The sequence below is a fragment of the Nicotiana tabacum genome, chromosome 18 (assembly GCF_000715075.1).
Source record: "Nicotiana tabacum cultivar K326 chromosome 18, ASM71507v2, whole genome shotgun sequence".
NCBI lineage: Eukaryota > Viridiplantae > Streptophyta > Magnoliopsida > Solanales > Solanaceae > Nicotiana > Nicotiana tabacum.
Window position 1 is genome coordinate 13,188,926 of NC_134097.1, and position 71,261 is coordinate 13,260,186.

At 36.9% G+C, this 71,261-nt stretch overlaps 7 protein-coding genes across 7 annotated transcripts in view; 4 read left to right on the forward strand and 3 right to left on the reverse strand.

Moving 5' to 3' along the window:
* LOC107759976 (uncharacterized) overlaps positions 1–31 on the forward strand; it is a 1,668-nt gene extending 1,637 nt beyond the window's left edge. Inside the window, exon 3 of the mRNA XM_016577992.2 lies at positions 1–31. This exon is cut by the window's left edge and continues 464 nt beyond it. The gene's annotated coding sequence lies outside the window, so the exon portion shown is untranslated.
* A 4,396-nt stretch (positions 32–4,427) lies between these two features.
* On the reverse strand, positions 4,428–6,119 carry LOC142172419 (uncharacterized). Its single transcript, XM_075236030.1, has 3 exons — positions 5,406–6,119; positions 4,814–4,941; positions 4,428–4,755 (listed from the first exon to the last, which is right to left on the reverse strand). The coding sequence occupies exons 1-3, from the start codon at positions 6,117–6,119 to the stop codon at positions 4,428–4,430; spliced, it is 1,170 nt and encodes a 389-aa protein (XP_075092131.1).
* A 20,206-nt stretch (positions 6,120–26,325) lies between these two features.
* LOC107764393 (uncharacterized) lies at positions 26,326–30,335 on the forward strand. Its single transcript, XM_016582954.2, has 4 exons — positions 26,326–26,453; positions 26,823–26,908; positions 27,002–27,102; positions 29,691–30,335. The coding sequence occupies exons 1-4, from the start codon at positions 26,345–26,347 to the stop codon at positions 29,986–29,988; spliced, it is 594 nt and encodes a 197-aa protein (XP_016438440.2). The 5' UTR covers positions 26,326–26,344; the 3' UTR covers positions 29,989–30,335.
* Positions 30,336–33,399: 3,064 nt separating this feature from the next.
* On the forward strand, positions 33,400–36,379 carry LOC107764392 (uncharacterized). The gene is made up of 5 exons (XM_016582953.2): positions 33,400–33,859; positions 34,642–35,451; positions 35,531–35,610; positions 35,705–35,776; positions 35,854–36,379. The coding sequence occupies exons 1-5, from the start codon at positions 33,527–33,529 to the stop codon at positions 36,170–36,172; spliced, it is 1,614 nt and encodes a 537-aa protein (XP_016438439.1). The 5' UTR covers positions 33,400–33,526; the 3' UTR covers positions 36,173–36,379.
* A 1,059-nt stretch (positions 36,380–37,438) lies between these two features.
* LOC107764391 (uncharacterized) lies at positions 37,439–43,594 on the reverse strand. Its single transcript, XM_016582952.2, has 7 exons — positions 43,282–43,594; positions 41,413–42,360; positions 41,157–41,330; positions 38,537–38,679; positions 38,204–38,314; positions 37,939–38,021; positions 37,439–37,841 (listed from the first exon to the last, which is right to left on the reverse strand). The coding sequence occupies exons 1-6, from the start codon at positions 43,393–43,395 to the stop codon at positions 37,940–37,942; spliced, it is 1,572 nt and encodes a 523-aa protein (XP_016438438.1). The 5' UTR covers positions 43,396–43,594; the 3' UTR covers positions 37,439–37,841; position 37,939.
* Positions 43,595–56,973: 13,379 nt separating this feature from the next.
* LOC107773820 (110 kDa U5 small nuclear ribonucleoprotein component CLO) lies at positions 56,974–63,227 on the forward strand. The gene is made up of 11 exons (XM_075236621.1): positions 56,974–57,141; positions 58,138–58,891; positions 59,241–59,309; positions 59,408–60,601; positions 60,748–60,846; positions 60,926–61,084; positions 61,207–61,292; positions 61,362–61,560; positions 61,985–62,095; positions 62,195–62,401; positions 62,724–63,227. The coding sequence occupies exons 2-11, from the start codon at positions 58,151–58,153 to the stop codon at positions 62,820–62,822; spliced, it is 2,964 nt and encodes a 987-aa protein (XP_075092722.1). The 5' UTR covers positions 56,974–57,141; positions 58,138–58,150; the 3' UTR covers positions 62,823–63,227.
* A 931-nt stretch (positions 63,228–64,158) lies between these two features.
* On the reverse strand, positions 64,159–68,579 carry LOC107773818 (putative protein phosphatase 2C 27). Its single transcript, XM_016593237.2, has 4 exons — positions 68,249–68,579; positions 66,969–67,169; positions 65,438–65,649; positions 64,159–65,043 (listed from the first exon to the last, which is right to left on the reverse strand). Exons 1-4 carry the CDS (start codon positions 68,426–68,428, stop codon positions 64,485–64,487), a joined length of 1,152 nt encoding a protein of 383 aa, XP_016448723.1. The 5' UTR covers positions 68,429–68,579; the 3' UTR covers positions 64,159–64,484.
* Positions 68,580–71,261: the final 2,682 nt, after the last annotated feature.

Sequence of the window (71,261 nt, forward strand, 5' to 3'; positions counted from 1 at the left end):
TGTTCAGAAAATTGTGACTTATGGTTAAAAATTCTCAACCATGATTACCAATCCCCTACTAAGTAATTTCTTCAAATAAAAGAAAACTAGTTCATTTGCCAAAAATATATAGAGAGAAAAAAAATCAAGGAAGTTGCCAAAGGCTTTGCCACACATCACTTTAGTTCATAAATTCACAAGCAACCACCAACACAAACTCTATAGTCAGCCTTCCCTCTATCTTTCACTGGAATGTAATAGTTGGTGGCAGTGACATAGCCAGAATTTTTTTACCACGGGATTTAAAAAATAAAATAAACAATTTAAATATGTGGAAAAGCCAAGAAGATTCAACATCCCATATGTATACATACATAAATATTTTGTATATCTTATATAGACGGTATAATTTCCCGACGAAGGAAGTTCAGATGGACCCAGGGGCGGTCCAAGAAGATTGGTGGCCTAAAGCCAATTTTTAATTTGGGGCCTTTCAGAAGGAAAAAAAAATTATCATAACATCGATGATTCATTCTGATATTCCTACACATAGAACAACACAATTTAGCGCAATTGTCGTGCAATAACTCACTTAAACCAACAAAATATAGGGCGAGTAATGTGCTAAAAGTATAGAATTTTGGCCTGACATCAGTTGTTAATAGTTTCTTTTATAAATAATTTAGTCACTCCTAAGATATTGTTGATCTTAGATAATAGAACCAAATTCATATCGATACCTCACTAATGACGTCACTCGTAAAATTTAAATAATGAAAAGTTTTATATTCGCTACAAGGGTTTAGGGGGAGTGATTCTCTTTCTGTATTTTTTGAATTTTTATAAAATATTTTATTTTTTATTTTAACATACCCAATATATTTAGACTCTGCATCTAAAGATTATTGTGAAATGTATTTAATCCAACTTACCTTAATTAAATATATTGGGTTCGAGTCCTGTAGTTAAAAAAATCTTGTTAAAACGTGTTCTCTCTTTTACTAGGTCTTACACGGTATGATCTAGATTAGTCGGGGTCTCAATACAAATACGAGTAGAAAAACAAAAGACAAATTTGGGGCCTTCAAAATTTGGGGGCCTAAAGCCTTTGCTTTAGTGGCTTGACCCTTGGGCCGCCCCTGGATGAGAAACAGCGGAAGGCTTAGAGTCTAGGTCTAGAGGTCTAGGGTCTTCTATATAGAATTAATTAGGATTTTAGGGTTATAAAATCAGATGTGGGCTAAGGGAAAGTGATGATGTTTGCTCAATTTTTACGTATCTCAACTATTTTATTAAATATCTATTATCTCGTTAACATGCAAATTTATGTTAAAATAAATGAGCTCTGTAGTATATCTGCACGATATTGAAAATTTATGTTAAAAAAGACACTAATTTTTCTCGCTAAAAACAAATTCAAGAAGTGTTTTGTCTTAAAAACTTCAGAATTAAACATAGATTACAAGAAGATAAAAAAGTACAAAATACACATTTGTTGAATTTTGTGAAAATTTCCGTATGAATTATCATATGGCTGTCGAGTAGCAGTTGAAACAAGTGATTTAAATCGAACCGAAGATCACTATCTGACCCATTCTAAATCCCACCATGAAAAAACAGTGCAATAATTCAACTAGTTTTCACTGTATTTTCTGGTCCTATATAATAATGACTCTTTAGTAAGTTGGCATGAAACATGAACAGGGAAACTCCACTATTTCTATGATATATATAGTACACTTCTTGATTTATTTGAATTATGAATCAAAGTGACATTCACCAACTCAAATCAAATTGAAACTTATAAATGGGCAGCAGTGCACGAGGTATTTCGCATCCACGTAGGGTTTGGGAAAGACCCGTATTTTAAGGGTGTGTGACATAGGCAGTCTATTCCGATGCAAGTATCAATGACTGATTCTACTGCTCGAACCCATGACATATAGGTCTAGCATACGGAAAGGGTCACATCCCAAGAGGGTGTGATGTAGACATTCTACCCCGACGCAAGTATCAGTATCTGATTTCACTATTCGAATCCGTAACCTATAGGTACGCAGAGACAACTTTACTGTTGCTCTAAGACTCCCTTCAAAAACTGAAACTTAAACACAATTCAAAAAAATAAATCTAATTTGACAATAGACCGGTAGCGACTTTACTTGTACGAGTAGGAAGTCCAGTGTTTTAAAAGGCGTGGGCGTAAGGCGGGGCATTTTACATATGCCTCAGCGGGGCGTAAGCCCCATAGGTATTTAATTTTTAATATTTTATAAAATAATATAATGACAATTAATATTTATAAACATGTAAAATTGTATAAAAATTAAAAAAAACTATATATATGTGTGCTCTATCCCCACAAAAAAACTAATCAAAATAATCTATTATACGTTACTTATAAGCACAAGTAATTTAAATCTAAAAGAATAAAGTTTTCTATATGGAGGAACAAAAAGGATGATTAACTTGCAATTTGAACTTTGAATTTGCTGCTATGAAGAAAAAGGTAGTTCTCTTTGTATTTGTAAAAAAAATTAAATATTCGTTGCTTTTGGGAGATATTAGCAGACTAGCGGACAAGATAAAAATTTGAAAAAACCATGAATTAGGGCTTAAATCAATAAAAAAGGTCTTTACTTTTAAATTTAATATTTTTGAGTTTCTTTTTAAACCTTTTAAGTAATTACTAAACTTACTTTTGAGAATTTGGGTATTATATGAAGGAATAATTCAACAAATTTTATTTTAATTTGAAAAAGTCTATGGGGCTTACTCCTTACTAAAAAACGCACCTCGAACGCCCGGGCGTACGCCCCGAACGCCCGGGCGTACGCCCCAAATTACGGGGCGTACACCTCTTGAGACTTTCGCCCCACACCATCGCCCCGGGGCTTTTTTGGTACGCCTCGCCTCGGGGCTCGCCCTAGAAATGCCTTTTAAAACAGAGGTAGGAACTATTTTTTTTTTTTTTGGTAAATAAGCTTTCTATTTATCTGAAGAAACTGTACAGGTATGTCATCATCCTAAAGTTGAACATGCAGCCCCAACTTTAGCGTGCCTCTTCTACTAATTCTAACATTCAGAAATCATAGTTATTCCCTCCCTTCCAGTTTATGTGAACCTATTTTCTTTTTGATTCGTTCCAAAAAGAATGACCCCTTTCTAATTTTAAAAATAATTTAGCTTAAACTTTTAATTCTACCCTTAATGAGAAGCTTTTATAATCATGCAAATACTATGTGTCCCTTTTTGATTTGTTTAGGACCACAAATTTCAAAAGTCTTCATTTTTTCTTAAACTCCGTGCCCAGTCAAACAGATTCACATAAATTAAAACGGAGGGAGTACTTAGTATCCTGTATCTTGTTGCACCTGGTTAGACCTTCTCCTTATTGCTTCTTGGATAGAAGTTTAGGCTGGCCATTTGTTTTGCTAGTCTTGGTACTTTGCTTCCTCTGCAGTGTATATCTTGTTTAATCATCTTTACAATCACATCCTCTGCTCTACGTTTATTCGGAACAATTTTAGATTCCTTTCCTGCCAGATATAGTAAATGCTCACGGCTAAAGTCATTCTATATATTTAAGCTTTTCCATATTTCCCTCGTGCATTATTTATTGCACATGTTACCTCCTCAGACCATCCCATTACAACTCTACTAACACCCTGCCATGTGAGTAGTTTTTGCCAGATTCTAGCTGCTATATTGCATTCAAAGAATAAATGTTGTGTGGTTTCCTGCTCTTGCTCACATAAAATGCATATCGGGCTACTCTGCATCCCCTATTTGATGAGCTTATCTCTGGTATATAGCCTATTTTGTACAGTCATATATAAGATGAAGGACCACCTTGGACTGCTTTGATTATTACATATCAGTCTCCTCCAATGAACTCTGGGGTAATCACCTCGCATGTTGTTATACATTTTCCTTATGGAGAACATGTCCCTGCTCATAATCTCCTCTACTGTTAGCCCAGCCTCCTCAATATATTTCCCTGCATTGAAAATCTTTTGCACAACCCAGGATGCCTGCTTTGGTTTAACTTCATTCATCATATTCCCCTTTATATAATATGTGTGGACCCATTTAATCCACAATCTATCTTTTTTTTGCCCCAAACTCCAGTAGTGTTTTAGGATAGCTGCTTTGTTCCATAAGCCAATATTTGTTATGTTCAATCCACCAGCAACCTTAGGCAAGCATTACTTTTCCTAGGTAATAAGAGCTTTTTTGGAACATTTTGTAGCTCCCGTACAGAGGTAGCTTCTGCAAGTTGCTTCAATCACCTTAATGATCTTTTTAGGCAATATGAATATTTGAAACCAGAAATTTTGTATAGTTGTAAGTACACTCTTAATCAGTTGCAGCATGTCTGCATAAGACAACAATTTTGTTGTCTAGATAGTGATCCTTCCTGTCATCTTGTCTAATAGTGGTTGACATTACCCAATTGATAGCCTCTTAGAGCTCAGAGATACACCTAAGTATCTAAAAGGTAATGTGCTAGCTTGGAAGCCCAAAGTTTGCAAAATTTCCTGTTGTATGTTAGGAGCAACTCCTCCAAAGTAAACATAACTTTTCCCCTGGTTAGCTACTAACCCAGATGCCTTAGAAAAATTGTCAAAACAAGCATACAATAGCTTTGCAGATATCACATCTCCCCAGCAGAATAAGAGTAGGTCATCTGCAAATCCCAATTGCACTAGGTTTAGCTTTGCACACCTAGGGTGATAGTTGAAATCAGGATTGTTCTTTAGAGTCTTCAACGGCCTGGTAAGGTATTCCATTTGCTATTACAAAAAGATATGGAGATAGGGGGTCCTCTTACCTCACTCCTCTCTTTGCAGCAAATGGAGTACTTACCTTACCATTAACTACAATAGAGTAGGATATTGTTTGAACACAGGTTATAATCCATTTCACAAATGTCTCAGAGAAATTCAACCCAATAAGCACCTGCTCCAGGAATATCCATTCTAGTGAGTCATACACTTTTTGCATGTCTATCTTGATCATGCATCTAAGTGATATTCCTTTTTTTTTCCATACTACTTTATTAGCTTATGGCTAAGTATAATATTATCATTGATCACCCTTCCAGGTACAAATGCAGCTTGTCCTTTATAAATCAAGTCATCCATGACCCCTTGTAGTCTGTTGGTTAGCATTTTTTATATGATTTTGTATATTGTAGTATAGCAGAAAATTGGTATGAATTCCTTCACATAAGATGGGTTATTTACTTTTGGCACTAGTGTAACAGCAATACAGTTTATTGGCATGTACATGTCTTGAGTTTCAAAGAATTTAAGCATTATATTGGTCACCTCCTCCCCAACTATTGTCCAAGCTTTTTTGAAGAAGCATGAATTGGAACCACCCACCCATGGTGCTTTAGCTTCATCTATCCCCTATAGTACCTGATATACTTCTCTTTTGTCAAAAGGTCTAATGAGTGCTTGTTGCTGCCTTATATTAAGTATAGGACATGTTCTCATTATATTAGGCTGGATTGTTGGCATTGTTGTATTTGCATTTCCTAGCAATTGCTTGTAGAATTTGAGTATTTCCTCCTCTATGCCCTTATCTGTTTGCAGCATACTTTCTTCAGTAGACATTAAAGTTTTGATATGGTTTTGTGCTCTCATATTCTTTATGCTTGCAAAGAAGTATGCTGAATTGGAGTCTCCTAGCTTTAGCCATTGCACCCTGGATTTCTGTTTATATATACTTTCTTCTATCAAATCCCATTTCTCAAGTTGTATCCTCAACTCCTTTTCTGCTTCAAATAACTCATGTGGGTGGTTTGGAGTTCTCATGTCTTCCTGTACATTCTTAAGCTTGCCTCTGATGTCTTTGATTCTTTTTGTGACCCCATTAAACTCTTTGACATTCAGTTCTTTGATGGCATTCTTAACATGCTTCAGCTTCTCCCAGATTTCCTTCATATAGTGTGCATTATTAGTTTGCCTCCAGCTGCCCTCTACTACTTTGGTGAAATTTGGGTCTTCTGCTATATAGTTCATGAATCTAAATGCTTTCCTGCATTTGTTTCCTGGTCTGCCCAATTCAATGCAGAGTGGAAAATGGTCTAAGAAGATAGGGTCCATAACTTGCACTGATAAAGGTTGCATTGTAGTTATCTAGTTTGAGTTGACTATGGCTCTATCAATCTTACTATATGTGTGAGTATTGCTCCATGTGTATGATCTTCCTATTGTTTGTAGTTCTGTCATCCCAGCTTCTACCATAAACTTTCTGAAATCTCTTGTTTCTGCATCCTGTACCTCTGTACCATGTACTCTGTCTTCTACATTCAATACGGCATTGAAGTTCCCTATTATTAACCTGGGTCCTTGCTGCAATGACTCCATTTGCTTCAGTTGTTGCCCCAAGACCAGCTTGTCCTTTATACTATGTAAGCTATAAACTGCAATGAAGTGATATTCAATGTTCACAACTATCCCTTTCACTTGAACATATATGGAATTGAGGATGCACATCCAGTTCAGTTATCACTACAAGGTTGGGGTTCTATAGCAGCCATATTCTCCCTCTTTATATACGAGAAACATTAGTGATCCAGCTCCATCCAGATGTAATTTTATTAACTATACTTGCAACTTTACTCTCTTGAGCTCTATGCTCTATTATTGCTATAATACTAATGTTATTCTCTCTAATAAACTCCTTTGTCTCCTTTTGTTTATACAACTTATTCACCCCTCAAACACTCCAAGTAACTATCTTCATCTTGGTAGAAAAGGAAATTGAGCCATGTCCTCCACCCTTATGCTACTTCCTCCCCCATCTTCATACTGTGCATGCTGTGGTTCCATTCTCTGGTGATTTGCTTCTTCACTGAGTGAATTGAAACCATTTATGCCAACCAGCTAATGTGTACTCTCTAGTTGGCCTGCTTTAAATGTCTTGCCAGTTGATCTGACACGCACTTTTGTCCAGCCTTCCTCGCCTTCTTTGATTTTCCCCTTATTGCCTGGTACTTCCCTGTCAGTTTTGGATTCCACTTGTGTAATAGTTTTGCTTTGTCCTGCTTTCACCCATACCTGCTTTGTAGGTTTCTTCATAGTTTTTGGTTGTTTTTCCTAATTCCTTGTGATTTGGATTTGTCTCACATTGTCTTTTTGTTGGCAGCAATGCCCTACTTGCAAGCATGTAGGGAAGTACAATGGTCTCCGGTTGTATGTTATCTCATGTTCAAATATCTCTCCATCGGGATCTTCTACGGTCACATTTGTTGGCAATGGTTGAGTGACATCCATCTCAATGAGCATCCTTACATATGAGACCCTTCCGACCTTTGTTATACAATCATCAACATATAGAGGGTTCCCTAGTCCACTCCCTATTCTACTTAATGAGTTCATACTCCAACAATGAGAGGTAAATTTGGAAGTTTAATCCATAGGGGTATGATTTTTAATACCTCCTTATCAAAATTGAAATTCGGAGTCCAAGCTTTGGTTATTATAGGTTTGTTATTGATTGTGTATGGCCCTGAGAACAGGACCTCATTCTGGTCTTCCTAACATGTGAATTTGACAATGAAGTAGCCTTTATTGTGCAGGTAAATTTTAGGTTTGGCTATGAAGTTCCACTATAATGCAATGAATCGTTCGACAGCCCCAATTGTAGGCGTTTCCCCAATTACATACATTATCACAACATTACGCCATTTCTCTGTCTCCCTATCCACCTCTTCCTTTTTCAATTGCACAATTTTGACACCAATGCGAATTTAAGGAGTAATGAAAGTGAGATTCATACCTTTAGCAGCCATTCTATTTCCTTCAAACAAGTTTGCCCAATTCTTATTCTCCTTCCCATTGTTTGCCTTCTCTATCTATTGTTCTGCAATAATAGGCTCTTTTTCGTTATTTTTTGCCTCGATCGCTTCACTTCCTTGGATTATAACATTTGAACTGCCTTGCTGCATTCCAGTATTTGGAGAAGTTGAATTCTCCAATCGAACAGTAGTTTGCAGGTTTTTCCCCTTCGACTAGGTATAGTTCTTGCCATCTGTTGCAGCACTTCCGGCGTTACATTTACATTCTTTTCCCGTAGTACCGAACGATTTGTTGGCGTGTTGATTTCTCCAATAGGCTTCTTCAGTCCCGGTGTTTTGCTCAAAATTTCCGTAATTGATCGCACTTTTCCAGATCCCAACCCTAGATTCCCTTCCACAGTAAGTCGTTCCGTCAATTCTGTTATTGTCTCCTTGGTCACTATCCTCCGATTCCCCCTTCTAGGCATTCCAGCGATGGCGTATGTTAGATCTCACCACTAATGTGCGCATACAGGAGAGAGAAGAGAGAGTTTTTGGATCAATCTATGTTTAGCTTTTGATTCTTGAATCAATTAATAATCTGATGTAAACTCTCGTGACACTACAACTCTGAACAATAATTCTTGTTTGGTGGATTGTTGGTATTAGCACTTGGTATGCCAAAACATTTAAAGGGTATTGTTACGTAACAGATGGAATAGTAACAATTAAATTAGCACTAATTATGTGATCTAACTAAAAAGAATTTCCCTACGGTGAAGATGATAAGATAAACTATTGTCCCATTTATATTTGGGAATATTGCTTAGCTATTTTTTTTTATATGCGTTTGGTGGAAAAGGTTCTAAGTATTATATTTGAGAAACATGTTTAGGTGTTTTTCCATATAAATAAAATAAGTGAGAAAATTTTTACTACAACATTTTAGGCCTCTAGCCACCCTTGAAAAGAGTGGCCTAATATGCCATAAGTGTAGCATTTGATCAAAGGCAACACTTTACGGCTTTAGGCAACGCTTTTGGGATAGCCTAAAGTACCATAACCTTTGACCTATGGCCACACCTTTTACGTGTCGCCATAGAAGCCACGCTTCAAAAGTGTGGCCGATGCGGTAAAAAAGCCACGCATTTATGACGTAAAGCTACATATTTGAAGTGTGGTCTTTGGTTCCTTATAGACAACGCTTTTAAAGCGTGGCTTCTAAAGCAAAAGTTATAGAGCATAGCGTCAAATTGTCGGTCCCTATGGCCACATTTTCTAGGCGTGGTATATTTGTCTGCGCTATGAAGTAATTTTTAATCCATAATTTTGTGGTTTAAAAATTTTATTTGTTTATATTATATTCTGTATTCACATTTATTTCAAGTATATTCATTATTATCTCAAGCATTAAATTAGATGATAAGTAACAGAATAAAATAATTCAAATGTATATACTTGAAATAAAGTTCAACAAAGAAACATAATTTGTATACTGGCCATACTAATAAAGTACTGCTTCAAGAAGTTCACTAGCAATGAACTCTACAAAATCAAATATATTCATATAGATATAGTATCAATAATAATAATAAACATCACAATTTTTCAAAAAGTCTTAACCATTCACTTTAATAGATCAAATTGACTTGTGGCCTACATCACCAGCATTTTCCTGCACATTCAAAATAAAATTAAAAATTAGAAAGAAACGTATATATAGTATGTAACAGTCATTGCAATATTTGTCTTACTAAGAATTAATGAGATTTATTTCACTACTATAGCATAACTAAGTCAAACACAAAACAGAGGTACAAGCGAAAGAGAAGCAAAAATGTAAATTAACATATATTTCGCCTAAAAATCATGTTCACTTATCTCAACTTGCATGTGCAAATTAACTTGCAGTTCTTATTGTAGATAAGGATCAAATGTTAAAGTGTAGTAGCTAGCCAAGATGAATTTGATCCTAATATATGTGGCAACGAATCCAGAAAATTAGATACTGTAGCAGCATCATCATAATCTCTAATAAATTGCTAACTTGTTTGTTTAAAAAGTGAACCAAAGTCTCCCATAATGCTGGCGGATAGCAACTTATGCGATTTCATGTCAGCAACAACTTAACTCTAGCATTCAGACAACTCTACTAAATAAAAAAAATAGATATTCAAAGAATAGTGCTTTCCCACAAAAGAAATATACTAGCAGAACCCAATCCCAAGCATCAAAGAGAGAAAACTATAAGTTTTCACTTTATGTTGCATCATAGAGACATCCCATGTAACCTCTTAAACATAACATGAAAATACAATTAATATGGCAAAATAAACTTATTTTCCTTCCATTCATTGATAACTCCAATTATCACATAATAGAACCATCAAATGCAAATAGTTTAGAAAAGTGTCACGACCCAAAACTCGACCTGTCGTGATGGCGCCTATCATAGTACTAGGCAAGCCAATACCTCACACATACTAACACTTTTAAAAGAAAAATAAGAATAACGCAAGTTTAAATCAACAAACTCTCAAAAACTAGATAGAAGGCCAAAACTCAATACAGTAATTCCTAACATTGGGGTGTCGTGTCTATACAACATAAGTCTAGAAATACTGTCTATAAAAGACTAAAACTAAGTACATAAAGCGGAAAGGTTGGGAAGGAGAGACAAGGTCTGCAAACACCGGGCAGCTACCTTGGAATCTCCAATGATAATCTCCAATGATCAAGCTGCGCAAAGGAATCAACACCCACCGTGACCAGAAGCACCTGGATCTGCACACGAAGTGCAGGGTATAGCGTGAGTACAACCAACTCGGTAAGTAACAAGACTAAATAATGGACTGAAAGTAGTGACGAGCTTCACGGATATAATTCAATTACAGAAATTTCAACATAGAAAGATAGGCATGCTTTCAAGTTCAATAGTTAAACTCAGTGCAAATAAGATAGATCGATTCTGAATGATATGAGGAATACAACTTCTTTATGTATACATGCCAATGTACATAATGTATGTAATGCACCACACTAGAAGCTTTGTGCACTCACACTTTTGGAATACTCAATTACTCAATACTATATATGGCCAATCCAGCCTATGAAAGATCCATCACAAATATATATGTATCGACTGACAGTCAGTCACTCAGTACTGTATAAGGGAAATCCAGCCCAGGAAAAATCCATCCCTAAATAAAAATGATTCGGGCAAGATCCATGCCCAGGGAAGATCCATCCTTCAATATAATCAACTACGCTCATTGTGGGTGTGTAGACTCCGGAGGGGCTCCTTCAGCCCAAGCGCTATAATAAGCCAATCATGGCACAAATCAATAAAACATGTTGCGGCGTGCAGCCCGATCCCATAATATCTTCACAAAATCAAACTCTCGGCCTCACTCAGTCATCAACCTCTCCAGTCTCTCGGGCTTTCAGTAATCATGATAATCAGTTCAAACAATAATGATATAATGTATCAATAATAAACAGTAGAGACTGAGATATAATATGCAAGTAAAACTGTGACTGAGTACAAAATAATAATTTAGCAGATAATTCAACATGTGAACGACCTTTGTAGGTCCTTACAGTGCCAACACATAGCCTAAACATGATTTCTAACATGATTTGCAGTTCGTTTTCTATAACCCATGAAGAATATACGGATAATAACAGATTTTCCAACTATTCGGTTTCATGGAATTGACTAAGTCATAATTCCTACGGTACACGCCCATCACCTAGCATGTGCGTCACTTCCAAAACCAATCACATCACACATATTATGGGATTTCATACCCTTATAACCAAATTTAGAACTGTTACTTACCTCAAACCGTGCAAATCCCTACTCCAACACGCTCTTGCCTCGTGAGTCGACCTCCAAATGCCTCGAATCTAGTCACAAATAGTTCGATACAATCAATACAGGCTAAAAGAATCAATTCTATAAGGAAATACTAAGTTATTAATCAAAAGTCAAAATTTGACTCAAAAGTCGGCCCTCGGACCCACGTCTCAAAATTCAATAAAAGTCACAAAACCCGAAAGCCCATTCAACCACGAGTCTAACCATACCAAATTTTTCAAAATCCGACACTAAGTCGTCACCCAAATCCCCAAATTCAACTCTCCAAATCCCTAGCCTCAAACCCCCAAATTACACCTTAAAACCACACAATCTAGGTGGAAAAATTAATAGGGAAACAAGAATATCAAATAAAAATGAGCACAAGTGACTTACCTCAAGAAATCCCTCAAAACTCCTCTCAAAAATCTCCCAATCCCGAGCTTGAAATGTTTGAAATGGTGAAAAACACGGAACCCTCATTTTTAATACACTGCCCAAGCCTTCTCGCACCTGCGGCCACTTACCCGTTTTTGCGGTGTCGCAGAAGCGACCCTTTTCCCGCTTCTACGGTTTCCTCCGCTCCTGCGGACTCGCTTCTGCGAGCCACAAAGTCGCTTCTGCGGATCCAGCTCCCACTTCCATTTCCGCTTCTACGCTCCAATCACCGCATCTGCGGCCACGTAGGTGCGGTAACTCTCTCACACCTGCGACCACTGCACACTCCCCTCCAAAATTGAATCTGCGCAACACAGCTCGCACCTACGACCAATGTTCCACAGGTGCGATTGCACCAGAAGGCTTCAGCTACAACAGTCTTTCAAACTCAAATTTTGATCCGAAAACTATCTGAACTCCACTCGAGGCCCCCAAGACCTCAACCAAATATACCATCAAGTCCTAAAATACGATACGAACTTAGTCGAGCCTTCAAATCACATCAAACAATATCAAAAACACGAATCACACCCCAATTCAAGCCTAATGGAACTAAGGAAATCAAATTTCTACAAACGACGCTGAAACCTATCAAATCACGTCCGATTGATCCCAAATTTTGCACACAAGTCACAAATGATACCACGAACCTAATCCAACTCCCGGAACTCCAATCCGAGCCCTGTAACCACAAAGTCCACTCTCGGTCAAACTTTCAAATTTCCAACTTTCGCCATTTGAAGCCTAATTCAACTATAGACCTCCAAATCAAAATCAGGACACACTCCTAAGTCCAAAATCACCCAACAGAGCTAACGGAACCATCAAAACTCCATTCTGGAGTCCTCTACACATAAGTCCACATCCGGTCAATATTTTCAACTTAAGTTTTTATCCTTGAGACTAAGTGTCTCAATTCATTCCGAAATCTTACCGGACCCAAACCAATTACCTCGGTAAGTCACATAACAATTATAAAGTACAAAATGAGTAGTAAATGGGAGAATGGGGCTACTACTCTCAAAATGATCGACCGAGTCGTTACATCTTCCCCCTCTTAAACAAACATTCATCCTCGAACGGGTTTAGAAATATACCTGGAGTCTCAAATAGGCGTGGATAACTACTCTGCATCTCCCGCTCGGTCTCCCAAGTAGCCTCCTTAACTGGTTGACCTCTCCACTGCACCTTCACTAAAGCTATGTACTTTGACCTCAACTTTCGAATCTGCCGATCCAAAATGGCCACCGGCTCCACATCATAAGCCAAATCACCATCCAATTGAACCGTGATGAAACCCAAAACATGAGACGAATCGCCGACATACTTTCGGATCATAGAAATATGAAACACTGGATGCACACTCGACAAACTAGGTGGCAAGGCAAGCTTGTAAGCCACCTCTCCAATCCTCTGAAGTACCTCAAACGGCCCAATATACCGAGGGCTCAACTTTCCCTTCTTCTCGAACCTCATGACACACTTCATGGGTGAAACCTTGATCAGTACCTTCTCCGCAACCATGAAAGCAACATCACGAACCTTCCTATTGGTGTAACTCTTCTGTCTGAACTGAGCCGTGCGAAGCCGATCCTGAATCAATTTATCCTTTTCCAAAGCATCCTGAACCAAGTCAGTACCCAATAGCCTAGCCTCCCCCGGCGCGAACCAACCCACCGGAGATTGACATTGTCTCCCATATAGAGCCTCATACAGAGTCATCTGAATGCTCGATTGGTAGTTGTTGTTGTAGGCAAACTCCGCGAGCAGCAGAAACTGATCCCAAGAAACCCTAAAATCAATGACACAAGCACGTAGCATGTCCTCCAATATCTGAATAGTGCGCTCGGACTGTCCGTCCATCTGAGGGTGAAATATTGTACTCAACTTAACCTGGGAGCCCAACTCTCGCTGCACGGCTCTCCAAAACTGCGATGTAAACTGCGTCCCCCGATCTAAAATGATGGACACTGGCACACCATGAAGGTGAACAATCTCACGGATGTAAATCTCAGCCAACCGCTCTAAAAAATAAGTAGTCCCTACTGGAATGAAGTGCGCGGACTTGGTCAGTCGATCCTCAATCACCCAAATAGCATTGAACTTCCTCGAATTTTGTGGGAGCCCAACTACAAAATCTACAGTGATCCGCTCCCCTTTCCACTCTAGAATCTCTAGCCTCTGAAGCAATCCAGCCGGTCTCTGATGCTAATACTTTACCTGATGATAGTTAAGGCACCGAGCTACAAGCCCCATTATATCTTTCTTCTTTTCCTCCACCAATAATACTGCCTCAGGTCCTGGTACATATTTGCGACACCTGGATGAATGGAATACCGCGAACTGTGGGCCTCCACAAGAATCAACTCATGTAACCCATCTATATTAGGCATACAAATCCAACCCCGCATCCTCAACACTACATCATCTCCGATAGTAACATCCTTTACATCACTGTACTGAACCATGTCCTTAAGGACAAGCAAATGAGGATCATCATACTGGCGCTCTCTGATGCGATCATATAAGGAAGATCAAGAAACCACATAAGCTAGAACCCGACTGGCTCCGAAATATCTAATCTCATGATTTGGTTGGCCAATGCCTGAACATATACTGCAAGAGGTCTTTCACCAACAGGAATGATTGCAAGGCTACCCGTACTCATCGCCTTTTTACTCAAGGCATCGGCCACCACATTGGCCTTCCCAGGATGATACAGAATGGTGATGTCATAGTCCTTTAATAGCTTCAACCATCTCCGTTGCCTCAAGTTTAGATCCTTCTGTTTGAATAAGTGCTGGAGACTCCGATGATTTGTAAATACCTCACAAGACACACCATAGAGATAGTTCCTCCAAATCTTCAATGCATGAATGATGGAAGCCAACTCCAAGTGAGGAACATGGTAGTTCTTCTCATGGGGCTTCAATTGACGCGAAGCATAAGCAATCAATCTACCCTCATGCATCAAGACACACCCAATAACAATCCGAGAAGTATCACAATACATTGTATAAGAGCCTGAAGTTGAAAGCAAAACTAGAACTGGAGTTGTGGTCAAGGCAGTCTTGAGCTTCTAAAAGCTCTCCTCACACTCATCCGACCACATAAAGTAGCACCCTTTTGGGTCAATTTGGTCAAGGGCAATGTAATAGACGAGAAGCCCTCCATGAAGCGACCATAATAACCGGCCAAGCCGAGAAAGCTTTGAATCTTCTTTGGATCCACTTGAATCCTCTCACTAGACACCACATGCCCCAATAACGCCACCGAACTAAGCCAAAACTTACACTTGGATAACTTGGCATAAAGCTTCTCCTCCCTCAACCGCTGCAACATAACTCTCAAATGTTGGGCATGCTCCTCCTGGCTACGAGAGTACACCAGGATATCACCAATGAGCACTATGACAAACGAGTCGAGATAAGGCTGAAATATACTGTTCATCAGATGCATGAATGTTGTTGGGGCATTGGTCAGCCCAAAAGATATCACAAGGAACTCATAATGACCATAACGAATCCTGAATGATGTCTTTAGAATATCCGAGTCCTAAATCGCCAATTGGTGATACCCAGACCTCAAGTCAATCTTAGAGACACCCTCGCTCCCTGAAGCTGGTCAAATAGATCATCAATGCGCGGCAAAGGATACTTTTTCTTGATTGTAACTTTGTTCAACTACCTATAATCGATGCACATCCGTATAGTACCATCCTTCTTCTTCTTCTTCTTCACAAACAGGACTGGTACACCCCAAGGCGACATACTAGGCCTAATAAACTCCTTATCAAGAAGTTCCTGAAGCTGCTCCTTCAATTCCTTCAACTCAGCTGATGCCATACGATACGGTAGAATAGAAATGGGCTGAGTACCAGGCACCAAGTCAATACCAAAGTCAAAATCCCTATCGGGCGGTATGCCGACAGGTCTGTGGGAAACACATCCGAAAAATCTCGTACCACCGGAACAGAATCAATAGTAGGAGTATCAGCACCAACATCCCTCACGAAGGCCAAATAAGGCAAACAACCCTTCCCAACCATCCGCTGGGCCTTCAAATATGGAATCACTCTGCTAGGAACATAGTCTACAGAACCTCTCCACTCAATCCTTGGCAACCCTGGCATCACCAACGTCACAGTCTTAGCGTAACAATCAAGAATAGCATAAAATGGAAACAATCAATCCATACCCAAGATCACGTCAAAATCAACCATACTAGGCAATAAGAGATCAACTCTAGTCTCCAATCCCCCAATAATCACTACATATACACGGTCCACAATAATAGTATCGCCCATTGGCGTAGATATATGAACAGATGAAACTAAAGACTCACGGGGCATATCCAAATACAACAACAACCTAGTAAAATCTCACTAATAGGGTCTGGGGAGGATAATGTGTACGCAGACCTTACCCCTACCCCGAAGGAGTAGAAACGACAAATAGGGGAATATCCAGATAATGAGCAAAATACTATGATACATGCAAATAAGTGGAACCAGGGTCAAATAATACATAGGCATACCTATGGCATACTGAGATGATACATGTGATCACTGCATCTGAAGCAATAACATTCGGTCTAGCAGGAATAACATAGAATCAAGCCTGACCACCAACTGATCGGCCTCCCCCTCTTGGGCGACCCCTAGCTGACTGAGCCCCACCCCGAGCTAACTGGGCGGGTTGTGAAGTAACTGGTGCTCAAGTCATAGTCTAAATCCTCTACTGAGCTAGACCTCCCAAAAGGTGAGGGCAATATCTCTTTATGTGACTCAAATCTCCACACTCAAAACAAACCCTCTCTGAAAATGGCAGCAAGTACTGAGGTGGACCCCGAGAACTGGAATACCCGCTAGTAGCACCCAGTGTAGATGAACCCTGAACTGAAGGAGCACATGACGAACTCTGAGCTGGAAGGGCACTGAGAGATGACTGACTCTGACGAGCACTGCATGAACTATGGATGGATAATGCACCACGGTGAACTGGACAAGACATTTGAGCGGGCCTATACAGATGACCCCTGTTATGGTAAGACTGTCCCCTAGAATGAACACCACTAGGACCAACCGAACCTCGAGGCCTCTTGGCCTCCCTCTCCTCATGTTCCTGACTACGGACCATCTCTATCTGTCGAGCAATATCTACCACCTCCTCGAAGGTAGCACTAGATACCCTCTCCCGAATCATAAGCAACCGCAACTGATATGTGAGGCCATCAATGAATCTCATAATCCTCTCCCTATCATTGGGAACCAACCAAACTGCGTGACAAGCCAACTCCGAAAACCTCATCTCGTACTGGGTCACAGACATGCCATCCTGATGAAGCTGCTCAAACTATATGCGCAGCTCCTCCCTGCGAGACTGTGGCATGAACTTCTCCAAAAAGAAAATGGAGAAATCATGCCATGTAAGTGGTAATGCACCGACTGGCATGCGCCTCTCATAGGCCTCCCACATGTTGTGCGAAAAATCCGCTGGCACCTGTCCAAAAAGTCCTGGGCATCCTCAGACTCAGCCCTACTGAATGATGGAGGTTGGAGCCTCCCAAACCTCTTAAGTCTCCTCTAATCATCATCAATAATAACGGGACCCACCTGGGTTAAGCACCTGCAACAGGTTGGGCTGGTAGTACCCCCGGTATCTGAAGTCCCTACACTATCTGCTCTAGAATACGGGCGACGGGGGTATGAGTACCTCCCCCGACCTGAGAAGTGGCTGGTACGACCTGAGCTGAAATCACATGAGCAAGGCCAGTACAAACAGTCAATATTTGGGCCAAAGCCTCCTGAAGGTCTGGAATCACAATGGGCATAGCTGGTGCCTGAGCTGGCCCCACCGGCTCAACTACATCTGGAACTTGTTCCTGAGACAGAGCGACTGGTGGATCTGCAGGCTCTGCTCTAGCTGTTGTACGAGTTGCACCTCTACCCCTACCATGGCCCCTACTGTGACCTCGGCCTCTCGTGGCCCTAGTTGGTGGTACTGGTGGCTGGATGTCCTGTCCGGTAGCACGCGTCCTCAACATATGTGAGAGAATAGAACAACAAAAATTTAGTGACCAGAATCAACAAATCCGCACAACAAGAATAAAAGAATGTGAATTTTCTTATAGGTTCGGCAGCCTCTCAAAGATAAGTACAGAAGTCTCCGTACCGATTTGCAAAACTCTACTAAACCTGCTCACGACTCGTGAGACCTATGTAACCTAGGCTCTGATACCAACTTGAAACGACCCAAAACTTGACCTGTCGTGATGACGCCTATCATAGTACTAGGCAAGCCGACAACTCACACATATTAACGCTTTTAAATGAAAAATAAGAATAACACAGGTTTAAACCATCAAACTCTAAAAAACTAGATAGAATTCCAAAACTCAATATAGAAATTCCCAACATCGGGGTTTCACGGAGTACATGAGCGTCTATACAACACAAGTCTGGAAATACTGTCTATAAAAGACTAAAACTAAGTACATAAAGTGGAAAGATAGGGAAGGAGAGACAAGGTCTGCGAACGCCGGGCAGCTACCTTGAAATCTCCAACGATCAAGTTGTGCAAAGGAATCAACACTCACCGTGACCAGAAGCACCTGGATATGCACACTCAGTCATCAACCTCTCCAGTCTCTCGGGCTCTCAGTAGTCATGATAATCAGCCCAAGCAGCAATGATATGATGTATCAATAATGAACAATATAGACTAAGATGTAATATGCAAGAAAAAATATGATTGGGTATAAACAATAATTTAGTAGATAATTCAACATGTACACGACCTCTGTGGGTCCTTACAGTGCCAACACATAGTATAAACATGATTTGCAGTTCGTTTTCTATAACACATGAAGAATATACGGATAACAACAGATTTTCCAACTACTCAGTTTCATGGAATTGACTAAGTCATAATTCCTATGGTGTACGCTCACACGCCCGCCACCTAGCATGTGTGTCACCTCCAAAACAATCATATGACACATATTAACGGGTTTCATACCCTCAGAACCAAATTTAGAGCTGTTACTTACCTCGAATCGTTCAAATCCCTACTCCAACACGCTCTTGCCTCATGAGTCGGCCTCCAAATACCTCAAATCTAGTCACAAACAGTTTGATACAATCAACACATGCTAAAGGAATCAATTCTATAAGGAAATACTAAGTTATTAATCAAAAGTCAAAAATCGGCTCAAAATATGTCCCCTGGGCCCACATCTCAAAATCCGATAAAAGTTATAAAATCTAAAAGCACATTCAACCACGAGTCCAACCATACCAAATTTTCCATAACCCGACACTAAGTCGCAACCCAAATCTCCAAATTCAATACTCTAAATCCCTAGCCTCAAACCCCCAAATTACACCTTAAAACCACACAATCTTAGGTGAAAACATCAATGGGGAAATAAGATTAGCAAACAAAAATGAGCACAAGTGACTTACCTCAAGAAACTCCTCAAAATTCCTCTCAAAAATCGCCCAATCCCGAGCTTGAAATGTTTGAAATGGTGAAAAATAGAGGACCCTCGTTTTTAATACACAACACATGCCTTCTCGCACCTGCGGCCACTTACCCACTTCAACGGTGTCGCATTAGTGACCCTTTTCCCGCTTCTGTGGTTTTCTCTCCTCCTACGGTCCATGATTCCAATCATGCGGACTCGCTTCTGCGAGCCATAAAGTCGCTTCTGCGGACCCAGCCCCCACTTCCATTTTAGCTTTTGCGCTCTAATCGCCGTATTTGCGGCCACGCAGGTGCGGTAATTCCCTCACACCTGTGACCATTGCACACTCCCCTCCATAATTGCATCTGTGCAACACAGCTAGCACTTGCGACCAATGAGCCGCATGTGCGATTGCACCAGAAGGCTTCAACTACAGTAGTCTTTCAAACTCAAATTTTGATTCAAAAACTATCTGAACTCCACCAGAGGCCCCCGGGACCTCAACCAAACATACCATCAAGTCCTAAAATATGATACGAACTTAGTCGAGCCTTCAAATCACATCAAATAATATCAAAAACACGAATCGCACCCCAATTCAAGCCTAATGAAACTAAGAAAATCAAATTTCTACAAACGATGCCGAAACCTATCAAATCACGTTTGATTGACCCCAAATTTTGCACACAAGTCACAAATGATACAACGGACCTACACCAACTCCCCGAACTCCAATCTGATCCCTGTAACCAAAAATCCACTCTCCGTAAAACTTCTAAATTTCTAACTTTTGCCATTTCAAGTCTAATTCAACTATAGACCTCCAAATCAAAATTCAGACACGTTCCTAAGTCCAAAATCGTCCAACAGAGCTAATGGAACCATCAAAATTCCATTCCGGAGTCGTCTACACATAAGTCCACATCCGGTCAATCTTTTCAACTTAAGTTTTCATCCTTGAGATTAAGTATCTTAATTTATTCTGAAATCTCACCGAACCCGAACCAACTACCCCGGTAAGTCACATAGCAGTTATAAAGTACAAAATAAGAAGTAAATGGGGGAACTAGGCTACAACTCTCAAAACGACCGGTCGGATCGTTACAAAAGGCATGGTCTTGTAACTTAAGATGAGGTAGTTTTTTGGGAGTGCTAAAATATAAATACCTTCTCCAGACTCAGAGCATAAGTTGAGCCAGAAGAATGGAGTAGATTTTGGCCTCTCATAGCTTGTGCACTACTCGCATCAACAGGTGAAGGAAGATTAGATCCAGCACACATTTGTATATCATGAACATCTAATCCAGGGTTATTTTGCACCAATTGACTTAAACAATGTCGCATTTCTTCTCTCATCATTTCCTTCATTTCTTCCTTTAGAGAAGTCATTTCATTGGCATGCTTTTGTTTAAGTTTGTTGATTTCTTTATCTTTTTTCAGAGAGCTCGTCGTCACCGATCTACCATAGCATCTAACCCGACCAGATTGTTCCTTTCCAAACACAACCCTAAATGCATCATCTATTATTTCTCCAGAACTTTGACGATTCTGAAGTTCAGACTGTGAAAAGAAATACTCACTTTATTTCAAATTAGATGAGGTACTTTCCTTTTTAGTCTGTCCCAAAACAAATGACACATTTCTAAATTTGGAAATAATTCAACTTTAAACTCTTCATTTTACTTATTTTACCCTTAATGAAAAAATTTTATAGCCACACAAATGTCATGACCCCACAAAGCTTTTACCCCTTAAGCTTTTAAGACCACAAGTTTCAAAAGTCTTTTTTTCTTAAACTCTGTGCCGAGTCAAACTACCTCATCTAAATTAAAACGGAGGGAGTATTATTAAGCATCATTTACAAGTCAAGCTTTTAAGACCACAAGTTTCAAAAGTCTTTTTTTTTTCTTAAACTCTGTACCGAGTCAAACTACCTCATCTAAATTAAAACGGAGGGAGTATTATTAAGCATCATTTACAAGTCAAGATAGATTGAATGTAGGGCCTTGTTTCTAACTTAAAAATTAACAAAGTTTTTTAGCGCCGGAAATCAAGGCTTCAGGAACTCCAAAAAGATTCAGATAGAAACCAATAAAACTAAAACATAAGAAGTTTTATCAAAACCCTGAAAAAATCATAAAATATTATCTCTCAGTTCATGAAAAAAATGCAGTAAGGGCACCGGATAATTAACTTAAAAAAAGAGAAAAAATGTAATGTCTACAGGATAATAACATTGTGAGAAGCTCTCCTGTTGGACGGGAAGTTGGCCTGACTGGGACCAATTATATGGATCAGGTAGAGCTTGATTTTATTCACTAGGATTTTGGTCACATTTTTGTAGACAGTGTTGCAGAGACCTATGGGCCAGAAATTTTTTAGCATGGAGGCCTGTGGGCATTTTGGTTTGAGGCATAAGAGGGTCTCATTCATTTTAGGGTGCATTATTTTGGATGAGAAGCAATCCATGCAAAATTGTATAACATCATTTCCCACAATGTCCAGTATATTTGGTAAAAGAAGAGGTGCAATCCATCAGGCCTTGGAGCTTTAAAGGGCTTGAAGGAGAAGATTGCTCTTTTGATCTTAATGTCTCTGAGAGGTAGTGCCAGATTGGACTTTTGAACTGTGGATAGTGTATGACAATGTAAGTTTGTACTAGAGGTAAGGATGGGAGAATGGGTGTGTGAAGAGATATAGATAGCACTAAAGAATCTGGTAATGGATTCTTTGATTTCATGGGGCTCATGTTGCTAGTTACCGGCCTCATCTTTGAGCAAAATAATTCTATTTCTCCTCCTTCTATTTAGAGTAGAAGTGTGGAAAATCTGGTATTGGCATCACCATCAGAGAGCCAGTTAATTCTAGATTTCAACCTCTAGAAATCCTCTTCATTTTTTAGGATTGAGTCTAATTCCTCGATTAAGGTGTTTTATAAATTTAGGAGGAATTGACTAAACTGGTACTTTAGAGATTTTTGGATACCAGCAATCCTAGCCAACAGTCTCTTTTTCTTGTGGAATATGTTACCAAAGGTGTGTTTGTTCCAATTAGTGATATTAGTTCTGAACCTTTGAGTTGAGGGAAGTAAGGTGGAGTTTAGTGGGAAGGAGTCCTGAATGAGGCTAGGGAAAGCAGGGTGACTGCACCATATTGACTCAAATCTGAAAGGCCTTGTGTTAACATTTTGGGGGCCATCTTTTAACTTAACTAGAAGGGGATAGTAATCAGAAAAGGTCCTAGGTAAGTGGGTTATAGGGGCTTCAGGAAATTCAGTGATTATTAGCAAAACACCTATCATTTCTTTCTAGGATTATGTTTGTCGTGTTCATATATCTCTTGTTTGTCCATGTGTATTTACTACCTTTGTAGCCTAGGTCAACTAATCTACACTGGTTAATGCAGTTCCAGCATAAATTGCTTCTTCTTGTGTTAATGCAGTTTCCGCCAAACTTGTCTCTTGCTTTTAAAACTTCATTTAAATCCCCACTCACAAACCAACTACCATTTATGCTATTTGAAATATCTATCAGATTTTCCCAAAGGGTTTTCCTATCCTTTATATTACTACTTGCATAAATAGCAGAGAATAACCAATGGGGGTTAGATAGTATTACCTTGACCATTGCATGGAAACCTTGGGGTGTGACTAATATCTTATCCACCTGGGGACATTTTCTTTTCACATGATGACGATGCCTCTAGAGTGACCCACTGCTGGGAACTGGATATGCATATCATATTACAGTTCATCTGTTAGCTTCTTGTGGTCTACCATCTTTGTCTCTAGCAGTACTAACATGGTCGGCTTGTGGATTTTGATCATCTCTGAGCAGTGTCTCCCGAACTCCACATTGTTTGCCCCTCTAACATTCCATATGATAAAGTTTATTAGGGGGTTGTGGTTTGTTTGGGAAGCCACTACCGGTGCCTTTTCCTTCCCCTGGGTAGGCATCATTTCCTTCCTCCTTGCTGCTGGTATTTGTGATCGCATCACTGAAGTTAATGTCAGCAATGGTTTCAGCACTTCATGGCTCTGATGAGAACCCAGGCTCAATCCACATCTGGCAAGTGTTTTGGGGCAGAGCAATATTAGGGTCTTGCTGTAGTCCACACTGAATTTCACTACCCTCACTATCTCCAGCCATAGGGAATCTGTCCTCAGTGGACAATAGGAGCTCTGGTTTGCCACCTCTTTGTTGGTTTCCTGTCCTTTCAGTATCTCTAGTGCTTTTGTTATCTCCCTCGAAATATTCCCTAGTGGTGGTGATTGTTGTTTCTCCGATGCTGAAGATGAAGGTTCCTGCTGGGGCCATTGTTCTATCACTGAGAACTGTGGCATCGCCGCTGGGTCTGGTGTTGTTGGGTCTTGGAAGAAGGGGATCGAGTTGAAGATTTGTTGCATGAGGTTGTGCACTGATGGAGCATCGTTGGGTTGCTGTGGTGGGTTGAAGCTGCTTTGTAGAATCATCGATTGCTAGAGTTGGGTTCTAAATATCGCCAAACCCGTGTTTAGAGCCTCCATTGTTATCCTTGCTAGATGAACCGGGTTTTGGATGATAAGGGTGATTGGCTGATTTTCCAGCTGAAAATTGTAGAACGGGCCATTACCTTGGAGTGCCACTTCCAACCAAGATGTCGGTGTGTGGTATAGTGGCGGCGGGGTGGAAGTCAAAATGATCGAGGGTTTGGTAGGTTGGTCCATTTTAGGGTTTCTTTGATTTTTCCTTTTTTGGACTAGTATTAATTAGGGGGTTTGGGGGTAATCAAGAGTCATCACTGATATTGGAGTTAAATCATCACCCATATTTTGGGTTTTGCAAACTGTGTATAATACCTGAGATATTAAATTAAATGTGTACCGATTGAATTGACAGAAAGTGTCAAATCATCTGAGCTTTGGTGGTTTCTCTGATACGGCACTTGAGTGTCCATGGAGGGGTTTTTGCAGGATTGTTTGGTAGGGGTGATGTAGCTCTGTAGGGGGCATTATTGGTAATAGGGTTCTCCAAGTGGGTATGGACCCTTGTGACAGAAGGGGTAACTGGGTCTGGGTGGGTCGTGCTTTATTGACTTGACAGGCCCCACTTGTTCCCTTTGGGCCTGTTGCTCTGTTTTCTTTGGGGGGCCGTTTGAACTAGACCTTTTGAATTTGTATGTCCATTTTCTTTGCTGAGAGTTGGGTCTTTACCTGCTGGGGCTGCTTTCCTCTTTGTGCTTGTGTTGGATTGTTCCCGCATGGGCTGTTCCCGGGTGGTTTGGCTCTTTGAGAGAGGGGTATTCTTCCTTGGACCGTGATTTGTGTTGGTAGGGAATTCAGAATTGACCTGTATGGGATTAGTCTTAGAGTTGTATCGAAATGTCTTAGTTTCAAGAAACTTACCGGAGCTTGCATCGAACATTTTTGACTTGGATACCCCTAATTGAGGTGGAATCTTTTTCATTTTTTGTCGGTGGCATTGTAATCTGGCCTTGTGGTGGAGGATGTCCCTGTTTCCTTCTTCTGGGGAAGATAATTGTTTTCCATTCTTCTCCCTCATCGGCATTGACTCTTGAAGAGGAGCATTCAGGTTGGTCTTGGCTTGGAGGAGTGCACTTTTGTCTGTGAGTACACGATTTTAGGGTGTCCTATCCTTCCACAACCTGTGTATATGATACTTTTCCCTTCGTATATCACCGCTTATTTGTGATCCCCAATAGTGATGGATGTTTCTACTGGTGTTTCTAGTGGTGCTTGTATACAAATCCGCACGTGTCTTCCCCTTAATGTAGATGATGTGCACGTATCAAATTTGAGTAGTTTCCCTAGCTTCCTCCCAACCTTCTCAAGTATCTCTTTGTCGTAAAATTCTATTGGTAATTGTGGCAACCGCACCCATATAGTAGTGAACGACAGTGTTGCCTCTTGTGGGACAAATTTTGGTTCCCATCTTCTGACTGAGAGAAAGTATTCTGACATGAACCATGGTCCTTGGTGTAATGCCTTTATCAGATTCTCCTCCTTTCCAAATTTAACTATAAAGAAATCCCATCATAAGTCAATTAAGATTAACTTGTTCGAAGGGTTCCATAGATCAATTAGTTTGGATCGAAGTAGATGATGTGGCATTCTTCTACCAAAGATTTTGATTATAACCGAGAAACGTCATGGTTCATATAAGCGGGTTTTATCATCTTGGGAGAGGATGATTGGGCCTAGATTTTCCTTGCCCTTTTCATCTTTTTCTGTTGTGCCAAGCTCATTTGTGTAGTATTCAGTTTGAGTTGTATCTTTCTTGTCTAATAGTATCTAAATTGTTCGGACACGGATGCGGGTATCCGACACGGCTGTGGATCTAGAGATCGGATCTTTCGAGATGTAAATTCTAAGATTCGGGAATACAGATCCTAGTACGGATACGGATGCGGGGATCTGGCTAAAAATAATTCAAAAAATAGAAATATAGAAATATCTCTAAATTATGAAAAATTTGTGGAATACTTACAGATAGCTTGTAAAGTGTGGATTTCTTTTTTATTCTCAAGTTGTTGATAAGTAAATAATTGATTTTCTAGATAAGGTATGCTATTTTCTTCAAATGCATCCTAGGTTTGGTTATGATTTCGGGAATCAAATTGTATCTCGTCTCAAATTTTTTCATTTGTCGTGGTCAAAGTACACAAAATTATCTGACCAGATGCGGTACGGATCTCATACCCACACTCATACTAGTATCGTGTCGATACGAGTGCGGTACCTAAATTATCGTGTCGGAGCAACTTAGAATAGCATTTCCTTATAAGAATGTGTTGGGTTAACGTTTTCATCCATGGGGTTAATGTCCGGTGTTTCCGGAGGTATGTTGATTGGTTTGGTTGTATTCTCCGTTCTATGGGTAGTGAGACGTGAGAGTTTCTCACACAAAATAAGTTCTCCAGGTAAGCATTTGTGCTCATTAGTTTGCCATTATCTAAAGTTAGAATTGGTAGGTCAATAAACCAACAGTTTACGTCCAAGTCTCAAATAATTACTTTTTTAGGCACGTTAAGCTAAGCTATGCACGCAAACCGTCATTACTCCAACATAAATTGTTAAAAATATTATCCTATATTAGATTAACACTTTCTTTATTCCTAAAGGTTCCTCCTTTTCTGGAAATTTATCCTATTAGATTCCTAATATCTTCTCAATGGACAACGCTTGGCCAGAAATTCAAAAGGCCATGTTCATATCAAATTGTAAATAGACATATTTTTTTCTCAATTTCTCCAAAAATTCGTTAAGATCACAACCTTATTAAATGTCAGGTTTGTTTGTTGGAATTCTGTGTATTGCAAAAAGGGGTTTTCAGTTCCGATCATTCGATTCACTTTCCCATTCTGCTTCTTCCCAGGTATGTGTACTCAGATCTTGTGAAATTTTTTCATGTGAATTTAGTTAAAAGAATAAATTTATATATTTCTTATTTTTGCATTTGAATGAACAGAAAGAGCAAAGAATTAGTATAGGAAGCCATGGATACAAGGATGAGGAGCTAGGTGAAAAAGCTAGAGAAGCCAAGCAAAGATTGGATCACAAGCTAAGAAGGTAATTTCAGCTTGTCTGTAAATAATTTTTGTTCTTTTGCTTACCTTTAGTTTACTACGTAAATTTAGGTAAAAGTTTAAGAATTCTTGGTTAATTGCTATGCTAATCAAGTTACTGTATTAAGATGAGGAAGTGTATCTGTTCTTTTTTGTTTAAAAAAAAAATCTTTTCTTTTTGTGTGTTTCGTTCTGTAACTCATAGGGGGACCCAGGATTTGATCGTGGCGGGTGCACTTTTGGATTCAACCAAAATATGCTTTGTATATAGGGTGTCACTGCTAATATATCACTATTTTCTAAAAATATATACATGCATATATGGAATTTTTGCCGAACTTTACGGGTGCCGTGACCCCTCTTGGTATAGCATAGTTCCACCTCTGCTGTAACTCTTAAGACTCCAAAATCTAATTAGGAGAGCTTATTTTGCTTGTCTTCTAGAGATTTTTCCATACTACTGTATATTTTTTCTTTATGATTAACCATTTGGTATCTGAAACCAACTGGCTAGACTAATCTGAATGCGCGTCATATATGGTCCACTAAAAGGGGAACGATCTGTACTCAATGTTAACTTACAAGACTCCAAAGTCTAATTAGGAGAGCATATTTTGCTTGTAGTCTAGAGATTTCTCCATACTCTAATATAAAGAAAGAACCTTCTCACTTCTTCAAGATAAAGTAAAACTGAGCTTTTAGCTAAAATTATATATCCCTTATGTTTTGGGTAGGTAAAAAGGTGTCCTCCATATACAACCTTGGGCATCTTTTAACCTTTAACTTTCCAAAACATGAGTGGATTTAGTTCGAGTAATGAAATGAACTAAAGAGAAGCTAAAACTAATGGACAAACCACAAGTGATTTGCCCATGAGAGGGGGATAACGAGTTTCATCCATTCTAACTTTTCATAGATATAGTTAATTTCAATTACAGGCATCTATACATAACTCAGCTTGTCAGTTTGATCGGGCTATTTTACCTCTGTAATGAATAGAGATTGTGTATACTTATATGATGTTAGATTTACTTCACTCTTACTCGTCAACTTTCTGGTAACACGGCAAGGGTATTCAAATCTTATGTGCGGTTGTCATTCTCCGTTGGAAATCACTGGTTTGATCTTCTTTATATAAAGTCCTAAAATGCGTTTTCTGAGGGAAAGTTGGCCTCTTGATGCGAGGGAATTGTAACTTGTGGGATTTGAAGAAGCATCTTGTTTTGAGCTTGCCTTGGGAAGTTATCCAATGACGGAAGGTGGGATAATGTGAAAAATGAGGATTTGGTGGAGGTTTCATCTTTTTTCCACATCTGGCTACTGCCCTTAAAAGGGACTTCTCTTTTGTTAACTGACTTAATATGTTGTGCTTAAGAAATATATATAAAGATTCTGTTTGATCATCCTCCCAAGTACAAAATCTGCACTCTGCATTCTGATAATTTGTTTCTCCTAGTCATGAGCTCATAAATTTTATTTTACTACTTACCTCTGGAGCGTCTAGGAACCCGGGGTGGTGGGGCGGCGGAGAAGATTTATCATCAGTTCACTGTTATGTATTTGCTGGTTGGATTTCATCAGTTGTATGGGATGGGGTGAAGTACAGAGTTGGGCGTTCTTTTTGCCTCTCATGTGGCTTTCATATGTGAGCTGTTGTTTCTTTGCCTTGTCTGTTAGTTTTCTTCGAAGAATTGGACCAAATCCGCTCAAATGTTTCTTACTGAAAGGGTAAAGGATGCTCAGAATTATAAATGGAGGACTATTTTGACCTATCTTTAAACATAAAGGATAATTTTGGCTAAAAATTGAAGTAAAACCTGCATGTCGTGCTAATTATAGGAACATTATAGACCTAAGTTTCACTCCTTTTAGCTTTGTTATAAAATGAAATTATCTTTGTAAAGGTCCTTAAACTCTTCGGCTCATATTGATTTACTTAAGACACATTCTAACATAGTACGGGGTGTAACATACTTCCCCCCTTTAGGAACATTCGTCCTCGAATGTAAAGGCGTCTTAGAGGAGAAACTAGCTCTTATGTATTTTATAGAAATTTCGATAGAGTCTTCTCGGTAAACATAATTACCCCATACCTGTCAAATAGCTAGAAACATACTATATGCCACACATGGCATAAACAATAAACAATATCTCTTTGGCCTCACATGGCCATCAGCTTCAATAAAAATACCATAAACTGTAACTTACCTTATGCCCAAATAATTCTGCTTCTAAAAATGTTGTACTCAAGCATTTATAATATTTCATTGATAAAGGATTCCATCGCATATCGGATAGCAATAATGGAAAATACCTACTCACACCCGTTGTTTTACCCCGAACTACATTTCTTTATCATGGTTATTTTGATAATTTGATAAATTGTACTGTGTGAAAAGTATATGTCATATATTAGTTGATTCAGTACAAACACCGGGTGTGAATAAGTTTTTCCTATAGCAACAACCATGTGATTGTTTTTCTTAAGGCATGCATCTCATTATTACATCCTCATATTCGGTGCGGAGTTAAAATATTTTATGTTAATGTGACGTCGGTGAGTTTATACTTCATTGTGGTTACTGAAAACAGGACAAGTAAAGAAGAAAGAGTTAATGATGTTGAAAATGGGCAAGTAGAATCAAATACTTTGCAGAAGAATTCAGAGATGCTTAGATTGAAGCAAAATGGAATAAAGACGTTTAGCAGGGTAGTAAAGCAATGGAAGGATTCAGAAAAGTATGAATGCACCATTTGCTTGGACCAATTCAAGGTTGGAGATAACTTAATGCATTTGCAATGTGACCACAAATTCCATTCATGTTGTTTGGTTCCATGGTTAGAGAATCATGCTTACTGCCCTTGCTGCAGAGTGGAGATTGTCACTTGAAAAATGGATTGCTATGTTGCGCGGACTCTCCAAAATACTGCCTCACGCCCGCACCCGTATCGGATTCTCCAAAAATACACTACTTTTGGAGAATCCGACACGCACCCGGCTACATTTTTGGCAAGTCCGAGCAACATAGATGGATTGTGCAGAGTTTGTACAGATGAAGTTTTAAATAAGGATTGTATTAGTAGTCCAACCTTTTGTGTTTAATAAGTTGGTGTTGATCTCTAGAGAAAGAGAAGTGAGAGATACTTAGGGCTTCATTTACATATTATACTAGATTTAAAAATGATGTAATTTGAATCCTTGTCTTATGTATAGTAATGTCTTCTGTTATTTTGGTACTATAGCATTTCATTCCTCCTTCTCTAGCATCATCTGATTTCTGCAGTTATGTACCGGGAAGATGCGGAGGTCAAGGATTAGTGTTGTACATTGACATATAGTAGTATGTTCCTCCTAGGCCGACTAGTAGTACTAGGACTATTTTTGTAATTTTCTATGTATGGTTCTTTATTATGCATGTTGGGACATTCACGCCCGTTACCATGTTACATTGTTGCTAATATTCTTTGCTACTTGGTTGCTTTATCTTCACTGATCCTTGAGCCGAGAGTCTATCGGAAACAGTCTTTCTATCTCTATGAGGTAGGGGTAAGGTCCGTGTACACACTACCCCCGAGACCCCATTTATGAGATCAAATTGAGTTTTTTTTTGTTGTTGTTGTTGCAGCGCTGGGAAGATGCAGAATCTTGCTGCTTGTATCCGAAGAAGTTTAGACAACCAATTTTGTTTGCTTATGGATAGAAAACTAAGGTAGGAGGCTAGTAGGTAGTTGAGAGTGTGTTTTTCCAATACCAATAGTAGTGGTGTTAGTCTTGTATTCTATTATTATATGTTGTTCCATTCGCTTCATTTTCTTATTATCTTGTTGTTACTGCTTGTTGCTACTACTTTCTTTTCATCTTTTCTTGAGTCAAGGTCTATAATAAACGGCCTCTCTACCTTCGAGGTCTGCGTACATACTACTCTCGCTAGACCTCACTTAAGGGAGTATACTGGGTTTGTTATGAAAGTAAAAAACTAGAAAAATTGGAGCATAGCGTGCACCTATGCAGGAGTTGAAACGATTGCTCATTTTACAACATGTTTTAAACTCTTCTTTCGATCACTTTTAATGGTGGTTAACGATAAGCTTATTTTTCGAGTAGTTGCTTTATTATTAATTTTGCGTATCATTTCAGATGGCGCCGAGCTATAAACTGAGCTATCAATAATGCCTATACTCAGGGTCTTAATTAAAATGGTTAATGTTCTTTTTATATTATAAATATATATTCTTAATTATAATACAAATACATATTCTTGATTACAGATTAGGGTTGGCCTAGGAAAAGGCATATTATGGTCTCATCAATGGTCGATCTTCCACATCTTAATGTGTTAACAATTTAACATATAGGTGTCGAGATCGAAGGTTCATATATAACATGGTACAACAATAATTATGCTTCAGTCTCAAACAAGTTGGGATCGACTATATGCATTCTCACTTCTCTTTACATGGTTGGTATAGTGAAAATATTGTTAATATCTTAGAGCCCGTTTGGACATATAAAAAAAAAATCACTTTTTTCGAAATTTTTTTACTTTTTTCGAAATTAGTGTTTGGCCATAAAATTTTCAATTTTCACTTGAAAATGAATTTTGGAATATTTCGAAAATTTAAAAAACTCCAAAAAGCTATTTTTCAAAATTTTCACTCAAATCACTCGTAAAACTTCAAAAACAACCCAAAATAATATTCATGTCCAAACACAACTCTAATTTTCAAATATCATTTTCACTTGAAAAAATTTTCACTTTTTTTTTGGAATTTTACAATTTTTGAGTCCAAACGCTCACTTAATCTCCTGACAAAACTTTTAAAAAAACTTCATTTATGGCCATCCGCTAGAAACTAATATCAGCCGCTAGCCACAAATTGCAATATGCATTTTATAGCCCAAAATCAATTATAACGGCTAGCCAATTAAGTAGCTAGTCCATTTAATATCAATTATGACTAAGCTATCAGCCCAATTCCAAGCCCAAACGATCAAAGACCAAACCTGCAATCCCAAATATCTCACCCTAGAGATAAAAATCATATTTTTAATCTCCTTCTCTTCCTACCACCCCCTTATCAACCCTTTCCTCTTCTATGCTAAAATTTAGCTTGTTTTTTACCATGGCAGAAGCTTGGCCCCTCCAATTTTGAGTAAGTCTTTTGTCTCTCTCGATTTTCCCTTTAAAACCCATGACTTTTTCTTTTCTCTCGTCTGCAACGAGATTTGGTCAACACAATAAGCCAAATAATTATGATATTTTCTTAAGCAGATCACGTGAAACCCCAGCCCCCTCTCTAATCTTTTTCTAAAGATATGCCTATACAAACGGTCAATTTCTCTGCTGCATTTTAAAACGGCTCTTTGATCGTTTGGACTTTGAAATCCTACTCGATCTATAAATACCAATATTTAGGAGTTTTGGAGAGCGATTTTTACCTCTATAGAAGCTCATTGCTTCTTTTCTGATCATTGTTATTTCCTCTTTGTAATCTGTTTCAGAGGGTTGGCTCCCATTTGGCCCCCAAGTATCAATTACTCTCCCTATCCTCTGTTGCATCTCGTACATATCAAACATGAATATTTTATCAATCTCTTTTTTGGACCAACTTTTTCATAAAAATAATTTCAGGCCCACCATTAGTATATATTATGGATATTTATGTATTTCTTTCAGTGAAAATAGATTTGAATATTGGTATATTATAAAATATATACAAAATAAACTGTCACTATACAAAAATTATACAAAATAGACTGTCACTAGCTATACAATTTATATACAGTAGACTGTCACTATACAAAAAATATACTAAATAGACTGTCACTATACAAAATATATACTAAATAGACTATCACTATACAAAAAAATATAAAAAATATACTGTCACTATATAAAATATATACAAAATAGACTGTCACTATACAAAATATATGCTAAATAGACTGTCACTATGCAAAAAAAAATACAAAATAGACTGTCACTATACAAAAATTATACAACATAGACTGTCACTATACAAAATAGATATTTCGGGCTATTAGATGTAATATGTTTGGGCCGAAGGGCCATTTTGTGTCAATGGGCAAAAACATGGGCTATTAATTTTCCAAAACATATCTGGGCCACCTAGTAATTTTCTTTTTGGGCCTATAGTTTGCCATGGCCCAAACGCATCCAATAAAGTCAGAAACAGTTGAAACTTTAGAAAATGACACGATATCGTTTTCATACTAGCTCAACGTTTTAAAATTCCAACGGCTAGTTTTTCCACTGACCGTTTGAAACCTCTACCTCATTACAACAAAACCTTTCACCATCAAACATACAAGAAAATTTTCGCATTTCAAAATACAAATAGGATCAATTCATAGCTTTAAATTCTCAAATCAAATTCTCATACAAAAAAAGAAGACAAATTCAAGAATGGTTTATTCATACACACCAACATACTACAGCTCACTCCATGATTCAATTACTTCTCTTTGTAAAACCATTCTCCCATTTCCATTCAAGAAAAGGCGATTACCCGCGATTGCAGCTGCTGAGCAGAGGTTGTCGAAGCAGCAATCCGACAACCTTAAATGGCAACAAGAATCTTTTCATCAAATTCTTAATTTGATGGGTCTTTGTAAAGAAGGAATCTTGGCTGAATCCGAAGTTTCTGCTTTCAGATCACATCTGCTCGATACCCTTATCGCATCTCCTGCTGATCATGAACATTCTTCCATTTTAAGGGATAAGTTGATCTTCTTGCAGGTAATTTTTCCCTTTTAACTTTGTCTCAATTTTTTAAATTTGTGTCATTTGATGGGGAAAAAATAGATAACTCAATTTATTTGCAATTTCAAGTAGATTTTCAAAATTGAACTGAAATTGCCGCTTTGGGGAGTTGGGGTGCTTTTACTTCTTCTTTTTTTTCTTTTTTGGGTTGTTATTTTTATAATTTTTTGGCTTTTCATGTAAAGCTTAAATTTCTTTATAGTTGTTCTTTTTGAAGGAATTAGGCAAGTACATTTTCCAAATTAAACTCAAATTTTGAGCTTTTGGGAGTTGGGATTTTTCTTTTTATTTTGGTTGTGAGTTTCTTTTACATAAATTTTTGGTTTTTCTTGTAAAGCTTAAATTTTTCCTTGTAAAGTTGAGATTTTTCTTCTTATTTAGCCTCAATTCTTGCACTTTGTTTCCTTGAAGTGATTGTTGATTTTTTTTTTATCATGATTTGAGATGATCCATAGATAGCTATATTTATTTGTAATTTCAACTACAGTTTAATAAGTGAACTGAAATTTCAGCTTTTTGGTAGTTGGGGTTTTTCTTTTTCTTTTGGTTGTTTATTATAATTCTTTGTTTTTCCTGTAAAGCTTTAGTTTTTTTGAAGAGCTTGTTGTCAATTACATTTTCCAAATTAAGCTGAAATTTCAGCTTTTGAGACTTGGGATTTTTCTTTTTCTTTTGGTTGTTTTTATTTTTATAAATTTTTGGTTTTTTCTTGTAAAGCTTGAATTTTTTATTTTTTTTAATGGTGTTTCTTCTTGAAGGAGCTACTGTATGCAAAATGTATATCAGAGGAAGAGTATCATGCATCAAAGAGGCCATTATTGCAAAGGCTAGCAGTTCAAGGAGCTGAGATTGAGGCAAAACATGTAGTTGTTGGATCAAAGAAAGAAGGCACAGATGAGGAATGGTCTGTTATAGATTTAAAGGATGAAAAATCCTATCTTGGCAAAGAGAATTCGAGTTCGAAGCAAAAGCAAAACTCGGCTATCAAGCAAATCAAAGGAGGGGCTGCTTCAGTTTTTGGCTTTGCATCGTCGAATAAAAACGGAAAGATCAAAGAAGAAAGAGGCATACTTAGTGAAAATTGTAGGCAAGATTCTAAATATGAAAGAAATGAATTAGGAGTTTCAACAGAAAATCCCTTTTGGAATACTCATTTGAAGGAAAAAGATAGTGAAACTAAGTCTATTCTTATGGTAGAGAGCTTACCTAATGAACCAATGAAGGTAAAGAAGCAAAGTGGAGGTGACAAATCAAGAAAGAAACCTTTTAAAGGTCTGTTTTTGAGAGAACAAAATGAAGGGCAGAGCGATGATCATCAACGTGCTGAGCCTGAATCTGAAGGAAAGACGAAATCAGGGAAGAAACAATGGGGATTTGATGGATTCAAGAAGTGGAAGAAAAATGACTGTGAAGATGAAACAGCTCCATTGTCGCTTGATGAAAAATCGGATGGTGGAACTTACTTAGGTCAGCTTGTTGCAGAACCTGTTGGAGAAGGTCCAGATACTAAGCAGATTAAAAGAAAGCTGCATCCAAATGGTTCACCCTCGGATTTCTTTGTCGATAAGGTCTCATTCATACAACATTCATTTATTGAAGAAAATACTTACTTCAATGTGATCTAATGTTTTTGTTGCACATTTTCAGGTTTTAGGAGACAGTATCAAGAAAGAGCTTTCAAGAATTCAAACAGAACTTGGTGCCAAAAATTCAAGTGTTGCGTTAACGTAAGCAAATATCTGTTTCTTTATGTTACTCTTTCTAGTTTTTTTAGACTTGTTGAATAGAGTTGGATTTTTACTAATTGGTATCACACAACAGAGATGATCAGATTGAAGCAATTTCAACCAGGCTTCCAGTTGACAAGGCTGACCTTAAAAAGTTCTTCCCTAAGTAAGCACACTTTTGTACTGCTTTGTGTACGCGAAATCAGACATTACTTCACACTAATTTTTCTTTGACGATTTCAGAACGTGGTGTGATCGATATGGAGACGTTGTTTTGGATGTGGTAAGGAAGGAATTCAAGAACCATGTTGGAGAAATGGGAAACTTAAGAGGAGGTGGTGGTATTATTACTAAGGAGAAGAACAACTCAAAAAGATGGACAACATTTGATGAAAGTGATGATGATGAAAATTGCCACCCAAATCTATTTGCACCTCAACAAGATCATCATACATTACCTTCTAAACAAGCCAAAGTCCTCACTCCTTTGAAAAGTGGTCAAGTTTATGTTAATAGTAGCATTGATAAGGGCTTCAAATATAATCCTTTCTTTGATGTTTAAGAGTAAAAGTCATTTGGACAGTAAAAGAAAGCTGAGAACTAATCAGCTTTTTTTGTGGACTCTACTTATTATAGCTTTAGCCAAATCTATGGCTTTCTGTTAGGATTGAAGATTGTCTTTATTTGCCCCAATTGCTATTTTGTGCTCTACCAGAGATACACTATTAATGTAAATCATCTTTGGATGGTTTTTTCCTGTTTATTTATACCGGACATGTTGACATTTATAGTAAATGTGATTGACAACCATATTGAATGGTGCCAAAACATAAGTTATTAACATCTTTGTACTCCTTTTGGTCTATACTGCTTCATACTATTTGAGAACAATAACAACAATATACCCAGTATAATCCCTCAAGTGGAGTCTGAATAGGGTAGTGTGTACGTAGTCTTATCTTATCCCTGTTTTTGTAGGCAGAGAGGCTATTTCCGATATACCCTCGCAAGCATGCATAATCAATCACAACAGAATAGAGAGAGAAATGCAGTAATGAAAAAGTCAAAGAAGCGGTAATACGAACAAGAGAGTAGAATAACCGGAGCAAAAGCATCCAAGTGGTAATAGAAATTTAGGAATATGATTAATACTATTTGAGAAATCTTTAAAAAAAAAGTGTAACTACAACTTTTCAATCGTGTCCTAAATATGTACTAATTTGTTACTTGGAGTTACATATTTTATAATAGTTGTTGTAAGACTAGCTTGCACACCCTCGCATTATAGCCACAGGTACACTCTGCACAAGGCTTAGGCAGACAAAGAAACCACCTATCTTTTCCTCTATTTTTTGCCATTTCTAGGATTTGTACACTAATCTCAGATTATTTTCACCCCATTTCATTGGTAGGTCACATCCTTTGTTGCGGTATTTTATCTACATTATACTTCAAACAAAATAAGGAATCAAAAACCGAATTCATTGTAAAACTTAGATGTCTCAATTCTCATACCTAATCTCATCTTCTTTTTCCCTTTTTTTGGAACATTATTTTCAAGGCAGTCCCAGGATTTGCAGGCCGGGGTGTCCACTACTAATGTATCAATATTTTCTAAAGACACATAAAATTTTTGCCAAACTTTACGGGTCCCCTCTCGGTATAGCATGGTCCGCCTGGGGGGTTGAGGAGTTTGATGGAGGGAGAATGTAGAAAATTGTCTGCTGACATTACTTTACAGACTTCTGCATCAATATATGACTTCTCATCTCAAAATGATCAAACAAAACAAGCAAGGATTCCAATTGCAGGCAAGACAAGCCAGATCTTGGCTATGAAAGTCTCTACTATAATATCATATAGAGATATGGAGCTTCCCCTATTACAGACATCTGTATACATTAATAAGAATACATATATTCACCTATTTCCTAAGCCTCAACCAAGTACAGTGGCATGTGCGTTGTAATATTATCTGTTCCATAAACTTTAAAATGTGCCTTCTTAACAAGGGTGTGTCGCAGAGCGAAAGCTGCCATATACATCTGTACATGCTCTCCACAAAATTGCATGGGGCAAAGTCAGAAAGAGGAAAAGGAAGAGGCCCTTATTCTCTCACCTTCTATTGAGAATAAGGCGAACGAAGAAAACTTGGGGAACTGAAGCTACCCATCATCCGATCCTTCTACGTTCAACGTGCTCCGATAGGTGATACAACAATCTTTCCTTCACTATATTTACCAAATAACAGATTATGGAGTCAGGTTTTTAGCTTGCGTTCCTTTTCCCTCTTCCCCTCCCTTTCCCTCTCTATTACACTAGAGATACCTCAAAGAGAAGGTACTGCTGAGTTAGAAACTGAACCTTCAACAAAACCATTTCGGACATCTCCTCTGCAAAGTGGGCATACACTGTGAAGAGCCAACATATGGAAAAACACCATGTTAGTAAAGGATAAAAGGTCTCCTCCTTTAGTACCATTCTCTCCGCCGCCACCCTATTGGTCTCTTGGTGGAGACAAGTGGAAAACGGTGAGAGAACAGAACTAATGTAAAGAAACGTAAATCAAGAGTAAGGTGCAGTTTCATGTTACCCGTGTATCTCTTTGAGCCATTTATCCACACATGATACATGAAACTCATGGTGACAAGGTAGAACTCGTATTTTATCTCCGTCCTCATACTCGGCTAAGCATATGTGACACCTACAAATTGTATAGCATGATCATAAATTACAAAACTTGAACCATCAAAAAGCCATGACTAGTTTGACATATAAAATTACTACCACATAACTACATCGCATCATTTGTCAACAAAAAAAAAATTGTTTGCAAGTCATAACGCCTTATTGCACATTGTAACTGGTTTTAACTCGTTTTCATATAATTCTACTCCTTCAACTCCATAGAGACAGAGAAACTTACTGTGGAACATTGTTGCCAGTATCTACTTCGTCTGATTTTGAGTAACTCTTCACTGGGAATGAGTCCACAACTGACTCTGGAGCTGGAAGTGATAATACAGATAAGGACAATGACATCGGTTGCCGATGTATTTCATCCAGGACCTGCAATTTGCCATTAGTGTCAAATAGTTGATGACTTCCACTAATGAATGGAAAACCACTGCTAGAACATGATGGATCTGTCGAAGAAAGAGAAAACTTAAATGTAATATAATGTATCTCTAAACCATGCAAATTAAGGGTATTTAACAGGTCTACATACCAAGCATTGGGTATTACGTATAGCAACAGATTAAGCAGACCTATGTAGATATTTATCTAACATTACAACAGCTTCCTCTCTCCCAACCTCATTCCCCTCATCTCCGTTCAAATATGTTGCTCGGACTCTTCAAGAATGTTGTCGGGTTTGTATCGGTTCCTCCAAAAGTAGTGCATATTTGAAGGAACAACACTGGTGCAGCAGCATATTTGAAGTCCGAGCAACATAGTTAGAAATAGCTGATTGTTGGGCTTCTTACGATACTAGCATTTACCAAAAGATTTTATCATTCATTGTGGTCATTCATAATTATTATCTTGGCTTCGGTTTTCTATATATCTTGTGTTATTACTACGTGTTGCCACTGCTTCTTTCATCTTTTCTTTAGCTGAGGTCTATTGGAAACAACCTCTCTGCCCTCCCAGGGTAGGGTAAGGCTGCGTACATCACACCTTACCCAGCCCCAACTTGTGGGAATCCACTGGGTTTGTTGTTATTATTATGGTCTTTCATAAGATTTTACCATTCATGAGAACCTTTTAAATCAAACAAAAAAAAATGAGAACCTTTTAAATAATCAATATTGTCTTAGTTCTTTAAGCTGGATTCATCTTCATTTACAAAGATTCACTACCAATGACCCATTTCTACATGTACTTCTTTTGGTCCTTCCAACATAAAAACTCTCTCCCTCCCTATTTATAAGACCCACTTTCCATTGTGAGACGTGCCAATTTAATTCAACCTACACATAGTATTGTTTTATACTTATATTATTAGATATAATTCTTATTTCTTCCCACAACTCAAATTCATTTAAACAATTAAATTTATACAAAGACGTGTTGTTTTCGCATCACATAGCTTTTCGATCATTAGTCTTTTGTTCTCTTCTACCAATTCAATCAACGAGTCAAAATTCCTTATTAAGCTTCATACGTAGAGCCCGTTTGGATTGGCTGAATTTAAGTAGCTTTTAATGAACCAAGTGCTTAAAAGCATTTTTTAAGTGCTGGAGTTGGTTTTACAAATAAGCAGTTACGTGTTTGGATAGAAGTGCAGAAGCTGAAAAAAAATTGTTGAAGTGTTTGGTAAAAAGTGTTTATCAATATATTTTTGGATAAAACAACTGAAATATCCTTAAAATTGTTAACTCCATAAATGAGCTGATTACCACAAAGACTTTTAATTCTAAATTAATTCAAATATAAATTAATTTATGTCTCAATCCATTTTCAATATAAATGGATTAGATAAATTTTAAATTTGTTTTGCTTACATTTCTTTATCAAATCAGTTTTCTAGGATTAAACTTTATATTCCTTCCATTTTAAATGAATAGAAACCAGCGAAATGCAATAGAAGCCACTGCAATGAAGAATTAGAGTACTAAATACTTGAGTTTCTTTGATGAAAAAAGCATACTGCATCAAAATATATTCCATGCGACATTTAGCTCATATTAAAATAAAGATATATTCCAACTCTATGCTAGGGCACAAATCAGTAGAAATTACAGTAGGTTTCTTCACACTAATTTTCTTGAGCATAATGTTATTGGGGGATAGTAAGAAAGGATCCCTGAAGCGATGCCGACAAATCTCATTAATAATTACTCCGTATACCTACCTGGTTATGCTATAACCAAATTTAAAAATTATCCTAGAGAAGAAAGAAAGAATAAGCCACATAAAAGAAGAAACAGAAAGATAGCATAGAAGGAAGACAGAGACGAGATGGACAAATGACACAGGAAAGACGACGAACGAGGAAGGAAGGTTAATTTTGGAATTATATAAAAGATAAGGGATAGGAAAGTAAATTACTTGGCCAAACATGGACGGTTTTTAATCCAAAAGGCAATAAGTCGGGCACCCCCCAACTTATGGCTTTAGCTTGTTTTGACTTAAAAGCAAAGTACTTTTAAGCATTTTAACTTGCCAAACACAAAAACAAGCTAAAAAGGGCTTAAAAGCTAGTTTGACCAGCTTTTAAGCCCATCCAAACACCCTCCTAGTCAAATTGCATTACATGAAATGGAAGTGTATAACGTGGCGAACTGAAAAGAACAGTAGTACTAATTGTTTGCACCAGTCCTAATACGTGATGACCCTAAACCGTAGTAGAAAGTATATTCCTACTAAGTAGGTGACAATCTTAACCGAAACAGCCTTTTCCTTAGAAAGTAAAATGAACTTTTATTGATAATGAGGGAAACAATGGACTGCTGAGCATTTAATAGGGAAAACTGCTCCACATATTAAACAATACTGGAGAGGCCATAAAGAGACTAAAAAGTTGCAATATGAAAAATTACCTCAAACAATGCCTCAGCAAGCATAACTATTCGTGATATACTTGCGCGACTGCCAGTTTCTCGACTCATCAAAATTGTCTCACATGAACATGGGCCATCTGCGTGAATCCCAGTTGGACAAGTTGCACTTCGATGATCACTAGCAATAAGACCACCAGGAAGTCTTTCCCACATCTGCAAAGAGATAATAGCCATAACTCAGTGGAGCAGCAATCAGACCTTCCACTGCAGCAAAAAATAAAGTACATCACGTCACCTCAGATCTGGAATGTCGTCGCCGTTCATTACTCCCACTAGTCCGACTTCCATTTGATGGAAAATTACCTCCAGCCCCCTCATGAAGGGAATTATCGCTGAAGTCCAGCAGTAACCTGTCATGAGATACTACATCGTCTGAATAATCATTTGGAAAACGAAAATTCCGAGGATCAGCACGCCTCCTAGGACTTCTCCTTGAAAAAGAATCCCAAAAAAGTCTTCTACTATTCCGTCTTGCTTCGCGACTAGTTATTTCAGCAGGACTATTAGAGAAAACATTGGGAGAGACATTCGCCATATCAACGTGAAGTGCACTTCCATCTCTTAAACTCTCTTCCCTTTCTGACACCAGAAACTCGAGACCCGATGATGGTGTATCCTGACGCAAATCATCTCCCGCCAAATGTGGCGTAAGTGAAGAATCCGAAAGAACAGATACAGAACCAGAATCGGAATTATTGAAGATAAGGATTTCATTTGTATGATTTACAACAAAATCTTCACTTGATGAAGACTCTCCGTTTCCGTGATACAATGGACTGCTAGAACGAGAGGACCCAGCAAATATTTGAGAGACATCTCCATTCGCTGTAGTATCAACACTATTAACAACATCATTTTCTGCCCTTTTGTTTAAAGAAAGTGGATAGGGAAATGGTCTGTCGTCTCGAGACGTACTAGCAGTTTCACAACCTGTACTTCCAGGTCGATATCGAGTGACTAATTCCATGTCTTTGGTTGAGTTTTCTCTTCGGTTACCTCCCTGAACATTAGCATCTCCAGATGCAGATTTTTCACTATTTACCAAATTGCTCGCAGATGAAGCTCCACGTTCAGCTCGGGAGGGAATAAAATCAGCTGACGGGTCCTTCTCAGAGTTTTGGAGCTTTCCTTTGTCAGCGTGTTCTGCAGAATCCACCAGCAATTCAGCTGGATCATCTTCCATCTACAGATTAACAAATATAAAATATGAATTGAATTTAAACACCTAAAGTACCTAACTCTACGTCAAACTTCTCGTTTAAGATATCTAAGCACATGGCCCAAACGGTCATGTAGCTTTAAACAAAATGAGAAATACAAGAACCCCAGATATCAGTTCATTGCCTGATAAATACATTCATCTTTCAATGGACAAAAGAGCATGAGGCCAAATGCTAGAAGCTGAAATTTGAAATAAATTCATCTATCAATGGATAAAAGGGTCTATCGGAAACAACCTCTTTACCTTCATAAGGTAGGGATAAGGTCTGCGTACACATTACCCTCCCCATACCCCACGTCACGTGTGGGATTTCACTGGGTTTGTTGCTGTTGTTGATTCAATGGATAAAAGAGCATGAGGCCACATACTAGAAGCTGAAATTTGAACATGGTCTCCAAGGGTTCCACCCACTTCATTGACCGCTAACCCACACCCTCGGATGCCAATTCTCATAATAATATTTTATTATCCAAAACATAGTATCAATTTCTTTAGACCATTTTTCCTTTTGCACATGTCATCCAATTTTATGGGATGTTCTCAAAGGGACCAAAACATCTGACTATGATGTTTTTTTTTTGACTGTATCATCTGACTATGATGTACTTTTAAGGAACTGAATAGAAATGCAACAAAACAAGCCCTATAAATCAATTAAATCTCATAATATGAAATCAATCATTAAAGGGCAACTAAAATCAAAATCAAAATCCTGGGGTCTATCAAGATATTCATAACAATCACATACAAAAATGTTGCTTCATAAATAGCAAAAAGCAATAAAAATCAAATCTTGAAATTGCATTTAATAAAATAATCAAAAGGGGTTACCTTTTTTTCTTCTATTTTCAGCAATAAAAAACAAATCTTGAAATTGCATACCTCAATGGCTGAGCGAGAGGATGAAGCCCCACATATGAAAATGGATGAAAATGTGTATTTGGTGCGATTTGGGCGACTTGGGTGTGACCCCAAACGGCTACTGCTTGAACCCATTAGACTCAACCACCCCTTCTCTTCTTCCTCAAGAGAGAGAGAAATAGAAATAGATATAGATATAACAGATAGAGAGAGAGAAAGAGAGAAGATGGAAAGTCACTCTCCCATTCAAGTTCTTGAAAATCAAGAATCCATTTTTATTAATTATTTTTTCCTCTTTGTTATGTTCTGTGATGTGGTTTTTTCTAGAGGGAACAATGTTTTGTTTGTATGACAAGGTGATGACTTGTTGCTTTCAAATTGATTTGTGGTTAAGACCTAATATTGAATGTGATGGTTGTAATTAATTCTTGTGGTATGTTTTTTCGTACAAGAATTCTTGTGGTATGTTACCTATTATAAAGTCTTGTCTTATTTGACTTGTTTTGTATAGCTTCCAAAATTTAGAAATGCTATGCTAGGACAAGTAATAAGTTGACTAGTTTGAGTTCAAATTCATCAAATTATTGTATTGTTGAATTTTTTTTGTAAATTAACCATTATATTGAAATAAGACCACCAATCATTTCTCTCCTTTGAGACTAAAGCCTAGTTGTTATACAGTCAAATATCTTTATAACAACCGCGTTTGTTTATAAAAAATTGAATACTATATTGAAGTGTTTTATAGAGGACATAGTATAACATAAGAGTTCGATTCCGAAACAAACTTGACTTTTATAATGAATGATTGTTATATAGGGTTGATGTTATAAAAAGTTCTAATAGTAGGTATCAAACCTTATTAACTTAAATTGTTACATGTGCCTAGTGGAACAACTAGTCACCAATACATAGCGTTTACATAATATGATCCAATCAAAACCGCATGAGCAACTTGGAGCTAGTGTTACTCGTGTATTTGCTCCTTGTGAGATTGATAGGATGATTGCTTTAGCTAGAGCCCTAATCCTCTTTGTCATCACAACAACAATAACGACAACAACAAATTCAGTATAATCTAACAAGCGGGGTCTGGAGATACTAGTGAATATGCAGCCTTACCCTTACCTTATGCAGGTAGAAATGTTATTTCCGATAGACCCTCAGCTCCAAGCAAGCATGTAAAATCACAACATTATAGAGAATATATATAGTTGTGTACAAGTTAGGGAAGCATAACAACAGCAAGATAGTAGAACAATCAAAACACAAGCAACATTAGGTAGTTAGAATTCTAAGAATATGAAAATACTATAATAACGCTAGTACTACTGGAATGAAAGGAAAGACGCTCAACTACTTCTAGCCTTCTATCTAATCCTCGCCCTCAACTCCTATCAAAGGCCATGTCCTCGGAAATTTGAAGATGCGCCATGTCCTGCCTAATTACCACTTTCCAATATTTGTTTGGCCTACCTATTCCTCTCCTCAGACCCACTCCCATCAATCTCTCACACCTCCTCAACTGGGATATCTGAACATCTCATCTTCGCATGCTCGAACTATATCAACCTCTGACGAGCTCGAAACACACACTTAAATTATGCTCGCTAATCAAATATAGTATAGTATAATCTCGTATCCACAAGAATTGGATTTAAATAGTATTCTCGTAGTTTCAAGCTTGATTACTATCCAATATGATCAACAATTGAGACTTATATGATTTCTAGCTTAAATTAACTAAGAGCCTAAAGCTATTGACTAGTGATAATTGAAACAATGAATAAGCAAAGAAAGTTATCAGTGGGAGAATATAGGGTTTTGATAGGATAGGTGCAAGATAAATGTTTGTGATATAACTCTAGATAATTCACTTTTAATATTCAAGTGAGTCTCTCGAATTCACTCAATTATTAGTTCAAACGTTCAGCAAAAACTCATTTCTCAATTAAGTTTTAACCACACAAGATGAACCAATTTAAGCACCTAAAGATGTGTAAGAATGCGTAATGGATTGGTCTTTAGGAGATCCTCTCTCGACTATCCTCCTAACTAGGTTTAATCAACAATTCAACTAGCCTCTTTCAATTACTAAGAAGAATTAATGAACTCAACCAACAATATAATGCAAAGATATCACAAGTTATGCCTCTCTCGATTACATGAACTAGTGAATATAGATGCAACAATTAAATCATTCAAAAATGCTTCAATACATAAAACTAGAGTTATAATCCACAAACAATCACCAATACACCAAATCCATCAAAACCTAAAGGAACTTACACCATAGATATGGAGAAATTAATCACAAATATAGGAAAACATAAATTCGATCCAAACTCGGGTCCTGAGCGAGGAAGAAATGATGAAATCATTGTGCTTGTGTTCTTCCCACTCCTCCTTAGCCTCCTTAGGTCGAATATGTGTCAAAAGTCCAGAAAATAATGTTTTTCCATGTATTTATACCAAGCAGGGTCGGGCCCAAACGAAATCACCATTTCCTAGATGAAATAGGAAAACTTGCAAACTTAATGTTTTTCATGCGTCGCACTATGCTACGCCCAGTTCGTCGCATCTGTGCAATTTTATCGGTCGTAAACTCTCTCAACTTAGCTTGTCTGACAGAATTTTGTACTGATGCTACGCACTATGCCATGCACTATGCCTAGCATTAGTGTATTTTTCTGTCATACCCAAAAATTACAAGTCTCTGAACTTCTCAAATTTCCGACGCACATTTGCACTGATGCGTCGCACAGTGCTACGCATGGTGCATCACATTAGTGCATTTCCTTAGAGTGTTGCTTCTTCCTTGATTTTTGACATCCAGAAATGATCCTCGACTCCCGAACACGATCCTGGCTTAATCCTTGGCTTTTACTCAGACTTCAAAGCTCCAATTATTTAATTTAGCTCCACAACATCTATATAATTCGGAATCATTCTTACAAGGCATAAAATATGCAATAAGTGCAAAATAATACTAATTAAAACTTAAAACAAGTAAAGTGTAGTAAATTAGAGTGCAATAAGCGACTAAATTCGAGATTATAGCCTATCTTCGACACCCCACACTTAAACCATTACTCGTCCTCGAGCAATCAGACTACACTTCATATAGATACGACCTTTTTAAACAACTCTCCTAACTCATCATACTAAGAATATTTAAAATAAATTAAGCACAATATCGTAACATCCTCACCTCAAGAATTGACTCACAAGCACCACGCATTATTTATAACCTACTCACTTACTCTAACATAGAGGTAAACTGCATTACCTTTTCTTCGTGAATCAAATGCCCCCACACAACAATGGGGAGTAGTTCCACACACAATCAAATTTAAGAATAATTAGGAACTCAAGATAGAAAAAATTCGCTCACTCTCAGAAATAACATTAATGTGCCACAAGAGACGTACCATAAGTTTGCCCGTAGTGTAATACTCTACTAATTGAGCTCATTCAGACAAGGATCAAGTAGGACTTTAACTGGTTGTAATGTAGGTTACGGGACGAGTAGGATACATTTAGATATAAGAGTGACCACACCTCCCTAAGCACTTTGATACATACAATTAACCATTCAAAATCTCACACTTATGTCAAACCATAACTCCATATTCACATCAATATATATTAACTCCCTACGTCTTTAAGCACAGATACATCAAGAGTTACCACTATCAAGGAATATTTTTCCCAATCATACACTTTTTTTTTCTTTTTCAATTCAAATGGCTCTTAATTTTTTTAAAACAGTGCACATTTTCCCTTATTTCAGTAGTTCCACTCAAAAGCCAAACCAACCGCCCCACACTTCAACTTTTGCAAAGTTCATATCAAATTCAAGTGCTCACGAGAGATAAAAGGTTCAAATAGATGGTCAATTCAAACAAATGGGTAGGGCTTGTAATATGGTTGCCAAAGAAATAAGATTACAGGCTCAACGGGGTTAACTAAGATACATAACAATTAGGTGGGTAAAAGAATATAAAATGCCTATATCACTTCCAAGACTGAATAAAACTACTATTTTGCTTTGCAAATACACGGGTCAAGTTCTAGACATCAAATGCAATGCATAGAATAACACAAAACCTCACACCCACATGGCACATAACTCACTGAGTATTGGATTATCAAGACACTCTAGTCAAAGCAGTTAAGCAAAGTTAAGATCATATAATTTAAGGTACTTACATAAGAGTAAAAAACTAAGCCTAAACGTCAAAATTAAAGCACTTACTTTTCTCAAGGCATAATAGAGTCAAGAAATATAGCCTTCCATTCAAATCATGACACAAGGTTTCCTACTATTCTAAAAAATAAAAACTAACTACACCTGGTTCAAATAAAACCCTTAAAAAAGAATCGCGGCCCAAAGAATAACCAAGGAGAAATTAATACACTTCCTAATAAAAGAAAAAAAATATCTTTTTCTTTCGACTTTACTCCCTCAAAAAAACCGCCGAATGATATCCATCGTCGGGAAAAATAAAAAAAATTCAAAATTTTATGTTTTTTTTCAATTTTCCAACTACTACAACTAACAAAACTAATACATATACATATAATATACAATTATCCCCCACCCCACACTTTAAGTTGTGGCATGTCCCCATGACATACAATTAAAAAGTATAAGGTAAATGAAACTTCCTTGAACATCTAGTCGGGGTCTGAGTCGAAGTCGGGCTCCATTCCTCGCCTTCGGACTAATGCGCACATCCATGTAGACAGCTTCTTCTTGGCCTTTTTGTGGTACACCTCACACGTATCTTTCTTGCTCACTACAACCTTTTCCTTTGAGCCCTTCACTTTTCACACAACACTGGCAACTGTTTTTTTCTTTTGTACCCTCTTTACTACATTCATATCAAAAGTCATCGTCTCCTTACGCACTCTAAGCATGAGTTTTCTCTCGTGTATATCTAGTATAGCTCTACCCATTGCTATTAAAGGTCTTCCTATTATGAGGGGGACCTCCTTGTTCTCCTCCATATTTACCACTATAAAATCTACAGGAAATACGAACTTATCCACCCGAACTAATGCATCTTCCACTATCCCCTCGGGTATTAAGGTCGTTTGGTCTAACAGCTCCAAAGATATTGGCACCGACCTTATCTCTCCAATCTCCTTCTCCAGTTTTCTATAAATAAGTAGAGGCATTAAGTTAATTGATGCACCAGAATCACATAAAGACTTATCAAAATTTATAGTCCATAATGAGCAAGGTATAGTAAAACTCCCTGAATCTCCACACTTTTGTGGGAGTTTGTTTTGCAATATCGCGCTGCAATACTTTGTGAGCTTGACCACCGAGGTCTCTTCTATATTCCCCTTCTTTGTAAGGATCTCCTTCACAAATTTGGCATAAGCAGGCATTTGTGAGAGCACTTCTATAAATGGTAAGTTTACATGAACATATTTCAGCACATCCAGAAATCTCTCAAATTGCTTATCCAGCTTTTCTCTATATAGCTTTTGGGGAAAAGGTAAAGCAAGCATATGCTCGCTCTTCTCAGGTTCCTCCCTTCTTGATTTTTCTTCTTTTTTTTTTCTTCATGTGTTCTTCTTCTTCTTCTCAGTTTTCATCGGGCCTTTCTTATTTTTATCAACATAATTCTCTAGTTTTTCCCCACTTTCTTTTTCAAGTATCACCTCTTTTTGGATCGGGGTGAGATCTTTCAACACTTGCCCACTTCTTAGAGTTACAACATTCACTGTTTCTTTGGGATCCTTTCAAGTTTCAACGGGGAGAATACCTGGAACCCTCTCAGATAATATTATTGCAATATGTTCCACTTGTCTCTCCAGGTTTTGCAAACCAGTGCCCAATTCTTTGATAGTTGCTCCATGAGCGTCCAGCCTATCATCTGTTTTGATAATAAAAGCCTTCATTAGATCCTCTAGACCAGGTTGAATGTGTTGTTGAGGCTAAAATTGTTGCCTCTGCTGATTTTGGTATGCTGGAGCTCCTTGTCCCTGAGGTCTAGAGTTATTTTGCTGCCAAGCATTCGCAGTACCTCCAGGTGAACTCCATGAAAAATCGGAGTGCCTCTGACCCATTGCATTGAAATTATAGTTTCCCACAAAATTTACTTCCTCAGTTGAGGCTTGACACTCATGAGTAGAGTATCATCTTCCATATATATCACAAGCTACGTGAGGCTCACTTTGTATCGAGGCTAAGGTCAACTTACTTATCTCTTTGGACATAGCATCAAGCTATACCTGCACAAATGTGTTAGCATCAACATGGTGAACACCAGTTGATCTTCATCCTTCCACACTCTCAGAGGGCCATTGATTTGCATCTTCAGATAACTCATCAAGAATTGTAACTATCTCATCTGGAGTCTTCTTTTTCAACGAGCCTCCAGCTGCATTGCTCAATGTTTTACGTGAGGCCGGTGTCAATCCATCCCAAAAGTCCTCGAGTTGCATTCAAAGTTCAATTCCTCTATGTTGATACTTTCGAACAATCTCCTTAGACCTCTCACATGCTTCAGTATATTTCTGGCAGAAGTTATGGATTTCTCTTCTAAACATGCCTTTTTTAGCCGAGGGGAAATATTTATCAAGGAATTTTTTGGTCATCTCCTCCCATGTTGTAATCGAACCTGTGGGCAAGATTCGAAGCCACTGCTTTGCATCATCTTTAAGAGAAAAGGGGAATGCCCTTAAATACACCGCATATTGTGACACACCATTGTATTAAAATATGTCCATAATCTCCTCGAAGTCAATTAAATGTGTGTTTAGATCTTCGTTTGGATTCCCTCTGAAGACACAACAATCTAAAGGGTTTGAAGCAACCCCTGCTTTAACTCGAAATTGTTTGTTGTAATTGGAGGTGGTCTCACACTTGATAATCCTTGATTATAGATTAGTCTAGCATAATCTCCAAGTGGTCTCCTAGGCATGGGAGTTATATTTTCGAACTGGTCTGCACCCAAGGGTTAATTTTGAGCAATTCTATGACCCTTCTCTTCTTCGTAGATAATCTGTGCAACTTTAATAGCTGCTTTTTCAGCATCCCGTGCAGCTTGTTCTCGTCGTTGGGATGCTTCTCTCACAGCCAAATCTACATTATCCTCTACGTTTTCAGCCATAAATTCTTTGGTTGAGGATTGCCCATCCTTTCTAACGTCTCGGTGAGATTTATTTCCTTCCTCAACTGTCATAGTTGTTTTTCTTTCTCAGGCTCGTATGATAGCACTTCTTTCGCAGAAGCTTGAGTCATGCACCAACCTACACCTATAACTTGCGCACAGTCAACGAACACCAAACATAAAAAGGAAAAAATAAAATAAAAAGAAAAAATCCTGAATTAGCACTACAAACTATTTCAAACACTATTGATTGCCAATCCCAGACAATGACACCAAAATTTGACAAGCTTGAGACACACACTTAAATTATATTCGCTAATTAAATATAGTATAATATAATATCGTATCCACAGAGATTGGATTTAAATAGTATTATCGTAGTTTCTAGCTTGATTACTATCCAAGATGATCAACAATTGAGATTTATATGATTTCTAACTAAAATTAACTAAGAGTCTAAAGCTAATGACTAATGACAATCGAAACAAAAAATAAGCAAAGAAAGTTATCAGTGGGAGAATATAGGGTTTTGATAGGATATGTACAAGATAAGTGTTTGGGATCTAACTCTAGATAATTCACTTCTAATGTTCAAGTGAGTCTCTCGAATTCACTCAATTATTAGTTCAAACGTTCAGCAAAAATTTCGCTCTCAATTAAGTTTTAAACTCACAAGATGAACCAATTAAGCACGTGAAGATATGCAAGAATGCGTAGTGGAATGGTCTTTAGGAGAACCTCTCTCGATTATCCTCATAACTAGGTTTAATCAATAGTTCAACTAGCCTCTTTCGATTACTAAGAATAATTAATGAACTCAACTAATAATATAATGCAAAGATATCATAAGTTATGCCTCTCTCGATTACATGAACTAGTGAATATAGATGCAACAATTAAATCATCCAAAAAATACTTCAATACATAAAACTAGAGTTATAATCTACAAACAATCATCAATACACCAAATCCATCAAACCCTGAAGGAACTTACACCATAGATACAGAGAAATTCATCACAAATAAAATTAAAGTATAGGAAAACATAAATTCGATCCAAACTAGGGTCTTGAGTGAGGAAGGAATGATGAAATCCCTGTGCTTGTGTTCTTCCCACTCATCCTTAGCCTCATTAGGTTGAATATGTGTCAAAATTTCATAAAATTTTTGCATGTATTTATACCAAGTAGGGTTGAGCCCAAACGAAATCAACCTTTCCTAGCCGAAATAGAAAAACTTGCAAACTTAATGCTTTTCATGCGTCACACTATGCTACGCCCAGTGCGTTGCATTAGTGCAATTTTCTAGGTCCTAAACTCTCTGAACATAGCTTGTCTGACAGAATTTACTACTAATGCTACACACTATGCCACGCACTATGCCTAGCATTAGTGTATTTTTCTATCAGACCCAAAAATTATAAGTCTCTGAACTTCTCAAATTTCTGACGCACATTTGCGTTAATGCGTCGCATAATGCTATGCATGGTGTGTCGCATTAGTGCATTTCCTTAGAGTGTTGTTTCTTCCTTGATTTTTGACGTCAATAAGTGATCCTCGACCCCCGAACACGATCCCGGCTTAATCCCTTGGGCTTTTACTCAGACTCCAAAGCTCCAATTATTTGATTTAGCTCCACAATATCTACATAACTCGGAATCATTCCTACAAGGCATAAAATATGCAATAAGTGCAAAACATTACCAATTAAAACTTAAAACAAGTAAAGTGCAGTAAATTAGAGTGGAATAAACGACTAAAATACGAGAGTATAGTCTACCATCAACCTCACTTATCGCATCTTGTCCACTATGGATGTCACACTTACCTTGTCCCGAATATATTCATTCCTAACTTATGTCTCTCCTGGTATACCCACACATCCTTCCCAACATCCTCATTTCTTTTACTTTCATCTTTTGGTCATGAGAGTTCTTGAATGGCCAACACTCAGTCACATACAACATAGTTAATCTAACCATATATTGTGTAGAACTTACCTCTTAGTCTTGGTGGCACGTTCTTATTCTAGAAGATATCGAATGCTAGCCTTCATTTTATCCAACCTGCTCCAATACAATATGTGACATCATCGTCGGTTTCTCTATTGCCTTGAACTACTGACCCAAGGTACTTGAAACTACATTCTTATGGATGACTTGTGAATCCAACCTCACTTCAATATCAGCTTCCTAAGTAACGTCACATAAAAGGATTATTGAATACCTAAATATTACTATTATAAGTAAATAATAATCAATAATAAGGACAAATAAAGGTAACCTAATTACAATCATAAGTGAGTCGCATATAGACTACTAAGGAAATGAACGTTAGACCTAACTCAATCTCAAAACCTAGCTCATGAGGTAGGAGTCCACATAGGAACCGGAGCATGGATAATATTATATGAGGGTCCAACATTGGTTAACCAAGAATTGGAATGAGTTTGGCTCTAATACCGTGATAATTAATATTGTTTAAGTCTATACAAGGAGACTAAGTCTCCTTATCCCATCACTGATGTAGGACTCAACAACCCCCTACCCCTTCCAACATACCTAGACATGCCAACTGAAGCGTTGACAATACAATATGGACCTTCAACCATTTACAAAAAATATGGGGAAAGGAGAAGGAATGAGAGAACATAGTAGCGTAGAAAACAATAACACCGATAATATATTCAATAACTATCTAATAAGGTTTTCAACATTCCACACATGAATATGTACTTAATCAAGGACATTAGATACATGGGGCGTGAAACTTAGGCAAGAGATCTTTTGACCTCCACACTGTCATTGCTATCAATTAATTGAAACCATGACACTAGCACAAAGAGATTTTAACTGGATTCAAATAATCCCCTTCGTTACATGACTTCTTCTTCATATAGATAGATATAGGATCTATGGGGCAATTACTTAGAAGTACATTTTGTGTTACAGTCCTTCCTATATGATAGAAAAGGATCCCATGATCCTGAATCGATCTTACCTGAGATTGCAAATCCCAAGTTTGTCTATGAAGAGCGGATCTAATTGTATTAGTATTTGTAATTGATTTATTCTGTGTAATACTAATCGATAGGATCTCATTGGTAAGTGCTACAAGATCTCGTGCATTGGAACCCACTGAGAAAGAAATCCAACAGGGCAAAAATATTATAGATGCAAGATAGAAAAGAGGAGTGAATGCTTTTTTTTGCCATTTTTTCATCTGTGAATTGTTAATCAACTCATTCGTACACTCTATGCAATCAAATATTTCTTACACACATGAGTTTTATACAAAGTATCAGACTAATGAATCTATTTTCTTTGTAATTTTGTGGTTAGTCTTTGAATCTAGAAAGAATCCAGAAAAAGTTAAGAATTCACTTCGAATGAAGAAATTCAGAATATTATTTTGTGATACTGATATCTCAATTTCTCAAAATACTCCAATTGGTACACGCAATAAATAGGCTAATTCAACGACCCTTTGTTCAATTTCTCGTGGAGTCAAATTCTCGTCCGTACGAGTCAAGGGAATGGATCCATGGCCTCGGATGTCTATCTGATAGAGTTACTACCTATATAAAATAGGTATCAATTTAGATCCAATTTGCTCTAGTTTGTAAAGGTGGCAATGAAATAATTGCGCACATCTTCTGTGAATGTACAATTTTTGGGATTCAATTGGCTGGCACTCAACCCTTTCAGACAACACCTTGCACTGGTTAGATTACTATAAATATGCTCAAATCCCCTTCCTCAATAATTTTCTTGGTTGGGTCTGATTTATTTTCATATGTAATATGGAATATCTTGAATAATAGAAATTTTAATAATCATAACAATACATGCTTTGAATTTTCCACCAAAAATATCACAAATCAAGGACTTAAAGTTCAAGTTACCTCCTACTACTGGACAACCATTTCCATTAAAAAGGAAATAATAGTTAAATGGAAAATCCACAAAAATGCCGCGCGAGGCCTAGGTAACGCCCACAGTGACAATAATATGGTTTGTAATGCTTCCAAACTTGTTGTTTAATATTATTGGGACCAAAAATATTTCAATAGTCAACATTTTCAACAAAATAAATCAAGTGATTGCAGTAATTTCTTCCACCTTAGGACACTGTTCAGTTATTAAAGAAATACAGTCGACGATCTAAGTCTTGAGATTTGGAAGTGGTACACTATTTTGACGACAACAAGATATGCAACCAACTAAAATAGGAAATGGTACACTATTTTTTTGTATGTGATTCAGCAATCCCAGAGTTAACGAACAAAAACACAATAAGGTAGGTGGACAATGTAAATCATATCCTAATCAATCTACGCCGGAAAATTACTGATAAGAGGAGCAATTCAAACTAATTAGTACATTAAAACATGATTGAACAACTACCAAATGTGCAGATTGACGCACATAATGTGCATCTTATCATTCTCAAGCATATAGTGGAGAAATCTTATTTCTCAATAGAATATAGTATACAAAGATATCAATTTTGGAAAGTAAGCAAGTAGGTATTAGCTTACGACAAAAGAACATCCTTTAAGCATTCTTAGCAATGTCGGTCGAGGCTTATTTTTAGGAAAACTTCTACTGAATCTAAACTTCATTACATATTTATATTCAAACTAAACACATAAAATCTTTATCTCTAAGAACAATATATGGTACATCAACATATAAATTAAAAACAAATTTCGTACAAATTTAATACAAATTTGAATATCTACAACAACATACATAGTAAAAATAAATTTCATACAACTAATTATATATTATACAATTTATTTACAACTTATCTACAACTTTCATGTATTATTTCTACCCAGTTAAATATAACTACCATATCATACAACTTAAATACAATTTTTATATAAATTTTATGCAATTTGTCTTTTGTATATTTTGTATCTGATATATACATAGTAAAAATAAATTTTATACAACTAATTATATATTATACAACTTATTTACAACTTATTTATAACTTATCTATAACTTTCATACATTATTTTTATCCAGTTAAATACAACTACAACATCATACAACTTAAATATAATTTTTATATAATATGTCTTTTGTATATATTTTTTTATCTGATTTGTATATATTTTGTCTGTGGTGTGTGTTTCTTCCTCTCTAAAATTCCAATCAAAACTTGCCCTCTTAATACAATTTTGATACATATCAACAACTTTACAACTATTCAAGATAGTATTGATAACTTAAATACAAATTTTATACAACGATTCATACATTATACAACTATTTTTCAACTTTCATACAATATTCCAATAAAAAAAATATATAACTACAATAGAATACAACTTAAATACAATTTACATACAACTATAATACAATTTTGTAAGTATTTTGTATGTCGTGTGTTCTTCTTCTTCTTCTTCTTCTTCTTCTTCTTCTTCTTCTTCTTCTTCTTCTTCTTCTTCTTCGACGGGTTTCAATATGTAATTCAACTAAAATCAAGTCTAATCATCACCAAAATACCCTCAAAATTGAGATATAAATTGTTTTTTTCAAACAATATTTCCAATTATTTGCAACAATACCCAATTCAAATAAATAATGGTGTTTGAAAACCCAAATTCGATTTAAAAGCTTCAAAGCTTTTTAATGGATGTCAATGGTGGAGAGTCAAACACCTTTAAAATTTATTGGTTGACAATTTCAATTTGAACACCAACTGTGCAACATGAAAGAAAATTGCTAAGTTAAAACGATTGAAATCCATTGATGAACTCCATTAAAACTCTATACGACAAGAAAACATAAAAAATAAAGAACATCAAATGAAGAAAAATCGGGAAAAAAAACAGAAAAGGAGAGTAGAGAGACGGAGAGAGAGTGTGAGCAAGTATAAAGAGATAAGGAAATAACTTATATTCCTTATTCAATTCCTAATATAAAGGGATATTCATTTAAAACTTATTTGTATATAATTGGTAAATTATATATGATCATGTAATTAAATTGAAACTTGAGTAGGGAGGGTAATAAGGTTTCAAATAGTGATAGGAAGGTAAAAATTCCTATATTATTTCTACTACAATCGCTCAACTTAAATATAAGACTACATTTTTCATCATAACTCATAGTCATGGGGTCAGTTTGGTTGCAATGTGGGATATCCATGTGATTAACAATCTTAATTGTTAAGATTATAATTCTGGATTGTTATCTCATATTCAATGTAGGATAGTTAACACTATCAATTTGGTATAAAAAGATTAGTTAATATTCATTAACAAACATAAAATAAATACAATCCCAAATTTTATCCCCAAATAATAATGGGGTATTATCACTTTTACCCCGCCCCAGAAACTATTTACATTTGGTGGCCGAAAAAATATATAAAATTTGTATAATTTTTGTATATAACATATAGAACGTATATATACACAAAAAAATATATAAATTTTATATATTTTTTTTACTATTATTTTTACAGCGGCTATACAATGTCATTTTTTAAATTATTTATAATCCTAATCTCCATAACCAAACGATACCTAGTGTAATTAATATTCAGGGTCACACCCGATTCATTTTGGGCTTTTGGGTCCAAGGCGGTTCCAAATCCAGTTAAGGCCCATTTTATAGCACTGAATTCCAACATTACAAGCGTTCACTTTGCAGCTGCTTGAAAACTGCTTGAACCACCGCTGCTTTGCTGCCGTCGTCCGCCGTTTGTCTCCGGCAGAGTTCTTCGAGTTAAAGGTACACTTTTCTTCTTCTTCTTCTTCTTCTTCTTCCTACAACTTGTGTGTTACTCATTACTCATCCCTCCCGTTCGCCGCATTTCATCGCTTTTAAACCCTATGTTTTAGCTGCTAACAGTATTCCCTATTTGATGTTCAAATCTAGCAATATCTGGTAAAAATAGCTTCTTAAGCTTGTTATTTTATGAGTTAAAAGGATCAAAATTTCGGAAACTATTTTTCTCCTTATTGTTAGCGTGATGGTTGATAAAAGCTTAGAACAAGAAGAAGCAAACAGAAAAATTGATTGTGGTTTCTATTCTTCTGTCGGTCCCATTCTCTGCATTTTATCGCTTTAAAACCCTATGTTTTAGCTGCCAACAATATTCACTATTTGTAGTTTTAAACTTTTAAGAAATAGTTTAAGCTTTGTATGTGTCTTATACTTTGTTCGTTTGCACTATAATTGTATGCATTAAGGGTGTAAAAAGTATTTACACAATTAGGTCATTTTAAGGTAATCAAGAGTGGGAAGGTCCAGGGATCGAGTCTTAGTTTCTTCCCTTTCATGTATATTTTTTTTATTTTTTTTTTAATCATCCATTTCCTTATAAAAAAAAGGTAATTATAGGTAAATATGTATGATATTCATTAATTCATAACCTAGTAAAAATAGTAACTAACCTATTATCACATATAGTGTAAAATATACAAGATTAATTGGTAACCTAGTAAAAATGGTAAATTGGTTCTATTATCACGGGTTAAAAGTCACTAACAGTGTTAACAATCTCTACATTGTCATTGCATATAACTTAAATTTGTCTTAGAATAACAAAATTAACAATAAAATAGTTTGATAAGACGTTTTGGGAACTTTGTTCTGATAAGTTGACCTGTGCATAAATGCTCCATTACATGGCTTGTTTTGGTGAAATTGTGTTTTTTCTGCCGTTGGTTTTTGTTTGATTTAGTTGAATAATTAATAAGATGGGTGATTATTTTGTTTAATCAGGTAGTAAAGAGCCATGGATGAAAGTTTATATGATGAATTTGGGAACTATATTGGTCCTGAAATTGAGTCTGATCAGGAAAGTGATAGGGAAGAGGAAGATGAGGATCTCCCTGAGAGAAGTGATGATGAGAGGGCTGCATCTGATGGCGAGCAACCTGGTGCATCGAATGGATGGCTGGCCACTCAAGAGGATGTTGACATGGATAACCAAGTTGTCCTTGCTGAAGACAAGAAATACTACCCAACAGCCGAAGAGGTTTACGGTGAAGAGGTCGAGACATTGGTGATGGATGAAGATGAACAGCCTCTTGAAATGCCGATAATTAAACCGGTGAAGAATCTCAAGTTTGAACTTGGGGTAAAGGATTCGTCCACCTATGTTTCGACTCAATTTCTCTTAGGTCTGATGTCGAACCCAGCATTGGTTAGAAATGTTGCTTTAGTGGGACACGTACATCATGGGAAGACTTTGTTTATGGATATGCTGGTGGAGCAAACCCACCATATATCTACTTTTGATCAGAATAGTGAGAAGCATATGAGGTATACAGACACAAGAATAGATGAGCAAGAAAGGAGGATATCAATTAAGTCTGTCCCTATGTCACTCGTCCTGGAAGACAGCAATTCAAAGTCTTACCTCTGCAACATTATGGATGCTCCTGGTCATGTCAACTTCTCGGATGAGATGACAGCTGCTTTGAGACTTTCTGATGGTGCAGTTTTGATTGTTGATGCTGTTGAAGGAGTGATGGTAAGTTCCTTCTTATTTCTACTATTAATCCACTTGCAGACATACAGGACGGGTGATTATCACTCTGTCTTGATGTAAGCTGCTAAACCTGTGTGTGTTTTCTGGGAAGCTTTGCAGTTTAAGCAGATGTATCATCAAAGGTTTGGGGATCATACGGGGGATGGGTGGGGTTTAGTTGGATTCGGTTAATCAGGTAGACGAGCTGGGTGGGGCAGTTGTCCCGTTTCTTCTTTCGATTTATTTTTTAAAAGCTGTATTCCTATCATTGAGTTCTATGTGGACTTTATCTTGTATATGCGCACTGGATAGCTAGACCATTTACAATTGTTGCTTGTGTCATGGGTGACAGGTAAATACAGAAAGGGCCATTCGGCATGCGATTCAAGAACGTATTCCTATTGTTCTTGTGATTAACAAGGTATCTTGTCTATTACATAAAACTAGTGAAAATATTAAGTGTCTTGTAATGTTGAGATACAGTTGATTTTCCTCTAATAATTTTTATTGTCCTTTTAGGTTGACAGATTGATAACTGAGCTTAAATTGCCTCCAAAGGACGCCTACTTCAAATTAAAACACATAATTGAAGCTGTCAACAATCAAGTTACAGCTGCCTCGTCCATAGCTGGAAATGCACAAGTTTTCGATCCTGCGTTAGGGAATGTCTGCTTTGCAAGTGCAACAGCAGGATGGTCGTTCACACTGCAGTCATTTGCCAAACTGTATGTTAAGCTTCATGGAGTTGCATTTGATGCCAACAAGTTTGCTTCGCGGCTTTGGGGGGACTTCTACTTTGATTCTGACACAAGAAGTTTCAAGAAGAAACCGCCTGCAAGTGGGGTCGAAAGATCTTTTGTGCAGTTCGTTCTTGAACCTCTTTACAAAATCTATAGCCAAGTGATTGGAGAGCACAAGAAGAGTGTTGAAGCAACCCTGGCAGAACTTGGTGTGACGCTTAGCAATGCAGCTTATCGTCTAAATGTAAGGCCTCTGCTGAGGCTGGCTTGCAGTGCTGTTTTTGGCTCTGCCACTGGGTTTACTGACATGTTGGTTCATCACATTCCTTCTGCTAAAGCTGCTGCAGCTAGGAAAGTGGAGCACATATACACGGGTCCAAAGGATTCAGCAATTTACAAAGCAATGGAAGATTGTGACTCCGCTGGCCCTTTGATGGTTAATGTGACCAAGCTGTATCCCAAATCAGATTGTAGTGTTTTTGATGCTTTTGGTAGGGTTTACAGCGGGGAAATAATGACAGGGCAGACAGTACGCGTTTTGGGAGAGGGCTATTCACCTGATGATGAGGAGGATATGACTGTAAAAGAAGTCACAAAGCTGTGGGTATATCAAGCTCGATACAGGATACCCATAAGTAAGGCTCCTCCAGGTGCTTGGGTGCTGATTGAAGGAGTGGATGCTTCAATCATGAAAACTGCTACTCTTTGTAACGCGGAATTTGACGAGGATGTGTACATATTCCGGCCCCTTCAGTTCAATACTCTTCCCGTGGTGAAAACAGCAACTGAGCCTTTGAATCCTAGCGAGTTGCCCAAAATGGTGGAGGGGCTTAGGAAAATCAGCAAGAGTTATCCTCTTGCAATCACAAAGGTTGAAGAGTCTGGTGAACACACAATATTGGGTACTGGTGAATTGTACCTAGATTCCATAATGAAGGACCTTAGGGAGCTTTACTCCGAGGTGGAAGTGAAGGTGCTTTATAACTCTCTCTTCATACATTCACCTTTGTCAGTTCTCTGCTTGTTTCAGGACAAATGCAAACTTTATTGACATTAAGGATTCATTTGTTAAACTTGACTGATCTCGAGGTGCATTTTCGTTGTGTGTGCAATATTCAGGTGGCTGATCCAGTTGTTTCATTCTGCGAAACTGTAGTGGAGTCGTCTTCAATGAAATGTTTTGCTGAAACACCTAATAAGAAAAATAAAATTACCATGGTGAGACAGTTCGTTAATTTTTAGATCTGTGCAAGCTGAGAAAATTGTTTCCCTCCTTGCTCACTTATATTGCTTGTAGATTGCGGAACCATTAGAGAGAGGACTTGCTGAGGACATCGAGAACAGTGTTGTAAGCATAGATTGGCCTAGAAAGAAACTTGGTGACTTTTTTCAAACCAAATATGACTGGGATCTGCTTGCTGCACGATCTATTTGGGCATTTGGACCTGATAAGCAGGTCAGGGTTGCATCGGCTTAGATGCTTTACCACTTGGTTATTTTGAACATTTGCTAATGGATTGCTTCTATTGTTTAGTTGAACATAAGTTTTCTGTTTTGACACTTCAAATGTATTTGCAGGGACCTAACATCTTATTGGATGATACACTCTCCAGTGAAGTGGACAAGAGCTTGTTGAATGCCGTTAAAGATTCTATTGTTCAGGGGTAACTTGAATTGCTTAGTTTTATGCTTTCTTTCCTTCCTGAGATATTGGACTAACAAAATTTTAACAGGTTTCAATGGGGAGCTCGGGAAGGACCCCTATGTGATGAGCCCATTAGAAATGTTAAATTCAAAATAGTTGATGCAAAGATTGCACCTGAGCCAATTAATCGTGGAACAGGTCAGATTATTCCAACTGCACGACGTGTAGCCTACTCTTCTTTCCTTATGGCGACACCCAGGCTTATGGAACCTGTGTATTATGTGGAGGTATAACCCGTGTGTCTGAAGTTAGTCCTTTTTTTTTGGGTATCGTTTGGAGCACACTTTGGTGAATGCATTTATGATAAATTGTTTATTATGTTCTTCAGATCACCATATAAGAAAAGAAAGGAAAAAGGGGTTTAGAACTGGACCTATAAGCTGTATAAAACACATTATTTTACCTATTAGAGCTGCTAAGCTATACCCATTTATATTATGCAAAAAATTAACAGTGAAACTGTCACGACAGGATATTAGTAATGTTCTTGCTGGTGTTTTTACTATGTACAAATGATGAGATAAGTACATTGTTAAGTCTTAGTTAGGTTCAATTATTTACAGAAATAGGGATGACATTTGAACAAAAAGATAGATTTTAAGATGTTTTCTTATGTGAAACTGGGGCTAACTTTCTGGTGTCTTGATTCAGATCCAAACACCCATGGATTGTCTCTCTGCTATATACACCGTGTTGTCTCGCAGGCGTGGACATGTTACTGCTGATGTTCCTCAACCTGGGACACCTGCCTACATCGTCAAGGTTTGATTTCGAAATATAGATAGCACCCTGGATTTTTTATATAATCTTTTCATGTTATAACATCAGGTTTTCTCATATGCACACTTCTTCCTTCTCCAGGCATTTTTACCTGTTATCGAGTCCTTTGGTTTCGAAACCGACTTGAGGTATCACACCCAAGGGCAGGCGTTTTGTCTTTCAGTGTTTGATCATTGGGCTATTGTTCCTGGAGATCCTCTTGACAAGAGCATCGTTTTACGACCACTAGAGCCTGCCCCAATTCAGCATCTGGCTCGTGAGTTCATGGTGAAGACAAGGCGTAGAAAGGTATACATTCTAGCAGGGTTAATTTGAGATTATTTACTCTTCAGGTTTCTTGAACAACACTTGATTTGAAGTGGTGCTTGCCCCCTTCCAGGTGTCTCTTGTTCCCTCTTCTATTATGATCTTGGCGCAAGCCCCCTTCCTCATATCCCTTGTTTCCCATTTAAGGCTTCAACTCTCATCTTTTTCGTTTTTTTTAAAAACACAAAAATAAGGGGAATGTGGTAATCTAAGCTGGACTGACAGGCCCTTACAAAAAGTAGCTATTTAGCTCTATTGACCAAGAGTATTGTCTTAAATGATGGATCTATCCCTTTTCTTTTAGGGAATGAGTGAAGACGTTAGCATCAACAAATTCTTTGATGAGGCTATGATGGTGGAGCTTGCGCAGCAGGATGCAGATCTTCACCTGCAGATGATGTAGATATCACATAGTTGAGGTGGTTTTGTATGTCATGTAGCCGACAGCCTCTTGAAAGATGTTGTAGATTACTGAGGTTCTTGAATCATCATATGTAATAGTCTAGTACAAATTTGGCATACCAGGATCATGAATAGTTCCTGCGTAACTCTCCCTTTGAGCTCATCTATTTGTTGGGATAATCCCTTGCTCTAACATTCGAGTATTTGTGGTGGTTTCCTTTCCGTCAAAGGGTAGGTTCTCGCATGACTGGCATTGAGTATGAGATTTCTGTAAGCTCAGGTGCATTGAATTACTGGGCACTTGTTCAAGTTCTTACTTTATCCTCTTTTAGCACGTTCTTTGGATTCTATGTAGCCTAAAGGTTGAACTCATTTTAGCTTTGGCAGAAGTTCCTTTTTTATTTTACGTGAATTTTGTAACATTTGATCCCAGTTTTACAGGATGAGAGTCTCATATTTGGTTAACTATGTAAGCTAAAGATCGAAGATTATATGAAAATTCACTGCTAGATAACTTGTTTACTACACGAAAATGTTATAAATTAATTACCACTAGTTTTCTCAAGAGGACTCAGTTTGATTATTCTAATTTTTTTTGTTTGATGATATTCAGACTTCAAGCTAGGAAATGAGATTGTACAATAAGAACAATTTTTCGTGGTTAAACCAAGCAATCTTTCTCCTTATTTTTTTTATTTCATTTCCTTTAAAGTTTTCACATTTTTCTTTGTTTCTTCCTATCATGGTTAACATTCAATTGGTCACCAGAGTCGTAGGAATGGATGGATTTAGACAAGTTGGAGCTTTTCAGGGTTACACATTTATGGATTTCGTAGAGTAAAGATTATATGGCAACTAAAATTACCAATTCCAATATGCAATATACAATAATGTCATATTAATCCAAGTCCTCAAAATTGAGATTCAAAATCCTAATTGATATTAAGCCAAAGATGCCTTAGCATACCCGTTTTCTTGCTCGTGAGGCAGACCTATGAGTAACCTTGAGGGGTCACCAAAACCCGTAAACTTCGGCAACAATCTTGTATATGTATGTGTATACCTTGAAAATGGTTAATTCAAATCACTTCTTGAATACTAAAAACTTTTAGGGGTACTGGTTGAGCAGAATACTGGTGCCCCCATCACGTTAAAATCCATCACGTTAAAATCCTGAGTCCGCCTCTGCTCGTCAGTGCAATTGTTTGAAACAAAGGGTAGCTTGAAAAAGCAAAGCGAGCCTAAAGTACACTCTTATGGAGGCGCATGCATAAAGATTTAGAACTCTTAACACATTCACAACCAAGAGATGCAGCATTACACAAACTTTGCTATGACACCAAAAAGGTTGGAACATAACCAACAATCAATTTTGTCTCACCAGAAGGTGAGATTCAGTTGAGTTCCCTTTGGTCGGGGAACCATACAATTGAAGAATAGATTAATTTATGTACAAAAATTTGTCTCCATAATTTGCTTGTTTCCCTCAAGCTTTATTTCATCTTGCACTTGGACTAAATGGGAGAATTACAAGGAAGAAAATAAGTTTACCTCTGATGTATTTACAAAGTTGTCCAGAAGTAACCAATTAATCGTCATTATCGCTGTTGTTTAAGTGGATATGCAGCAGGCAGCCAAAAAATTGATATAGTAAACTGCAGCTCTAGCCTTCAAGTAAAGATCTTAGATTCTCAAGCCCTTCAGCGGAAATACTTTTCCTTATTTTTGATCTTTGAAAAACAACTGGAGGTGGAGGCTCCGCGTGAAAACATACCATGACTACTGTTAAGTTGTCTATGGCACCGCGCTTTTTGGCCTCGTCTACTATTTCCTTGCAGCATAACTTCACATTGTTATGCTCTTGCAATCTCCGACGAGCAAAATCCACAGCATTTTGGCTTCGGAAAACATCCCAAATTCCATCACTACCGATAATCAGGAACTCGTCTTCCTTTGTCAACGTCAGCAATTTCAGTTCAGGTTCAGCGCTCAATGGCCCGCCCTTTTCAACCTCCTTCAGTCCTTTAATGTGCCAGTTACCTAATGCCCGGCTCACGCCTAGCTGTCCATTCAAGTAGCCATCATCAACAAATCCTCCCACGGACTCGATACGAGTTCTTTCACTAATACAACAAGGTCTGTGGTCCTTTGACATTTCTATAGCAAGTCCATGTCGAGATACAACTGCTCGACAGTCACCAGCATTTGCCACAAGTAGTGATCTGTTCATGAGAAAACACATCAGTATAGAGAATCGATAATATACTAATCTTAGAACATAGAATTCTGAATGTAGCGTAATTAGATTAATGTGCAAGGGGACAAATGATATTATAAAGCTAAAAAAACGATGCATCTCAAATGTCAGCTCACAAGTGTAACTCGCAATTTGATATTTCGAAAAAGTTAATGGTACACCTTGCTGAAGAAATAATATTCTCACCAAGTACCCGCTACTTAGATAGGAATAAGTGAATAACAAAAAGCTCAACCATACTCCAGACTCTCTGTCGTTTTACAATTGAAACATAAATTCAACAACATAAAAAAAGAAAAGATAGTGAATGGAACAAATCAAAAACAAGATAAAAAGGATTATGCATGGGAATAAATTACCTTCCAAATATCATTGCAGTGAGTGCAGTAGTGCCTGAGGACAAGGCTGAATCAAGAGAGCATGACTTGGCAAAGGCAGCATCTGTCTCTACGAAAGATCTTGTGACCACTTTCTCAAGTTCCAATGGAAAATCAGCATCCTCAACAATGATCCTTGGTAAGTAGTCACGAACAAATTGTGATGCTCCCTTCCCACCATGTCCATCAAAGACCTGTCATAAGAACCGTTTGCATTAGACATCTAAGATATAAGAATATCAAATAGAAGAAACTCCCAAGTATGGTAGATAACATGGCTTATAACCTCTTTCCCTCACTCGCTCTAATCCCCCCCCCTCTATGCTCCCCCTCCCTTCTCGTACAACAACAATAACAACTACGCCTAAATCCCAAACAAGTTGGGGTCGGCGATATGAATCCTCATTCCTTTCATTAAGCTCAACTCATATCATCATCATTAGCAAAATCAAATAAAAGTGCAAGTAAAAAAAGATAAATATATATAAATTATAATAATAATACTAAAGTTCTCTACCAAGTCTAAAATCTGTTCCCCAGTGGCGAAGCCAGGATTTTCACTAAGGGGTGTCAAAATATAAGAAATTAAATACACCAAAAAATCAAGGGGAGTCAACGTATAGTAAATATACATAAAACAAAAAAATTTATCTAACAATACAGAGAAAACAATTACGCATGGTCCTAAGTAGAAATAAGATACGCATTTCAGATGGAAGTAGTTGAATTAGTGCTGCTCTACCTACTGCTGTTCAATAGGTACATTTACAAGACTCCTAATAAATGAAGGACAACACATTAATAATACCATGGTGCATTTGGTCAGATTATACTCCAATTTTTTTTTAAGGGTATTATTATGCTTCAACTTTGGAGAGAGGTAGTCTCTTCAGTTCTTTTGTGGTTCCTTGTAATGTCATTGTCTGATATGCAACTAGTTTGAAGAGCTCTAAACATAAGTTGTCACCTAAGCTTTTCATACTTTACTTTGATAAGCAGCTATGGCTTTTCTTCTGTTTTGCAATAGCATGAAGGAAGCACCTATATGGTGAAGAGATGTGCGCCATCTCACAACTCTGACGATCAGAGACCTTCTCTAGTTTGTGTCCAATCTCTAGTGTTATTCTATTTTACTATTCTTTCTTTAGCCTGTATCACATGATTCCAGAAAGACCGGAGATGACATCAAATTCACATGGAAACATTTTAAATTCGGAAATATCCAGCTTTGCTACTGCACATCTATTTCATTTTTTAGTCTTGCACAGAAGACTCTCTCCCTTTGGTTGGAGGAAGCAGTAAAAGTGCTGGCAATTTGGCAAATTTTCAAGATCTACAGAAATCGTCTAGGCTTGCCCTATAAAATAGATGGTCCTACACATGTCAGCATACTTCCGATGTTCACAGAGAAAGAGCTATGCTAAACTTCACTGAGAGTTAAATTCGGTCTACAAGTTAATTGAGTATAGTCAAGAATGACATGTGTGATTTCCAATGAGGTTAAAGAACTTACTCCATAGAAGGAAATAGCTTCCTCACCAAGTATATTATGGCCAAAATTCTTAGCTAGATCCACAATACAGATGTGAGTGTCTTCCATGTCAAGACGACCTCCAATATCAGACCAATCTCCAGACCTAAGGGTCGGGAGGAAGTTATTAAAGAGTATCTGTTTCCTATCTGCAATAGTTGTGTCTTCCGAAATACTTTCCAGCTGCAGAAAAGGAAAGAAATTAATTAAAGTGAAGTGCAAACAACAATTAGCTTAGATGATATGAAAACAGAAGTGAGCTTCAGTGCAAGTTCTCTGTTTAGGAAGCTATGCACCGAGATTGTACAGCATGATTATGAAATAAACTACGTGAATTTGTTCGAACCAAAAAATCAATGCTAATGCAAACTATAATTCATTTGCTACATATGTCAACAAACGCCCATTTATGGGATCAAACTGGGTTTGTTGTTGTTGTTGTTGTATATGCCAACAAACGAAAAGACTCCAGGACGGACCATACGAAACACATCTTGAAATTGATTTTTCAGAAGACAATGATTGAAAATTATCATCAGGCAATTTCCAAATCCACAAAAAAGGGGAAAACATAAAAACACCAAGTATTTAAAAACCCACCATCTAACAGAAGACAGTGGTAGAAACACACACATACACACAAAGGTGGATGGAGCCTAGTTTACGACAGTTCAACTGAACCCAGTATTTAATTACTAAAATATCAACAAATACAAAATTTTGGCCATATAATTTCGAAAGTGCAACGGGTTTAATAGTAAAAACTCAAAGATTAAAAAAAACAAGTTTAAATTATGGATCAAACAGTACTTGAGCATAAAATTTCAGCCTGATATTAAACGAAAACATACCAATAACCATAGCTTTATAGTACTGTCCTAAGGCATAATAAGTACACCATAAAAATCGAATCTTTAAACAGTATCAACAAAAGTCCAAATTAACCAGCATTTATGACAATAAAAACTACTACTACAAATCAACATCCATATGCAAATCAACAAAGCCTTCCCCAATAACCCAAAAAAGAATATAATTAATACTACCTAAAAAAACTGGGAAAAAAATATAAGCAAATATTACACCATAAAAATCAAATCTTTAAACAGTATCAACCAAACTTCAAATTAAACCAACATTTATGACACTAAAAACTACTAATACCAATAAGAACAAAATTAATACTACCTAAAAAACTGGAAAAAGTAATAGGTATAAGCAAATATTACAATTAAAAATAAAAATAAAAAGTAAATCCTTACTGGGAATGAGTTTCTCATCACAGAATGGCTAGAAGTTGTAATTTTTTCATAATTCTCAATCTGGGTATGTTGTAATTCAGCTTCAGTAAGCAAAGATTGGTTCTTGAAATTGTTATCAGTCTTTGAAATGTTCAAATTCTCCATACCCTCATTCACTTGTTCTGAGTCTTGAATGCACATGTTAGTTGGTTTTAACACAATTTAATTGGGGAAAAAGGAAACAAGAAAAGAAGAGTATAAAAAGATAGAATATTTAGACGACGAAGAAGAAATGGTTTGTTTTATTATCACTTTATTTATGTTGAGCAAGTTGTCGGAAGTTGAAAGGAAGCAAAGTAGAGGAAGTGAATATAGTGTGGAATTTGTGACTGAAAGAGAAGATTCTTGGGAATATGTGATTATGGATTTCTTCAAATAATAAGTTGCAATTTACTAACTTAAGACCTTTTTTTTTTGGCATAGTACAATATAAAATAGATAATTTTGGATTTAAGTTATAGTCCTTTATATCCATATTAATTATTGTGCTAACTAAATATATTTGATCCAAAATAATTATCATCTTAGAAAATTAAGATATGATTAATTACTTTTTTTCTTATTTTACCTTAGTATTAAATGTTCTTGAAAGTAAAATATTGACTACATACCATAGAAAACCTAAAAGTAAAGAGTTTAATTAAGGTTATAATAGTCAAAAAGGTCTCTTATTAATAGTTACTTAATTATGAAGTTTTTTATTTATGTTATAAGCATACACAGAATTTAGAATTTGAGATTTTAAATTCAGAATTCTATCCTATTCTATCTAATTTAATAAGTTTAAAATTAATTATTTATAATGATTTATTGAGTTTCTGTGTACACATAAGTTTAAGCCAAAATTATTGAAGTATCTATAATTAGATCTGCATAATAAGATAATTTAATGTACATTAGATAATTAGTTGCTATTTTTATCAAATAACCTATTAATTACAATATACTTATTATAAATTTATTTGTTTAAAAAATAATATACAAATACTTTTTATAATAGCAATACATACCATTCCAGATTTTTCTCAAGAGGAAAAGCGTGGCTATAGCGGTGAAACAAAAGAATTTTTCTTTATGTGCTTTTTTTGTGGAGATTTTTAGGTCTAGATATTTTTTATTTTTTGTCGGTTCATACCAACTTACCAGAAACTTCGGGACATTTAATTAGTACCTTATTTTCCAATTAAAAAACTAGACTTTTGTTAACACCGGTATACGTGTTTTTGTTTTTATTAAATGATGAGAGAGAACTTCCAAAACAATGATCAATATGTCATAGTTTGCATGCAGCAATTTGTTTATCTCCACAAGACAAAAAAGAATTTAGTTAGATATTAAATAAAGTAAAAAATCATCCTTCAAAATAAAATTATATAATAGCAAAAAAACAGAGTGGAAAAGAAGAATTTACAAGTGGGAGGGAAAGGAATGAGATACGTGGTATTCTGCTGAGAAAAAACGTGGTAAATTCAATTGCACAACAAAATAGATTTTAAGAAATTCTGAACCTATACAAATAATTGCGACCAACATTTTTTCCACACGTAAAACACGTTATTAATTTATTTAAAACCAGAACAAAAAAAAAATAAGGAGAAGAAAAGTTAGGCAGTAGGTTTTTGTAGTCAAAGGGAAATTTCTATAGTAATCAGACTCTTCTCTTCTAATTTCGTAGAAAATAAGTGGAATTTTCTTATTTATTTTTAATGTTTAATAAGTAAGTAGAAAATATTGTCTCAAAAGTATTTTTTCAATGTCAAGTGAATATCATCTAAATGCCTATAAGCCCCTTCGCCATCTCTCAATTATTGTAGCAATGAGACGATTGGAAGATTATTTGATTGTATTTTTTTGACTTACAACTCGAAAGTATAGGGCTCTATACCAATAATAGAAAGGGCACTGCAAATTCTCAAAAAAATATAGAACAGGTACACATCCCCCCCCCCCCCCCCAAAATCATGAAGTTAAAAATTGGTAACCCAAAGTCAAATCAAACTTTTAGGAAATAATGGAGGTTTATCCCTTTTGAAAGATGTAAAGTACTACAAGTTAGCAAAAGAGTCAAATTAGTATACTTATTAAAAAAAAACCTAGATCTAGTCAGAAAGCAATAATTCTAAAATTAGAAGCATTAGTTAAAAATGAAGATAAATGGAGAAGAAGTAGTCAGAAAGCAGTCTCTAAGAAAATTACAAAAGAAAAGCATATAAGCTTAAGTATGCATACATTTTTTCTAGATAAATATGCATACAATGATAACACATTTCTTTTTTGTGACTCGTCTATGTATTGTGCAAAGGAAACTGTAGTACATTAAGTTGAACTACTAAATTGGTTTGGAAAAAGTTTGGGACCCAAAAGTCGAACGAATAATTGATAGATAATCCAAGCTATACTCGTGTTTTTTTCCCTTTCAAAACCATTAGGTGTTTGATGAGTAGTTGGATCCTTTTTCGTATTAGCAATGAAGTTTAACCTATAAATATTATCTTTTTTTTACACTACCAGATCACCTAATAATTCATTATATTTGGATTTGCAAAAATATGTATCTTGCATACCTTTATCAGTCGTTAAGTGATATGTATATGCTCACTTTAATTAATAAAGTATATGTCACGTCCCAAACTAACCCCTACACGTGATTGATACCCAACTAACACCACATGCCATTTAACCATTTACACAAACATTGAGAGAAAAATAAGTTCAGGTTTAAAAATATTATTAATAATTAAAGACGACATAATTATCAACCAATACCTTAGTCAATTGATAGAAAGACCAATGATCACTCAAATAATAAAACTATAGCCCAAATCTCACACTAAGATCATGGAGCATCTAACAGAGTAACATGAGTTTAACTAGCGGGTATGCAAATCCCAAAGAGCAGTGTGATGACCCGATATGTCATCTTTAAATTTAACATTCAATTTTGTGCTCCGAGACCTCGAATAGCACCATTTAG

Excerpts from the sequence above, each read along its gene's own strand:
- LOC107773820 (XM_075236621.1), top strand. The coding sequence starts at position 58,151 with ATGGATGAAAGTTTATATGATGAATTTGGGAACTATATTGGTCCTGAA. Across the intron at positions 61,085-61,206 it reads CATTTGGACCTGATAAGCAG|GGACCTAACATCTTATTGGA; the intron begins GTCAGGGTTGCA and ends ATGTATTTGCAG. Across the intron at positions 62,096-62,194 it reads CACCTGCCTACATCGTCAAG|GCATTTTTACCTGTTATCGA; the intron begins GTTTGATTTCGA and ends TTCCTTCTCCAG.
- LOC107764392 (XM_016582953.2), top strand. The coding sequence starts at position 33,527 with ATGGTTTATTCATACACACCAACATACTACAGCTCACTCCATGATTCA. Across the intron at positions 35,611-35,704 it reads AATTCAAGTGTTGCGTTAAC|AGATGATCAGATTGAAGCAA; the intron begins GTAAGCAAATAT and ends ATCACACAACAG. Across the intron at positions 35,777-35,853 it reads CTTAAAAAGTTCTTCCCTAA|AACGTGGTGTGATCGATATG; the intron begins GTAAGCACACTT and ends TGACGATTTCAG.
- LOC142172419 (XM_075236030.1), bottom strand. The coding sequence starts at position 6,119 with ATGCAACCTTTATCAGTGCAAGTTATGGACCCTATCTTCTTAGACCAT. Across the intron at positions 4,942-5,405 it reads ACAAAAGAGAAGTATATCAG|GTGCTTATTGGGTTGAATTT; the intron begins GTACTATAGGGG and ends TTCCTGGAGCAG. Across the intron at positions 4,756-4,813 it reads GCTGCAAAGAGAGGAGTGAG|GCCGTTGAAGACTCTAAAGA; the intron begins GTAAGAGGACCC and ends ATACCTTACCAG.
- LOC107773818 (XM_016593237.2), bottom strand. The coding sequence starts at position 68,428 with ATGTGCATTCAAGACTCAGAACAAGTGAATGAGGGTATGGAGAATTTG. Across the intron at positions 65,650-66,968 it reads AAGCTATTTCCTTCTATGGA|GTCTTTGATGGACATGGTGG; the intron begins GTAAGTTCTTTA and ends TTCTTATGACAG. Across the intron at positions 65,044-65,437 it reads ACTGCAATGATATTTGGAAG|ATCACTACTTGTGGCAAATG; the intron begins GTAATTTATTCC and ends TCTCATGAACAG.
- LOC107764393 (XM_016582954.2), top strand. The coding sequence starts at position 26,345 with ATGGGGTTAATGTCCGGTGTTTCCGGAGGTATGTTGATTGGTTTGGTT. Across the intron at positions 26,909-27,001 it reads CCCATTCTGCTTCTTCCCAG|AAAGAGCAAAGAATTAGTAT; the intron begins GTATGTGTACTC and ends TTGAATGAACAG. Across the intron at positions 27,103-29,690 it reads TTGGATCACAAGCTAAGAAG|GACAAGTAAAGAAGAAAGAG; the intron begins GTAATTTCAGCT and ends TACTGAAAACAG.
- LOC107764391 (XM_016582952.2), bottom strand. The coding sequence starts at position 43,395 with ATGGGTTCAAGCAGTAGCCGTTTGGGGTCACACCCAAGTCGCCCAAAT. Across the intron at positions 42,361-43,281 it reads CCTCTCGCTCAGCCATTGAG|ATGGAAGATGATCCAGCTGA; the intron begins GTATGCAATTTC and ends GTTAATCTGTAG. Across the intron at positions 38,680-41,156 it reads TTGCTGAGGCATTGTTTGAG|GTCCTGGATGAAATACATCG; the intron begins GTAATTTTTCAT and ends GGCAAATTGCAG.